This window comes from Elaeis guineensis, chromosome 1, assembly GCF_000442705.2.
Source record: "Elaeis guineensis isolate ETL-2024a chromosome 1, EG11, whole genome shotgun sequence".
NCBI classification, from domain to species: Eukaryota; Viridiplantae; Streptophyta; class Magnoliopsida; order Arecales; family Arecaceae; genus Elaeis; species Elaeis guineensis.
Window position 1 is genome coordinate 114,039,550 of NC_025993.2, and position 71,585 is coordinate 114,111,134.

General features: G+C 36.8%; 5 protein-coding genes and 1 pseudogene across 5 annotated transcripts; 3 read left to right on the forward strand and 3 right to left on the reverse strand.

Moving 5' to 3' along the window:
- The first annotated feature begins 1,112 nt into the window (after window positions 1–1,112).
- LOC105038640 (extracellular ribonuclease LE) lies at window positions 1,113–5,728 on the forward strand. Its single transcript, XM_010914508.3, has 4 exons — window positions 1,113–1,276; window positions 2,304–2,468; window positions 4,906–5,098; window positions 5,239–5,728. The coding sequence occupies exons 1-4, from the start codon at window positions 1,166–1,168 to the stop codon at window positions 5,541–5,543; spliced, it is 774 nt and encodes a 257-aa protein (XP_010912810.1). The 5' UTR covers window positions 1,113–1,165; the 3' UTR covers window positions 5,544–5,728.
- An 8,409-nt stretch (window positions 5,729–14,137) lies between these two features.
- LOC105038642 (protein VERNALIZATION 3-like) lies at window positions 14,138–19,256 on the forward strand. Its single transcript, XM_010914509.4, has 5 exons — window positions 14,138–14,329; window positions 15,400–15,461; window positions 15,595–15,635; window positions 17,387–17,603; window positions 18,787–19,256. Exons 1-5 carry the CDS (start codon window positions 14,138–14,140, stop codon window positions 18,812–18,814), a joined length of 540 nt encoding a protein of 179 aa, XP_010912811.1. The 3' UTR covers window positions 18,815–19,256.
- On the reverse strand, window positions 14,176–22,051 carry LOC105038641 (pentatricopeptide repeat-containing protein At4g38010-like; annotated as a pseudogene).
- A 3,999-nt stretch (window positions 22,052–26,050) lies between these two features.
- Window positions 26,051–44,162, forward strand: LOC105038643 (uncharacterized). The gene is made up of 12 exons (XM_010914510.4): window positions 26,051–26,282; window positions 26,492–26,586; window positions 27,993–28,050; window positions 28,526–28,720; window positions 29,519–29,595; window positions 30,824–30,906; window positions 32,175–32,226; window positions 38,032–38,100; window positions 43,170–43,256; window positions 43,347–43,408; window positions 43,510–43,646; window positions 43,767–44,162. The coding sequence occupies exons 1-12, from the start codon at window positions 26,165–26,167 to the stop codon at window positions 43,808–43,810; spliced, it is 1,077 nt and encodes a 358-aa protein (XP_010912812.2). The 5' UTR covers window positions 26,051–26,164; the 3' UTR covers window positions 43,811–44,162.
- A 1,092-nt stretch (window positions 44,163–45,254) lies between these two features.
- Window positions 45,255–52,768, reverse strand: LOC105038644 (dolichol-phosphate mannose synthase subunit 3). Its single transcript, XM_010914513.4, has 4 exons — window positions 52,582–52,768; window positions 51,347–51,481; window positions 51,132–51,239; window positions 45,255–45,779 (listed from the first exon to the last, which is right to left on the reverse strand). Exons 2-4 carry the CDS (start codon window positions 51,446–51,448, stop codon window positions 45,720–45,722), a joined length of 270 nt encoding a protein of 89 aa, XP_010912815.1. The 5' UTR covers window positions 51,449–51,481; window positions 52,582–52,768; the 3' UTR covers window positions 45,255–45,719.
- An 8,381-nt stretch (window positions 52,769–61,149) lies between these two features.
- On the reverse strand, window positions 61,150–63,742 carry LOC105038645 (uncharacterized). The gene is made up of 3 exons (XM_010914514.4): window positions 63,133–63,742; window positions 61,488–62,119; window positions 61,150–61,382 (listed from the first exon to the last, which is right to left on the reverse strand). Exons 1-2 carry the CDS (start codon window positions 63,701–63,703, stop codon window positions 61,530–61,532), a joined length of 1,161 nt encoding a protein of 386 aa, XP_010912816.2. The 5' UTR covers window positions 63,704–63,742; the 3' UTR covers window positions 61,150–61,382; window positions 61,488–61,529.
- Window positions 63,743–71,585: the final 7,843 nt, after the last annotated feature.

Sequence of the window (71,585 nt, forward strand, 5' to 3'; positions counted from 1 at the left end):
AATTTTGATTACTTGATGCATAGACTAGGAGTCTTCAAATCATATGATTTTTTATGTGTAAGTAGTTTTGAGATAGTAGATCATATTCAACGGCTTAAATCATTGATATAGGATTTTTATTTTAGTTTTGAATTGACTAGATTTGAGTCCAAATACAGTCGACCTGATTTTAGCTTATTCCTATAAATGTGCTATCTTTTTATATTCTAGATGGTTGATATTTTAGAAAAGATCTGAACCATAACTACTAATACTAGTCTACTAGCTCGCACATGCAATGCTTGCAAAGGAGGAGGGCTCTAAATGAGTTCAAGAAAAAATAAAAAATTTAAAAAATTTTGTATGGCAGAATAAAAAAAATTTTCAAATTCTAGATGAGTTAAAAAAATGAATTTGCTTGGATAATGGATTCCGGATAAATTTGAAGGAAAAAAAAAAAAAAAAGGTGGAAATGCATCGATGGATTCTGGATGAATTTGAAAAAAGAAAAGAAAAGAAAAGAAGTGGAAATACTGTGGAGTTGCATGGAAAAATATGAGTAGGCCAGGGAAATAAATTAGTGAAACTCCGTACTCTGCTGATACCAAGAAAAAGTTCCATGCTTTGAATGTCCCACCCATGTGCAGGGCATGTGCAATACTCCATACCTAACAAGCTAATTTAATTAATCAAGTGAAATGAAGAGGTTGGTCCGAAGACATCGGTGTGTTTGAAAACGTGACAGAAAGAGGCTTATCGGGACTTCGTTATGCTCCCTCCCTCTCTCTCTCTCTCTCTCTCTCTCTCTCTGTGGTAAAGAAATATTTCCTCTCTTTAAAATGGATAAAATTTTTATACATAAAAAAAATTTTGATCGGACATATTTTGAAAATATCTATCAAAAGATGGGTAGCAAACACACGTATTAAAATATTAAGAAAAAAGAAATAAATAAATTCTAAAAATATTCGAACAGTTTAGATAAATATCATATAATTATTTTTTTTATATATACACGTGGCACGATGACAGCGATGAAATACTCCCTCCCTCTCTCTCTCTCTCTCTCTTTTTTTTTTGGAAAGAAATACTCCCTCTCTTTAAAACGTGGTAGGGAGTTGGCTTCATGGCACTTCATCTCTCTCTCTCTCTCTCTCTCTCTCTCTTTCTGTATGGTTGGTAGGCAATGGCTACATCCAAGGCTCTTCCTCTGCTATTCTTGCTTGGCCTCCTATCTCTGGCTTCCTCCCCAACAACAGCGGCCTCTGAATTCGACTTCTTTTACTTGTCCCTTATGGTAGCCTTTCTTTTTTTAAGTTATTTTTCTTTTTCTCATAACAAAGGCTACTCATGGTAGCCTTTGTTATAATGCTGGTTCAAAGAACATCAACCTAGACACGGAAAAAAAAAAAAAGGCATTTGAGCATATGCAGCTTTCACTGTTATAAAGTTCTACAGCAGACTGCAATTTTTGAATTTTTCTTTTATTTGTCTTAAACTTACATGACTAGTTTCAAATTGGTCACAGTGCTACCAGTCAGGACAGAAATTATGTTATAGTACTAGAATTTAATTTTTATGTTGGAACAAGTAATATAGAGGGCTATATATGGACTTGTTCTTTAGGTGGTGCAAAAGGAAGGAGAAGCCTGAGTGGAGGGCTATTTATGGAGTTGCTCTTTAGGTGGTGGAAAAGGAGGTCAGGTAGAACCTGGTGATCCAAAAAACAATATCCTCATGAAAATCTATCTTACAAACATCACCAACATAAAGAGAGATATCACCAAGATGTAGATTCTAACTTGCAAACGGAACCATACATCATTAACAACTGCTAACTTAGTTGGTTGTCACCTCTGCCATTAGGACTCGGCCTACTTCAAAAAAAAAAAAGACAAGACTATATTTCCAATTATACATGCAGCATATAGACATACCTTCTACAAGGTTACACAAGACGAACTGTGACACCCTTGTTCTCTCCAAATTGTTTTTACCTTCAAAATTCCATACTTTGAGACATTTAAGAGATGCTCGATTGTTTAAACATGTAAAAATAAGAAATTATCTATAAGAAAAGCTTATAATTTTAATAATATTTATTTTAACTGCATAATTGACACCACCAAGTACAATAGAACTGTAACTGATATGTTTCAGCTTGAAAAATCACAAAAGTAGTACCATGATAATGATTCTGAAGTATATCCAATTTCACAGAGCCTAGTGTTCCAAGATTTTTTTTTTTTTTTTTAAATTATTATTTTTTGATGGAAGTTCCAAGATTAAAGACTAAAAGGATGGATGTTGGTCATTTTTAACAGTGGCCAGGCGCTTACTGCAGTTCTAGCTTCTGGAGCAAGTGCTGTCGCCCAACTACAGGCAAACCAGCACTGGACTTCTTTGTGCAGGCCCTGGAGACATATAATAGCATCACTGATGAACCTGTGACTAAGTGCAGCACCCAGTGCCGCTTCTCCGTCAATGCGGTTAGTCTTTGTTTCTCTTTCATACACACACATTAAGAGTACAAATACATCTTTAGGGAAGTGCTTTTTTAAGTTTCCCTCCTCTTTTTCTTTCTTGTGGAGAATAGATGTTATTATGTAATGTTGTTGATACTCTGTAGTGAATTCGGGCATCATAGTCAAAATAATGATATGATTTGGACTATGTGAAGCAAGATTCCTTTTTCCAAACGATTTGTTCTGTTAACCTCAGTTAAGTTTTCTTAGTTTCTCTCTGAAATAATATTCAAATTTTCCAATGTGCAATACTCAACTTGGTTTTCATCTCTTTCAGATAACTAGTAATACTGGAAAATTTGGTATAAATATACATATTGGAGTTTTGATGCAGGTTACAAGCTTTACATGGCTTCTCACCTTGTAGACGAATTGTTTTTTTTTTTTTTTGAAAGAACCTTTCCGATTGAGGAATTTTGAAATACAGGGTACTAAGATACCATGATGAACTATGCCAGTATCATTTTAAGGAGTTTGATTCTTAAAACAGAATTCCATTTGTTTTTACGATATTATATATGTTCAAAATTCTTCATTTGTTAGATCTGAAATCATGGAATTAGCAAGCCTATTTTGAAGGATGCAGCTACCACAAAATCTTCATCCCCTGTTTTATTAAGTATTGATTTGGAATTTTGGTGGAAATTAAAAAAGTAGCTATTAGAAGTCATCTAGGAAAATTCTTACGCAGGACTTAGATTATCTTATGCAACGGATTATCCTTGGTTCCAAGGCCTAGAACTTCTCTGTCAAGCTTTCCGTTCCTTTTAAGCATTTCATTAAGCAATAGACAGCATTGGGGAGTTTTCTTTCATGTCAGGAAGGAGGTGGGCTTCAAGAAGATATGATTGAGAGCAGTGTTTGCAGTGGAAAATGAAGGGGATCTTGGGAAGGCTCGGTCTCAGTGAGGCCAAGAAGACCTGAGGGTGGCTAACTCCATTTTTTTTCTTTTTATTTTTTTTTTTTGTGTAGGGTTGGTGGGCTCTCTCTCTCTCTCTCTCTCTCTCTCTCTCTCTCTGTGTGTGTGTAGGGTTTTGGGGTTGGGGGTGATGTGGAGTGGGGAGGGGGGAGATGAAGTATTCATGCATACATATTGGTAGCAGATGCATACATAGCGCATCAAATCATTCTTAGAGTAGTCATGGGAGAAAGGGTCCAATGAAGTCTAAAACACATCCATCCTGCAGAAATAAATAAATACAATCTATTTAGCGAAAAGAAAAATAAGGTGTTTTTTTTTTTTTTTGCTTTGTGGTATTCTCATGAAATGATGATGATGACTTATTGAACTGTTCTTGTTTTTCCTATTGATTAGCAGTATTCTCCTATGCTTATTTTCACATGCATAAAGATATTTATTCATGAATAACCTTAGTCTTCATTTTACTTAATTATTTTATATTTAGTTTATATGAATATTTTCCAAACTTCTGGCATGTTCGCAAGTTTGTAGGGATAATATTTGTTGAAGAAAGAAACTGCATTTGGTGAAAAATTTATTTAAGAGAAAACCAATTGTGGTTGGTGAAATTTTGTTAATTTGAGAATAGTGGATCTTAGTTCATAAGCAGTTGCATAAATATTTCTAGATAAACCCTCTTTTTAGAGCTGGCAATGTACTCTATCCGATTGACTACCTAATTTAACTTGATCCAATTTGCAATAGATGTAGGATAGATTCAAGTGATAGTACAGTCATCTTGAATTTGACATGAATATATACAACTTTTTATAAATTTCTCTTCGAGATTAAAAAAAATTGTACGCATAAAATTTTGATTTTTATAAATTTACCTGATCTAATCTATCCAACCCACTGTCTAACTTTACCCACCCCTTCTTGCCTTGAGGCTTTACCCACCCATCCTGCCCTATGACAAGTACGAGATGAGAATAGATATTGACCTATTCGATCCATATCTGATCTATTATTATTTTTATTTATTTTTAAATTTAAATAATATTTAGGATTTTCTTTCGAGGATAAGCTTTAAAAAGGAAAGTTGCCAAAACTAAGGGAGCATTTGTTAGCTGCATTTGCTAGTTATTTCCAAGCAAATTAATGCCTCTTCTCAGCATTGGTGCCTCATTGGTGGATTAATGATTAGCGTGGCCATATCTTTTCGATGCTTGGATAGATTTTTCTTTTCTTTTTTGTTTTTTAAACATTAATGAACCTCACGAGAAATCCCATCAGCTCCTCTATGGTGTCACTCCCAATGAACTCTTAAAACTATCATAAATGACCAAGCTGTGTTTGAGTAATGCTAATGGCAACTCTACCGCATGCATAGAAATTTCCGAACTACAAATTCTTAAAACTTCTAGCTTCAGCCTTAACAGTCCACATTCTCTTGTTATCATGGTGCAAAAAAAAAAAAAAAATGGAACACACCACCAGCTGAGGGACCTCATAGATGACTTATATGCTTACTGGACCAACGTGTCCTGCCCTAGCAACAACGGACGCCAACAATGGGAGCGCGTCTGGTGCACCTACGGCACTTGCTCCGGCTTTAACCAGACATACTACTTCCAACGGGCTCTCGCCCTCCGGGCCAAGGTGGACCTGCTCTGCATCCTCAAAAACAACGGTAACCATGCACCTCTCTCTCTCTCTCTCTATATATATATATATACACACACACACACACCCCTCACATTCCAGTACAACGATTAGTTGGTGCCTTAATTAATTTGTGGCTAAACTGCACGAGCTTTGCTTTATATGAAGGCATTGTGCCATCTAGCACAAAGTCCTACACGCTAGAGGACATCCAGAATGCATTCATCCCCACCCTTGGGTTCTCCACTGTGGTGGAATGCAACCAGAAGTGGTGGTTTGGGGACTACCAGCTCTACAAGATCCACATCTGTGTCTCCAGCGATGCAAAGTCGATCATCAGCTGTCCTATCCAGAAGAGCAGCAACTGTGGCAGCAAGGTTAAGTTCCTTCCCTTCGACCCTAACGCCCTGCCCATCAGCAACCTGGCTGACCTCATGATCAAGATGCCTGCTGCCATAGATATTGATGTGTAACTCAGCAGCTCTAGCTTTAACTTCTTTTTTCTTCGATCTGTATGCTTCTGCGATGACGAACTATGAGAAGGATGGTAGACAATGTATCTGATCTGAATCATCACTACGTAAAAGTTTGTATCCAATCTTCAGTAGTGGATGTAGAAATTTTCATTTCTGCGAATCGAAAAGTCTGCGTGTGTCTACGATGGATGTTTTGGAGATTCTAAGAACCCAGAATGCGTTAGACTATTATTTAGCACAGCTTTCATGGAGCCAGGCTGGATAGAAGGATTAGTGATAATAGCCGCAGCTTAAAGAACTTATGGTGGTGATATAGGAGGAGGATTCATGGCCAGTTTCTGATAATTAAGGATTTAACAATGAAAGCTTGGAAAATGGAGTGCATAGTAATTACTCATTCAATGGAAAAATGATCAGTAATTGCAAGAAGGTTAACCAGATAGCTTCCTCAAAGCATAACCACCCCTTGTTGATCTACCGGGATGGAAGACTGAAGCTTGTGGTCTTCAATAGAGATGATCATGGGCCGGAGTTGGGCACAGAAAATATCAAATTTTAAATAAGCTCAGACCAAAGCCGACTAAAATGAATATATATATAGTTTAGCCCCAAGCTCCGGCCTATGATCATCTCTAGTCTCCACCTAATGGAAGGTATTCGAGATCAACGACCATGATAGATTGATAGCATACATGTTGTATGACCTGTTCTATCACATCTTTTATGGTCTATCTATTTTCCAAATGAGTAGAAAGTGCAACTAAAGTGTGGACCTCGAACAGCAGATCTAAAAAAAATATTCCTATGGGCTACTAAGATTCTTATGAGCCATAAACAGCAGTGATATAAGCCAATCTGAGATCAGCCAGACCTATACCTCTCAAGGAATACAAGTAGCCTTGACACTTTCTTCAGAATTTTGCAATAATAATAGGCAAATGTGATGAAGCTTACTCCTTAAGGCTGATAAACAAAAGAAGAGTTTTGTCTTCCTATGGGTCCAATGCATAAAGTAAAGAAGAAATTGTTTAATCTATGAGCATAACCAGTAATTATAACTATCCTTGGAGCCACAACAAAGAGGAAGAAAAAAAGATGATGAGTTTAAATTGAACAGAGAAGTTTCATAGAAACATGTCCTGTGATTAACATTTAGCTCTCCTTCAATTTACTGTCATTTTTATCTATTTCAATGCCAAGAATTTATTAGGTTTTATAACAAAACATTTACCTGTATTATCTCTGAAAAATTTGCAAGAAAATCGCTTTCCCAATCCTTGAACTTATTGCTTTTTGCAAGAAAAGCAATAAGTTCAGTTGGCACTCTGATATTTCTGATATTTGGGGCATATAAGATGTTTGTTCACTGCTAACTTCACTCAGATAGAGCTTAGCCACTATCACTTCCGGAATTTGTGCAGCTTCCCACCTATTTAGGCGACCTAAAACATGAGTAGAAATATATAATATTAGTTTACACCAGCAATTTTCCTAACTCTAAAACATAGTACAGCCCATGTCATCCATCTGGAATGATCATATTTTCTTGCTGCTTTGTGTTTGAACTATATAGTAATTTCATTGATCCATGAGGATCAGACAAAAGTGGGTTAATTTGGCCATTAAAGAAGGGACTAGATTGGGTCCAGGAGCGAAGTTGCCATATCGAAAAAAAAATCAAATCATACATCAAGCTTTTGAAGACCCTAATTTGTCTGTACAATGTCTGATTGAGATTCTCAATTTTTTGAAAATCGAATAACTTGAAGAGCTATATGACATATCACTTTCTTTTAAAGGCATAGCAGACTAAGCTATCCGGACTAAACTCTATCACTCAAACTCCGAAACAGACTGGTCAATGCAAATATTTTCTTTTTGAAAAAAAATTTAATCGAGAATATCCTCCAATCTAAAAAGAATGTGCTGAAATATCTTGATAAGTCGATGTAGAAATCGCGATCTATTTTTTATAGGATTTTAATTTTTTTATGATTATTTTTATTAGTTATATCTATTTAAAGAAAATTATATTTTTATTTTAAGTAGAAGAGAATTTCCACCCGAATTATGTTACGACGGACTTCCTAATATATGTAGAGGCTTTATAATTCAATTTTATTATTCATTTTCTAAATAAAAGGAAACATAAGCTCTACTTTTATCAAAATTTTTCTTAATTTTTTAAAAAGTTTCAAGTTGAACGGATTAAAGAAATTGCTTCCTTCTCAACGGTCGGAATATTTAATTATTGTACCTAAAATTTAGTTAGTTATATCATAACATTCAGCTCTAAATGCAAGATCTCAAAGTTTGATTTTTAAAATGTCGATCTCAAACTCAAGTTTTGTTTTTGTCCCCTTAAACATGCACTGTACTCGGCTGATTGGTGGTATTGCTAAAACTCAGATATTTCCTTTCCAACCAAAGGTACCAACAATTGAAAGCCATAAAAAAGAACAACCCTTCATCCAAGCAGTCCAAGCCAGGCTTGATTTAATAATGTAACCTTTGCATCCATTTTCATGGTTGAACCTGATTCTGGTATATTATTTCTAGTCATATCCACCTCAACCATAGTTGATATAGAAATAATGGATACCCAACTTTTGGGATATGTTATATATATTCAAAAGTTTGATCTGGCAAATCAAAGGAATACTAGATTACTGACCTCGACTGGACCGCTCTAATTCATAGCTCATACATCCTAAATCTATTGTCATTAAGGTGTCAAATTCCCATTACGTTGGATTGTCCTTATGCATGCAAATTGATTCCCATGCCATGTATTCCTTTATTTTAATCAAATCATATTTAAATTTAATAGACCAGCTATCGCCACCTACATAGGGCTTAGACAATGATGAGCTTAGCCCTACCTTTCAAGGATAATCTTATCTTTAAAATAATGAAGGGGATTAGTGATGACTACACACAACATTCATGTTTGGTCTTTTTTCCTTCTCTTCCAATATGAGCAAAATTTCTCTTCATCGATCAAACAACAAATTTTAGGAGAACCATCTATTAGGTGCTGAAACTCCATTGCTGATTTTGGTATTGGATGAGAAACATTATCGATTTCGTGAAGCATGAAGCCTTCACTCCCTAAATACATCAAAACATCATCATTCTCCAAACAAGGGTCTTCTTTATTCATTTACAAACCTGGTTTTGTAATTCGTCCCTAATAGATTGGTGATGCCAAGTTAAAATAATTACGCAATATAAAGCAATTTTAACCAAGATGGCAATGCACTACTTGTGAGGTCTAGGGGTCTAGATTATCTTAATTATGCCCCTTAAATCACTAAATCCTGCAAGTAAAAAATAAAATCTCTCTTCTGAGGCAGAGTCAGACCTAATGTCTAATTTTAGACCTCAAAAGAAAACTATTTGCATCCTCTTTTTTTCATTGATGGCTTCATTCATATGAGAAAAGTGATAGATACACCTGCAGAACAGCAGGCTATTAACAACTATCTAGGCTTAATGCTATTTGCGTTGCACAACATGGAAATCTTTGGTGGCATTTGATTAAAGGCAGATATGATTGGCCCTCAACTTGTAGGTGGAATGGGCCTAGTTATGGTTCATGTAGGGGGATTAAGACCTGGCTGTAGCCTGCCTTAGATTAAACTATTAAATTCCTTCGATTTGTGCAATTATTATGGTCTTTTTTTTTTTTTGGCTTAATGGCATTGTACGGATGATCTCGATAAATTTTATATAAAGGGTTGATCCATTCATGACACCTTGATGAGTATGATTGAGGTAGCTTTGTTAGCATTGGAATATATTGTGGCATAGAAGCACCTACTCCCTTAGGTTCCCCTAGCTCAGGTATCTTTTCTCTTTGCAAATTAAATATAGAGGAGCATTACATCTATACATCGACGTAGACCGAAAGCACCTATACGATATATATCGATAACCTCTCTAATGTATCCCCTATCCATTTTCTGCAAAATATGAGAGGTGGGGAAGGGTGCGATTCGCATCATATGATGATCGAATTCGCCTATCATATGCCTATGGATTTAGATCAACATTCGAAATAATATAAAGGTGAGCCTACAAGTCCTAGAAGATAAAAATGGATGCTTATAGCTCTATTCTTATAGAATTTGTTTATAGATGGGAGACAATGATTATGACTAAACTGATGCAAACATTTGAGGAAGAAACAGAAGCAAGCATCAGAGGTTGAGATATAGGTGCAATTAAGGAAGCATGCCCAATATAAAATCTTTAAAGTTTTAAATCTTTTAAAAGAGTCTGATTGCCATTTTAAAATAAATAAAAAATTAAATAATTCAGATTCTAGCATAAGGTTATTGAAAATATAATGCAGCTACATAATTGCATGGAACCTGTTATAATCCTTGCAGAATTTACAACTTATTAATAAATATATTGCAACACGCCATCCGTGTGATATAAATGAAGTCAGCCACCACGTTACCTCATTGAGATAAATAACATTGAAGATGTAATAGTCATTATTTTTCCGTAAATAATGATCATTCTTTTGCTTGTATCTTCTTTAAATAAAATAAATATTTTTAATATATCGAATATTTATCTAATATTACCCTGGAAAGTGATTGTACAATTTAAAATATATTATTTTATTTAATATAAAATGAAGAATGGATAACAGCATTATTTTTTTTTTTTTTTGTTGCCTTCTATTTCTTGTTATGACATCACTACATCAATCATTATTTCAATATTTATATTGATATACAGAATATAAAAATTACCTTTGAGATAAATGATGATAGCTAAAATCATTATATCGATCAATAATAATTCTGGCAGACGAGAACATGTTATTTAGAATCTTGATCTGCATCTAAATCAAATTAACAAAATATGTTATTAAAAACCCCGATCCATCCAAATCAAATTAACAAAAAAATAAAAAAGAAAAAATATGCACAACTCCCCAAACCACTTTCTTCCTTTTTGTTCTCTCTTTACTGGGTGGGTGGTAGCACATGCCAATAAAAGATGACCATGTCACAAGCTCCTTTATTCTTGGCCGGCACAGTTATTAAGATTTTATTCAAAGGGTAGCTATGGATTCTCTTCCTTTTAAATTTATCCATGGAATATCTTTTTTCACCCTACAACAAAATGCTTGCACCCAATTACATGCCTGCTTAGCCTCTTCTTGGTAACCTACAATCAACCTTTGACCAACTTCTTTTTCCCCTCGGCTTCACTTTCTCTCGATCAAATCTTTTTAGAGCTTGCTAGCAGCTAATTTCATTCTTACATGTTCTTTAATTAAAAAGGCCGATGGAATAACTTTGTTCAGGTTGGTTAGGATTCTTTCGAACTATGATCTAGATTAATATCCCAACTTGGTCCCTCTTTGAAAGAATGTAACTTCGTATCCTCCTAATGAATTCGGGTCATTCCCATTTCCTTTCACAAAATGTAGTTTGATATCATTTAAGAAACAATTGAAGTGTCTTAATTGCATTTTTAAGTTTACGAAGCAATTTAGCCAAAATTTGCAGCAACCATGCATTGTTTAGCCGAGTTGGATATAAGAAAGCCAGATCTAATGTCTATCGATACACTTGTATGTCATTTTATTTGACATTTGCTTCCAAGAATTAAATCTGCCTTTCAAGTAAATTATTTTAGGATTAAGACCATGCGGTCGACAAACCAAGACTATAATGTAGAAGTCGCACCCTCCTTTATCCGGAGAAAGTTATATCAAGTATCTGGAAATGAAGATTTCTTTTAGGTGCTAACCCCACTACCACACTTTAAAAAATTAAAAATAAAGAGAGGAAAGGGTCAATTAACAAAGTGAGCTCAAATTAGGCCGCCCTAACTTAACAAAACAATCCCTTTAGTGTGCATGCTTCTTAGAGCATCTCTTGATTAAAGCATTGTGCGAAAGTTCTTAATAAATTTTATACGAAGAATTAATCTTTAAGTTTCATTTGGTTAAGTATGGTGGAGGTACTTTTATGCTTGGATAGAAAAGTCTTTTGAGAATATATTGTTTCTAGAAGGCCTACGTTGCCTACTAATTAAGGTTGTGGTTGCTACTTCACCCACGGTAGAGTGCAACAATTTTTTTCTCAGGAAAACAATGCACTGTAATTATAAAATGGGGAGAAGATTAGGAGAATCTACGGCTCTTCAAAGCTGACACCGTGGCTCATTCAGAGCACCCACATTACTCCTTTTTTTTTTTTTTTCTCTCTCTCTTTTTTTCCCCCTTATTTTTTGGTAGAATGGATAGGATATACTAGACGCATCGTGTGTTGGCTTCTTTGGTTAGAACCTTGCTTCCCTTTTTTTTGGGATGTGCATAAGTGTCTCTTCTTTGATTAGAAGAAATTTGAAGAGATATGGATCAATCATCAATGTCATTGTTGCTGCCAAATTATGGCACCAAGAAAGCCTTATCCATGTTGCTACAATCATCCAATCCTAGCAGTCCACTTAATAGTTCATGTGATAATCTTAGGTCTAGAATATGACATCCTTGTAGATAAAGAGACAAAGTAGTTAGAGTAGGTACTATTAGGCAACTATTTTAATATAAGAGGAATTCCTGTAAAATTTCTCTTATAATGATCTTACAAAGGTAAGGTGATGTCAAACTTCATTTCTTAAGAAAAATATTATACTCAATTGTTTCAAGTGGTTCATAAATATGTTATAATTAGTTCATAAATAATTTATCAAACCTATTGGAATTTTGGTAGTTTACGAATAATTTGAACATCAAACAATGCACAGATGGCCATTCGGCTGGTGAAAATAGATCCATAATTTTTTAAAAAAAACAATAATAACAGAACAATGAGCATCTATTTAAACAAGGCATAATGCAGTACCCCTTTGCGAATACCAAAAGACCTCGAGAGGTATTTCTTCATGTATTTGGATAGAAATTTTTCGATCATAGGTCACGCTTGTGTCATTGTTTCATGGAGAAAAAGAAGATAAGAAGAAGAAAAGGCACTCAATTGTGCACATGGCATATCCAAAGGTTTATGTAGACCCTTTGAAATGACTAAATCTCTTTTAGGGAGTCCCATATGATTAAATAATACAATTTTCTCATTCAAAATTCATGGAATAATTGAATGCTGACATATGGTTCTACCTGTGCTTTCAACTTCGAGAATGCCATGTTCAAAACATAGCTTTGCTCTTTCCGTAAAGCACTTGACTAGCCTAGCCGCATCACAGGCCAAAGACTAACCGATACTAGTGCTCCAACTTAGATTTCGCAACTGTGATTTGACATAACTTGGTAGGAGAGACCTTATGCTCGAGCGCAAAGTAGGTGACCAAACTATCCTCCAATGTCTATAAGAATTTGAACAAATGTTCCCCCATGTGCACAAAGACAATTACCCTGGAAGCTGTCCGTCAATTGGCAAATATTCTCTTCTAGACATTCGAACTACAAATGTTCATGGAGCGATATTCTCGATTTTTCTTTCCGAATAAAAAGATATATGATATGTTGAAACTTAAAACATTGGGATCAGGATGGTAGAGGATTGGCAGCTTAAATAGATAAAAGGGAGAAACAATGACATAATTTAGAATAAAGCATGACATGACAAAGATAGCTTGTCTCCGATTATGCTTGACAGTTGTGGATAGCCTTGATCATGGGCTCCCACAGATGTCTTGGCCGAAAACAAAAACTTGGAGTGAAGCATCTCCTACCACATGCACCAGTTGAGAAAGGAGAGACCATTGTATCATGTGACAAGAATATTAGCAAACCCAATCAGCATCAAATTACCACCTAAACAAACATTTAACCCCATCATGATATCACTTTTTTAGGCACATACCACACTATACCGACCAATCTTCATGCATCAAACCTCTTTTACATTCGCATTAAGCGTGCGAAGATTCACCCTCTCCGCGACACCATCTCACAATCACTTTACACTCCCCCTACCTTCCCTCCTAACAAAGCCAGGCATCCTGTACCCCCACTTCATATCGAAAAGCAAAGAGCAAGAACCAATATATCATGCTTGAACCAAAGTCATGTATGTGATGTCACACTCCAAAAATTTTTTAAGCTTGGAGAATCTCCTTATAGCCGCTATGTGCTTAACTTGCCCCAGGAGCTTTAAAACTCCCACCAGTGAAGCCGTCCTCGTGCTGGAGGTTCCTTCCAGGGAATGCAGGTCAAAAAGGCAATCCACTTTTCACTGCTACGAATCACTCATTCAAGAGGTTCCAAGATTTAGAGAATATGTGGGCAAGGACACAGATTTTATTCACTATAGGTGGCATGGCAGTCTCACTAGCCATTGTGGAGAGCCAGAGGGGAAGGGCTTCAAATATGTTCGCTGATAGCAACTCAAATCATACTCTATGGAGAAAAGGTAGATTCCAAGACCCTCTGCAAATCGAAGCTTGATATTGGACTAGATGCCCTCATCATTTAGCTTCTATATATATAGGAGCCTCTCCTCTACCACTTCATCAAGCCAATAGCAAGGCCCATTTGAGTTTCTTACCTTAAAGAGCGTTGTTGTGTGGTAGTTTACAGACTAGCATTCTTGTCGATCATGTCGAGGGATCCCCTTGTCGTAGGTCGTGTTGTTGGTGATGTGTTGGACCCATTCATCAGGTCCGCATTTCTTAGGGTGATCTACAACAACAGGGAGGTGACGAATGGGTCTGAGCTCAAGCCATCGGCGGTGGTGCATCAGCCGAGGGTCGAGATCCCAGGACGTGACATGAGGACCCTTTACACACTTGTAAGTATCAATTGCTTGGCAACGTTGTTTTTGAATGAAGTGGGTCAACTCCAAGTTAACCATTTGTGGGCCAATCTTAAGGCTAAATCACTGTAGCCCAATCCAATTCCATCATCCCCAAGAGTTTGACACAAGTGTTGACTTAAGCAAAGAACGCTAAAGCTCAGCTCATACAATTACCTTTTAGCCTTTTGAGACGTGATAATTGTTACCACATAACTCTCTTGTGGCTCTCATTTGATGGATTATAAGACCCAGATAAAGCACACGTGTGTGGTACATGACATATGTCTAAGTGTTGTGTGAGTATGCGTGGATATAAAGCACGCATCCTTTTATGCAATGGAAGAATCTAAATCCATCTTTGCAAGCACCAGTTGTTGCACTTTTAGAACAGTGACAGCAGCCAGAGTTTTCAAAAGTCATTTTCCTAAGAATCTTGACTACGTGGTCCATTCTATAGTGTGATACCGATAAGATTCTTTGACTTACCCATTTTGGGTTATTTCTCTTATTCTACCATTTATTTGAAGAGAGAAATTTAAAACTTTTCAACTTGCTAAAATACAAAACTAGGGAATTAGTAAAATCCAACATGCAAGTCAAAGCTCCTGTAGTCAAGCACTAGTGTACTAATAGTAGCATATAATGGATGTGATTACCTATCATAAATAAATAATCAAATAAATAAAAACCATTCAAGGAGTATTACCTGCCAAAAAAAATTTCTTGATTTTGTTGACAAAAATAAGGCTGGAAAACCTCAGGTTGACATAATTTATAATTTTAGACATCAATCTAAAAAAAGGTCATGCTTAATTCTCATATGTGAAAGTGCCCATGTGTGTTTTGGTCATCACTTGGACCCTGGATGCCAGCAAAAAAAAAAAAAGCATCACATGTAATTTGTTGAAACCGATGTTTCACAGTAAAATCACAGGGCATTCCATAGAGTTTATGACTTTATTGTGGACCTAGGATTCATTTAGTGTTTCATTTACCATGGAGTTGGAGTAGGTTTTCTTTTTCCTCACCGGTAACAAAGAGTGATTTGTTTACCTTTTCACAAGGTGATGGTGGACCCTGATGCACCAAGCCCAAGCAATCCAACCAAAAGAGAGCACCTGCATTGGTAAGCCCAAAATATTTACTTATCACTGCTGATGGCAATACATAAATTTCCTTCTACTTAAAAGGATCAACTGCTCATGAATAAAGGATAAAGGAACATTTAGATCGACTAACGATCCTTCAATGTCTTTCAGGTTAGTGACGGACATCCCTGAAACAACTAATTCTGGTTTTGGTGAGTGATTGGAGTACCATTATTTTTCTGCAGAAAAATTTATTCCAATAGCATGTACAAATCACTACTCCTGGCATATACAAATGCTTGTGGTTCTCAAATTGTATCAAATAGAAGTTATTAGTAACTACATGGACTGATGGTTGGGATGATGTTGCCATACTTCAAATCAATAATTAATGTATCCTAGAATAACGCCTCCATCCATATGCATACATTAAAACACACAACCACACTGGGCACAAAAAAAAAAAAAAAAAAAAAAAAGAAAGAAAAAAGAAGAAGAAGAAAAGGTTTTCTGCTTTGAGAGTTAATAATTAGCCAAGCCCATTATGTGATGGAAATAACACAAACATTCTTGTATGAGCATACAAGAATGTTTTTGAAAGCAAATTATAAAGTTTTAGAGTCATCAGACAATTCTGAACCAAAGGTAAGTATTATATACATGTTCATGTGTCCTCCGTTCAGCCTTGATTATATGGAAAAATCGGTCCTAGATAGAGAACCAGAAAACCAACCTTATGGTGCTGTTCTGAGGAAACAGTTGCCCCCCTCTCACCTTCTCTAATCTCTCCATTGTTCTCTTTTTCTTCTTTCTTTTTCTTCTCTGTAATCCTTTTTCCATTATTAACTTGTGCGGCACTGCCCTCCCCTTACCTCAATTATATGCTTGTTAATGAAAGATAATTTGTGGTGTACAACCAGCCACGAGCATAATAAGATGAGCATAGCCAGTGAAAAGGGTTTTAAAGTAGGCACATGTACAAGCACTAGGATGATTCATGGGAGTCTTGAGTAGAAACCTAATATTTCATGATTTGAAAATAAAATGAATAAAAGATCTTGCAGAAGACCTATACAAACCAAAATTGATTTGCATGAGGCACGTTCTTTAGATTTATGGACAGTTGTGATATGCATAATGATTTTTGATATGTAACATGCTTCTAGTATGTACCACTTTTATTTACTACTAAGCAAACTGTTGAGAGAAATCTGGCTACAGAAATAGAAAATTTTCTCCTTTTTTCTTAGGAAATAGAAAAAAAGAAGAAACTTTCTCATAAACTTGCCAGGTCGCCCCAAGTGTGTGATGAAGGTTAGTTCAAGCAGCCCCAGCTCTCTGTGTGTGCACGTGCGTGCACATGTGTGTGCATGGGTGTGCGCGTGCGTGTGTGTACATGCGCATGCATGCGTGCAACCCCGCACATGGCTATATGAAATCCCTTGATAACTTTCTGACCCCATGCATTAGATCAGAGGCAGGAATCTTAGTGAAGTTAAAATATATCCACATGGTTGCCCATAGCCTTAAATTAACTAGGTTGCTATCTGGCTAATTCCCCGTAACAGTGGAGGCCTGACTGGTGCTTTATTTTGTTTGTTGGGTCCCACATGAAATTTATGCAGATATGTCTTATAATATATTCCTGTCTTTTCCTGGGATTCTTCCAGGGACATATATTATAGTGTGGGTCTTACAGTCATAAATTTAAACTGTATTCTTTTCCTCATGTAGGCCACAGCCAAAAGCTTATTGAACTTATTGAACCTATAAGAATTACTGTTATGTTCTTTTCTATATTCTGCATCCACGCATCAGATGCACCAGATATATTTTCCTTTTTTTTCTTTGATCTAACTTTTCCAAACCTAGTCACAGGGCTCATTAGAATAGATTCTTTTCTTTCTAGAACAATAAAAAGCCCCTTAAACTATGAGACTTTGTTTTGATTGTGCTGTTCTAGGAAATGAAATTGTTGGCTATGAGAGTCCACGACCAACAGCTGGCATTCATCGTTTTGTGTTCGTGTTGTTCCGACAAGAGGTCCGACAGACTATTGATAAACCTGGATGGCGACAAAACTTCAACACCAGGGACTTTGCAGCACTTTATAACCTTGGACCACCGGTTGCTGCAATGTACTTCAATTGCCAAAGGGAGAATGGTTGTGGTGGAAGAAGGTATATCAGATTAACAGGGTCAAAATAATCAATTCATATTTTCTCCTTATAATAGTAATGCAAGCATAAAAATATGAACACATGCAAGCACATAATATCATGACAAGAAACCCTACACCCCAAGCACTATTCAACTAATTCACTGGTTAGATTGAATCAAAAACTTGATCATATCTGAAAAATCAAATAGAAGTCCAATTCTGCCATATGGTATACACACTCTGTTCTCAGTTTATACTTTATACTATACATCTTTTCTGGGCAGCTTCTCTACATTTTGCCTTTTCAACAATTGATAATTTGAGTTTTACTTCTATAAGAGACTATGATCAATATTACCATGATGTTGAGAAGCATAGTTATCATACTTAGAGAATATGAGTCTAGTTTCAAATCATCTAATTGTTGATCAATCCTCTACCACATGAAAACTTATTTTATAAATGTTCAGAAGGCCACGTAAACTAAATGATGATACATGAAGCTTAGGTTATTTTGTAATAAAGCTTTTATATCATGTTGATGTTGGAATCCCCTAGCATGTTGGTTTTGTAGGTTTTTTCTGTGCTCCATGGGGTACGTGACCAATTAGGCCCTCATAAAGTAAAATAAAGACTTCAAAAATCAAAAAGATGTTTCAGACTTCCATTGTGATAGTTATGAGCATCCTCGAGTTTATGTTGGTAAAAGATCATTTTAAAGATTTTGTCTAGATATTATGTAATTATGACGTACGTTGGCATGTATCATCAAGAGTTTTCATTAAGGCTCTGTTCATTTTTTATGGTGATATAAAAGCTATTCGACTGGTCATTCCTTATATCAAACATCCTAAAATAACCTGGTCGTGTTCTAGTACCAGCATGTTGCTATATTATATCTAAATTAGATCTCAAATTTCTTCTTTGGATTGAAATAGCAATTTTAAAGCTTGAATAATAGAGGTGCAATATAATTCCATCTATATGTCCAGGCTTTTGTCAATATTAGAGAGAAAAAAATCTTCAAATGGATATCAATTCTATTGATTCAAGAGACTAAAGAGTGAAACTGGCAATAACTGTCCCCATGCAGGTGTAAAATGCATTCTTTTTCTAGTGCAAAAGGTATAAAATGTGTTAGAGACAACAGCTGCTTAATAAATTTGACAAAGAAAATTAAATAATATTTTGCTGCATGTCAGGTACCATGCTGTCAGTGGATGGACATGATGACCTGTTCTGAAGTGTCAACCATTTGAGAGGTTGGCATACTAATCCAGGAATATAGAGTGCAGCCTGGAAATAAGAGTTGGGCTCTCAGGATTACTTGTAATACAATATGAAGTGCTTATGCTTAACACTTTCCAGAGTGGTTTTTCCCCTTTTTTCGTTTTCCCCTTGTGTGTGCTAGTTGGACTTGCTTCCATAAGCCAATGAAGTGAAAAGAATTGTGTCACCGTTCCAGAATATATCCTCTATTTTGTTGCATGATGTAAATGAAAGTCATGATGGAAAATGACATTGAAAGTGCTGGCTGTGACATCAGTCCAGTTGCCAAGATTGCAAAATGGAACATGGGGAGAAAAAGGAACATTGCATATCAACAGGAAAGTTATCATAGTGATAGCAGAAAGCCCAATTTCTATCCCAAGAAGATGCAGTCTAATATAGAGTAGGCTGTTTGAAAATGAAGCAAGCATAATGATAGCCAGAATCAAAAAGCACATATATAAACTATCATTTTACCATTCATTTTGTGTAATATAATTTTGTAACCACATCTTTTTAAGTTCTTTCAGATACTAGATAACAAGTATAGTTTACATGTTGTGTGGGTAATGGGCTTAAAGGTTGCCCAGGGAGTTAAAGATCTAAGCTATTGAACCAAGGCAGTAAGCTCACCAGATAAAAAGATAAAATTGGATATAACTCTGGAATTCAGCACCATGAAGGAGGTTGGAACATCCCTAAGGCAAAATGGACTCCAATAGATGAGTCCCCAAATGCTGACTTCAAACTCTATAAGGTACACAAGATTGTATGTAATGGTAGATCGCCTTTGACAGATGATCTTGGGGTCATATGAGAAAGTTCTGCACCTAATTCAAGAAGATAAGCAATGAGCATAAAGCTTTTATTTATAACAAGGCAAAAATACAAAAAGACCTCAAAAATATTACTTTACCAATTCACCAAATGAAGGATCATGCAGTCTCACCTTGCACTTTTGAGGAAAGAATTCACCTTGAAACATGTTTACTGTGCCTTTAATCATTCTAATGATAACAGCTAGAATGACCTTGGGAGTCGAAGCAAGGTACTGATGATTTTTATAGGAATGATGTCTATGAACAGCTGGCCTCTACACATTTTTGGTTAGGAGAGGTATGCATTTGAACTTATCATCCATCTTTTAATGCTTAGTTTGGCCAAATCCCATGTTAGAAGCAAACTTGGGTTGTTCATAAACAAATCTACATGCCAAATGCTTACCTCCTTATTCTATTCTTTTTCTGCCATAGTTAATTGATAAATAAATAAATGAGATATATTGGATAGCCTTCATTACCTTACCACCATAACTGAACAATAACCCACATGATTAGAGACCATCACGTTGCCCTTGTTTTGCTGGACTGTATAATACCACACAAATCTCATCATTTTTGGGGTGGTAATTCTCACCGATTACAAATTCATGAGCTTTACCATTCACATCTACGACACTGGCTCCCAGTTCCTTTTCTAATGATCTTCTCTCTCATCAACTTCCTCACACTTGTCACATCTCCACACCTATCACTCATGGCATATATGTTGGAGAGGAGCACGTGCACCCCACTGTCAGAAGGATCCAGCTCAAGAAGATGGCCTAGGATATGTTGGGAGAGCTCACATGTCCATGGGCTTTGCAGGAACTCAACATTAATGCACCCATATAAGCACATCAGCTTTCATCGGCACAGATTTAATGTGTTCATGCTTCTGAAAAGAGCCCAGCTATGCAGAGCAGATCGACCGCGCATCCATGGTGCTAATCTTGGTGCGAGATTGTAGAATTCCATCATGGAGTTGAAGTGACAACAGCCTCATTCCACTATGCCAGAGTGAGAACATGCACCGAGGATATCTACAATGGTCACCTCACTGGAACTAACCCCATCTCTAACCATCTGATCAAAGTGCTGGAGGGCTTTTTCATCATGGCTGTGCATCGCCTGGCCACAAAGCAATGCATTCCACAAGGAGGCATTCCTATGAGGCATCGTGTGGAAGGTGACCATTGTCATCTCGAGGCTCCCACACTTGGCATACATGTCAACCTTGGCAGTCCCTGTATGAACATCCCACTCAATTCCTCTGTGCTCAATGTACTTATGGACCCATCCCCCCGAACCCAGTGTTCCCAAGCTCGCACAAGCTGAAAGAGCACTGGATAAAGTTACCTTGTCTGGCTCCAACCCAGAGGCATTCATCTCATGAAACATTTCTATAACATCGTTGGGTTGTTTTCATTGCACCAGCCCACTTTTGATGATTGTCCAGAAGTTCTGTCTCTTTCTAGGCGCTGCTCGAAGGTCCGCTTTGCTTCATCCAAAACATTCCCACTTTACATACAGATCTAAAAGAGCATTTCCTACAAACCACTCCAAACTCCCCTTCATGCTTGAAGATCAACCCATGAATTCCTCTACCAATGTTTACATCCCCCAGTCTTCCACCAGCGACAAGCCCACTCACTAGAGTCACCATGTTTGGCTCCACATCAATCAAAATCCCGATAAAGAACCCACCTTTCATCTATGTGGAAATCAAGGCAGTTCACCTGACCACATCTCTAACAGTCATTTCATCAAACAAAACACCTGCGTCAACATAGTCATCGCACGTAACATACACATCAGCACATGAAATCAAATAAAAATCCCATGATGACTGCAACACCGTGAAACTGCCTGGATTCTTCAATGCCCGAGAATTTGGTGGAAAATTTCAGCACACCCGGTAGGTGTGCTTGGCGAGGGAAGCTCCATTGCCAACCAAACGTTTGCGTACTAAAAGGGCTGATTGGGGAGTCTTGATTCGGGCGTATCCGGGATCAATTAGTTGAAGACGAGTGGAACTGGGTGGTTAGTGGATTTGATGAAGAGTTTTGTAGGCAGAGGGATGGGTGGAGAGGGCTAAGAGCTCGGCGAACTTGGCCCGGGTCCAAGACGAAGGAGCCTTTGTAGAAGCTGGATGTGAGAATGAGAGAGTGAATTTGGTTGAAGGATTTGATGGCTACTGGTTCATGGAGGAGGCTCACAAGGGTGGATTTCAAAGGACGTGTGGAGGCCACTCCCATGGTCCCCGACCGTTGGAGCCGTTACGAGACGCAAAAAAGATTATGGCAATAATAAATACGATATATCGGTGATGCAGTGGCCTTTCCATACAAATCGCATGGACCCTTCCATTTTAGGGGTGGTAATGGATCCGGGGATTGAGTTCATGTCAGGTCCAGACACAAGTAGCTTTAGAAAAATTATCAATCCAAACTTAATATTTTTAATAAATATATTTGTTGCCATTCAAAACACGAACATATGGGAGACAAGCTGACATACGTGCTTTTGCTCGATGCAGTTAGAGGAGTGTGTGTGGTGCGGAGTTATACTACGACCACACAAAATTATTAGAGGACGTCAAAGTTTATCCGACTAGTTATCCTCCGATGTCTGACATGTTTTCGAAAGAAATAGCAGAATGAAAGAGGGATACAAATTTGAGAGTATAATGTTGGAGATTTCCATCGTACTTGGGGGTTCGTGTTTGGCATTGATAAAAGAGATGGTATGAATCTTCATGGTCAAGATTGTGAGATTCATGGACAATCAATTGAGCTTTTTCCATACCTACTAATTTGGAGTGGTATGATTTTTTTTTTTTTCGAATGCATTACGAATAAGTACTTTCCTTATCCGACAATTGATTATGACATTTTTTTTCAAGTGAACTAAAATAGCGCTAGCTGTAACTAATCATGCTAATTATTTAAGATTTGATTGGCTGTTAATTTCATTGGACCCATGTCATCATTTGATTGGCTAGCTGAGCACACGAGATTTTAAGGATGGCACATCCAAGCCATATTAGTATCAAAAATTAAAATCCAAATCTTTACTAAAATAAGTAGGCCAATCTGACTTGCATAACCTGTTTAATAAATGGAGTCTAATCAAATCTAGTCGATTAGACTTAATGTCAAGGGTTGCTTGAATGTGTGGTCATAAAATTTTATGGGATTCATGGGTTGGATCAATATAACCAATTAAATTAGATTGGGCTAGTCTATTTTATGAATACCCAAAGAACCATTAGAATGGCCGGTCTAAATCCCATGCAAGAAAAAAACTGCTGAGATTCAGACCGGCCTACTCCAATGGTCCTCCGGGCTCTTATAAATATAAGCCTAGTTTAATTAATTATATTGGTCTAACTCACGAATTCATAAAATTTTAGGTCCAGACATCTGAATGTGTCCAAATGGATTTGTTACATGTTATAATAATCCTTGTTGTAATTGTATTACTCCAGTGGACCAAGATTTTAAACCCAAACACGACCCAAAGTAGGGTCAAACTGTTCACAGCAAGAACCAAATACAGCAAATCCAAACCCCTAAATACAGTGACAGGTTGACATTGATGGATGGATCAAGGATTGGCAACCCTTCTTAACAGGTCCTTTGGCCAATGAAATTTAATCCAAAGGAGTTACTCTCATGTACATGTAATTTGTTCAACCGTATGACCATATCTCTGTAAATATGCATATGTATCGATTTTTTTGATGAAATATGTATATGTATTCATTGCATGCCCAAGGCTAGGTCTAGGAGAGAAGGTGTAGCATTTAACTATATAGGTGCATTTACAATCTGAAATGAAATTTAAAGAGACTTAACCTGGAAATTACAAGCACAATGCTAGCCGAAAAAAAATAGGCACGGTTCCTTTTATTTCTTGGATGCAAACACCAATGGCAAGGAACAGCTAGGGGTATCCAACTTGTTCTCTTCAATTAATGTGTTTATCTTGCCATTGTTAGCAATGCTGATAAAGCTTGTTGAATCCAAGCTAATTGGAGAAGCATCTGAAGAAAATTATATGAACATAAGCCTGGGAAATATGAGTAGAAACTGATTCCAGCCAATCCATCTTGAATATATGATAGCAAAAGATTTGGCATGCCTTAAATTTTTCAAAATACTAGAGGGGTACAATTCGATGAAGACATTCGTATTTATGAATGGGTCCTGTTCATTAACTTTCTAGACAAGATGAATTGGAGAATTTAATGGGTATTAGGGACGAGAACCAACAAAGCTATAATGGTTAGTACTTTATGATGTGGATGTAATTTTTCTGAGAAAGAGTTGGTAGAACTTAATATATAGGTATTAGTAATGACTCTGGAGCACAAATTACAATGGAGATTTGTAGCTTAATTTAAATCATCTCCATAAGAATGTTATAGCCAGTGTACAAGTCAAGAAAACAAGGAAACCTAATATTTAAGAGGTAGACTGAGATATAAGTTTCAATGATACAGCAGCACCTGAAATATATGTAACCTTAAAAGGGAAAAAAGATAAAGGGAAAAGGCTAAAAAAACAAAAAAAAAAAAGGAAAAGCTCTTCTGATTTCCAAACTTAATTTGCATATCTCTGACAAAGTGGGTGAAACAGGGGCCTTGGCTTGGCCGTATTTAGAAGGCACCATGCCACAAGTCCAAGGGTCGGGCCTCACCCAGAGTGCTCCAGGCCAGTCAATGGATCAAGGCAAAAGACTGATCCTCAAAATTTAATTTTTGTACTTTTGTATATGTCTATAATATATAATGATATAAAAAGAAAATTTTAAAATATTGAAGCCTAACTTCGCACCGGAGATGCTCCATATAATTGTTCTGCCTCGCAAAATCTATACTATGAAGGAGATTATAATAATTTGGCATCCTTGCTAGATTAAGGATCTAAATTCACCCTAAATCTAATGTACATACATCAAAAGCTATGTTCAATCTAAAATAATCGTAACAATCCAAGATCTCACCTCAACGATTAGCTAAAATATATTATTTAGATATCTACAAACAATAAAATTACTTTTTGTTTGGAGTCTAACCCACAGTTTTGAAATTACTTTTTATGATTTAGATGGTATTTGGAGTCTAACCCACAGTTTTTAAACTCAAGCATGAATCCAATTCAAGTCAATATGTCCAAAGATAATAATTGAAAATTTTATAATTTTATAAAATTTTAAAATTTCTAACAAATTTTAGTCTAATTTTTTTTTTTTTTTTTTTTGAATAAGATTCATAACAATAACTAAAATAGATTAAGCAGTATCTAATCCTCTAATATCATTCTTATTGCGATCAAAATCTCATGGTTCAATATGTGAGATATTATCCGCTCTAGCTTATGGGTCTTATGATTTTTCCTTAAAAAAGATGGTTTACATAAAAAAAAGATTCCTCCCTATATAAGCCAAGGTCCTTCTTAACTCACAATCAATGTGAGACTAATGATGCCTCCTTTTTATACCACAATATAGCCTCCTAATTAAGAGGGAGCCTGTGTATAGAGAAAAGTGCTCTCTTCCTTATTTTTACTATAGATTGGTGTACGGATGGAAAGAACTATAGTTGTAGGGGTGGTCTCTTATTTGACACGTCATTGTTACGGTCAAAAGCCGATGACTTAATATGTGAGATATTATCTATTTGATTATTGATCTTATAATTTTATTTTTCAAAAGATATCTCATGTCAAAAAAATATCTCTTTTATGTAAATTAGATTTCTCTTAAATAAAATTGAAACTACGATTTAGTCAATGAAAGGATCAGCATCCGGCAAAAGTTGATTATTTTTTAACATGGTTGCTCGGTTGTATCATAACCTCTCCATTTGGTCTTCTCTGTCCAAAGTGCTCGTACAATTGCTTTGGACAAGCTAGAACATATTCCAACGCTTCACGCTGGTCTAATTTGGTCAAAATATCAATGTTCCCCACCCCCCACATAAAAAAAAGAAAGGAAAGAAAGAAGGAAAAGCCAAAGCCGCCAAAAGAGGAACATGGCTCGCACCTGCGGCATTCCCCGATCGTTTACGCACTTTCCAAATTCAACGGTCACTTTTCTTCAACGGCTCATATTAAAGCATTCCTTTCCAAGGGTCAAACTCTAACCTCAGCCATCCGATCCACCTCCGACCTAATCATTACGCTGGCGGGGTTGCATCTTTGGCGCAAAAAAACTATTCACATTCCTTCGGGAGAATCTACCGTTGGATTGCGGATCGTATGCTTCGGGATATGTGCAGGAAAGATCCAACGGTCCTAGTTGCTAAAGAACATAAATCTTCCTTTGGGCGAAAGATATAACCCGACACCTATTACGCCAGCCGTCTCTGTGATTCGCCGCTCGACCTTCATCTCCGTGCAGTATAAATGGGAACAGAACAAGCCGGAGAGAGACAGAGAGAGAGCAATCTAGGGTTTGGACTTCTGATCGTGGTTTTTGTGCGACAATGGTGAACTTTGATGAGTTCTGGTCGAAGAAGACGCTGATCGGCCTTGGATTAGGGCAGTTCGTATCGCTTCTGATCACTTCCACCGGTTTCACCTCGTCAGAGCTCTCCAGACGAGGTCCTGTATCGCTTTTCGATTCCAAATCACAACTTCTGCTTTTGTTTTAGCTGATGGGTGCTGTTTTTTTTTTTTTGTTTTTTTTTTAAATATCAATGACATGTGAAGATGGGATCTTTTGCATGTTGTTGAGTAATTTCGGAGTTTGTGGATTGCTTCTTGATTGGTTATGAGTTTATGGAGTTTGGTTTGGGTTTTGTTGGATTCAGGGATTGATGCTCCGACGTCGCAGTCGTTGTTCAATTATGTATTATTGGCGATAGTCTATGGGGGTTACATGATCCACCGGAAGAGGCCGCTCCAGGTTTCATGATCTATCCTCTGCTTGTTTGTGAATTTTCTTTTTTTTTTTTTTCAAGAGTTCCAATCTTTTTGTGATGGCAACATTGTTTTATTAGTTGTTGGAAGCATATTTTATTGGTTCTCTCTCATTTAGCTTGAACATTTCTTTTTTCTGCTTTTTTTTTTTTTTGGTGGCCCTTTGTTTGGTGGGGGCGGGGGGTGGGTCATTGCTCTGCTATGATTTCTCAGTCTGCTAGGAAGTCCCACTTATAGACAAGGATAGCATGGCATTGGGATTTCTTTTAATATTTATGAAATTATAATAATCTATAGCTTAAGTTTGATTGGTCTTCTTGCCTGGTCATTAGAATGTACTGGTTTCAGTCTACTTGAATCTAGAACAGGATAGAATAGTATAAATGGTAGTTTAATTGCTCCACACAGCAAAAAAGAAAAAAAAAGGTTTGTTTTCCTTTATTTGTAGTTTATATTTTATTGGTCTTTGTGCTTAATCATTAATATGGTTTTAACTAACTAGTAATATCCACATCCCTCTCTCTCTCTCTCTCTCTTCTCTCTCTCTCTCCCCCTTCTCATGTGTTGAATGTTTGGATTTGTAAGTCTCTCCAAGTGCTGGCTTTGGCTATTGATATTAATCAAGATATATCTGTAGTTAGAACCGAGTGGTTTCATGTTCCTATGCACTTAAGTTGTGTGCAGTAAACATCAATATCTACAGGGATGAAAAGTGTGGTGTTTGGCAGTATACAATCACCCTGTAGAAGGTTTGGTTACTCTTTAATGCTAATGAGATAGTATCAGTTGAACGGTGTAAACTGATTTCCTGCCAATTAGTTTAATCTCCTTTCTGTTTGGCTTAGTCTGTTTTTTTATGATTGAAGAGCCACCCAAAGGTGGAGTGTTTGGGTTTTTTTTTGTTTGCAGCAACTTTTTGGTGGTTGTTTACAGGTGAAAATTCTGAACTGTATTTCTTTGATTAGATGGTAGAATGGCAGGGTGAATCTTTTCCTCTTTACAATAATATAAATCATTATCCAGAGAGCCAAGGGAGATGCATCATTATTTGTATGGCTTCAGTATTAAAGTCTCTCACTTTTTAAATGTCGACATCTTATCTTAGTAAATCTTGATGTTGCAGGAAAAACTCGTCCACTGCCAATTACATGAATTATCTATTGAGATTCTACTTTTAATTTATTGAGAACAGTTATTGGATGTTACTGATTTTTCTTTTCAGAAAAAAAACACCTTTTACTTTCTGACTTCTGAATAAAACCAAATAGTTCTTTAACATCCAGGGGTTTTATGTGAAAAGTAGCTCTAGTTCTTGGTCAAGTTAAATCCAGAATAGCTGGTCCTTCTCATGCACTCACACATATACCCATTTCCTGGGTTTTGTTTATGCAGATGAAATGGTATTACTATCTATTACTAGGATTTCTTGATGTGGAAGCCAATTTTCTTGGTAAGTGATGATTTTATGGCGAATTACTCAAATTCTTTTACAGCTTTTTAACAATGAAATACATATTTCTTTTGGGGAGTTAGTTGGATTGACCATCATATTACTAAATGAGCTCTACTCTATGTTATAACAGCACCACCATTTCCCCTTCTCTTGTCTGATTTATATGGTATTTGTAGGTAAACAAATATTTGAGCTAGATCATCAGGAGTTGTCATCTTTAATTATGACCATTAAGTTCCAAACCAACAATTTGGGCTCTCTATGCGATGTTGCACCAACATTTTGATTGCTACCCATTATTATTTTTTCTTTTGTATTCTGGTACCTATTTCAAGTATCAGTTCACCTTTTCTCACTTAAATCCTTGTGTTCCTTTTTTTCACTATATGACTGAAAAACAAAATTCTTTCTGTTAACTTATAACTATGGGCTGCATTATATAGACACTGCTAACTTTGCGTTTTATATGTAGTGGTGAAGGCTTATCAATACACTTCTTTGACAAGTGTCATGCTTCTGGATTGTTGGGCAATTCCATGTGTCATATTCCTTACGTGGATGTTCTTGAAGACAAAATACAGATTAAGGAAGTTTGCTGGTGTATTTATTTGTGTTGCTGGACTTGTCCTAGTCGTATTTTCTGATGTGCATGCAGCTGATAGAGAAGGTAACTAGATGCTTTACAAGTTTATATTAAATAATTCTACAATCTGTTTGCCTTTCTCACTTGTACTCTTGAGTTGAGAGTTGCATATCTCATCAATCATATTGGTGGGTTATCTGCAAAATTATTTTGGTAGAGACCGTAGAGTATGTCTGTGAGTTCCCTACTCTTATTTTAGATGAAGGAATCATAAATAATTGTAAACTGATTAATCAGAATTATTATAGCCACTCAGAAATAAGAAAGCTATTCTCGCCTCACTTGAGCAGGTAGGAGCTAGTTATTCCTGATTGGTTAACCAGAGAAAAGATTGTGGATCAATGTTATTCATGAAAACGAAAGAAAAGATTTTTTGATTTGATGACCAACCATTACCGAGCAATCGCCTTTCCTCTGCAGCTTAAAAAGGAAAAAAAAAAAAGAAGAGAACTGGTAAACATCCAGTGGAGTGTGAGAATGTTATGAACAAAGATTTCGCTTATTGAACTTCAAAATGTTTCTATGACTTTTTGAGATTAGTTTATTTGTAAACATGGAGCATAACAATTATTTTGAATCTTTTGATCCTTATGGTCTTGCTTCATTGTGGTAAAGAAAAACAAACTCTTGGTACATGGACATCATGAAGGTAAAAGAAACAGTTAGGACTTTCATTGACTTGTATAACACTATGACTTGTTTTATTAAGAATCAACCTTAGGTGGTTGAGACAATAATTATCTTTAGCTTTATTCTTAATTTGTGCATTCAGTTATGCATCAGTTTATCTTAGTTTTCATCTCCCTTTCTAATGACATGCAGGAGGAAGCAGCCCTGTAAAAGGAGATATGCTAGTAATTGCTGGTTCCACACTTTATGCAATTAGTAATGTTAGCGAGGTATATTATTCAACATTTACCTTGTGATAAAAGCTAACGTTTTCTCAAACAGTTTTAAGATATGTCAGGATATGTACAGATATATTTATCACAAAATTTTGTGTACATGTTAATGAACTGTAGATGTGCATGAAACATGTAATAAACACCTTATTGTTATATACCTATATTTTAACATAGTTTTGGGGGTAGATGCTTGTATTCTGCCTGGTGTCCATGGAAACTTTTAATCTATCCTTACTAGGTGGTGGCAACTGATTGAACAAAGTTGGGCTCGGGTTGGTCAAATTTTGGGTTGAGTTAGGAAGGCCCATAATCCATATACAATCCATTTGCAATCAGGTTGAAAAGAGTAATCTGATACTCGACCCATCTCTTTTAAATGCAGATATACCCAGTCCACCAACCCAATTTTGTTCTCACTTATTAGTTTTGTACCTTAAAACATGAAAGCAAAATGTGGTTGGGAAAGAGCAGTTTAGGTTAGAGCAGTTTAGGCTAGGTGCCAAATTAAAGTGAGTGAGAGGGAGGAAGGAACTAAGATGGGGAAGAAAACAAAATAAGTTCTAAACATGCTACTGCTTGGCATTTTCTATTAACTGTAGAATCATATGAACCAAGTCTTCATTAGTCTATGGTCCAGCACAGTATAAACATTATCCTAGGGCTCAAATGGCCAGGTGATTAAGGGTTTGTCCAGTCCATAGTGACCTGTTCGTTTTGGAGGCCAAATTCTACACCGATCCATTTTGGTTTCAGAAAATCCAAACTTGACTTGATTGTAAAAACCCTAAAATGAGTTTGGCTGTTCCAGATCAAAAAATGCTAGCTTAACTCTCATAATATATTAATTAAAGTAGTTTAGCAATTACCCATCAATTGTTTGACTTGCTTCCTATATGCTAGCTGTCTTGCTAGAGATGTTTATTGAGATATTTGTTTATCTTTGAAATGTTTTTGGGTTTGATGTTTCTTGTCCATTGCTCTGGTTTTTGCTTTAGCTTTCCTAAGCCTTAGTTCTTTGCACTAAAGTTTAATACCAAGAAAAGAGGGTTATAGTATGTTTTTCATGTGTTAGAAGGTTTAATTGTCTTCTTTTCTGCTTCCACCTGTACCTGTCAGTAGCATTTTCTTTAAATAATTTATAAGCATGAAGACAATATAATGATATGACATGATAATAAGCATCAATATATACTTATAATGATATTTTTAAAACTCTTTTCAGGAGTTTCTTGTGAAGAATGGGGACAGAATTGAGCTGATGGGAATGCTCGGTGCTTTTGGAGCTATAGTGAGTGCTTGTCAAATGTATCCTTAGGCTTAGCAAATGCAAGGTATGATCAAATTTAAAATATATACCATCTTCAAAGACCCATGACAGCATGCTTTTAACAAGCTCTTAGCCATACAATTATCAATATAGGGGTTGTCCATCTTTTGATCTTTCATCATTACATCATGAACTTGTAAAGGACTTAAGTGTACAGTCAACAGTCATACTTGGACTAATTTAAAACTAGTTTTAAAAGCACCAATGCAACTTTTAACAAGCTTTATGGATAAGCTTGATTGGATGCTGAGTCTATATATGTGAAATTGGGCAAGCAGATCTCGGTCAATAACCTGCTTGCTGAGTAGCGAAGTAATATTTCCAAGCAATTGAAAGCCTATTCTAGCAAGTGGTCATATACAATTTTCGAAACTTGTCCCATGGATGATGTGACAATGTAAAGAAATCATACTTTCTTGAAACAATACCTTGCTGTGATCAAGTCAGAAATTGCACCAACAACTCTAAAAGGGGAAAAAAAAAAAGGAACTACTTATGGTTTTCAACATGTCCTTCATCTTAGCAACAACAAACTTCCAGTTTTCTTTTTAATTAATGATTGCTAGAAAAGAATATTAAAGTACTCCAAATTTTTGACTTCTAATTCTGGTTCCAATTCCTTTGCTATAAAAATTTGTAGGTCATTCCAATGGAACATATACTGCACAAAAAATTTTAGCAGATTTAACTGTATTGAAAGATTCATCTAACCACCCTTGATCTATGTAAAAAACGAACCTGGCATATCAAGTAGGTATATTGATTTTACATAAGCTTTGATTTTGCATTTTTGATTTGGCAAAAGCATTGTTTGTATTTTTGATTTGATATCTGATTAGCCTTTGTATTTGTCTAATTGTAGATGTTACTTGGATTCAAATAGGTTGATACTTATCCTAGAAATAAAGAAATAGGACTTTGTATGTCATTTGGAAAACTGAACTCCCTATTCTTCTATACACGTCAACCATATTTTCAAAAGCTGTATTTGGCATGTAAATGCTGGGCTAGGGTCGTCACCCAACACCGGGCTAGTGTCTTACTGAGCTGCTCAGTGTTGAGCCAAAATGGCAATTATGTCCTTTCTTTTTTCCTTTTAAACAATGCCTTAGTAAACACAAATTTAGAGTTTTGAGTCTACTGCATTGTCATGTTGTGGTTTGCCCATGGAGTTGTATGCCTCTTACTTTTGAAAAAGATAATTTTTTGTTCAGTGCTGTAATGTGTTCCTTAAGTATTCTTCCAGAAGCATATTTGAACGAAATGAGCTTAAATCTATCCACTGGACAGCTAGTGCGGTAACTCTCTCTCTCTCCCCCCACCCCCGCCCTTCTCTCTCATTTCTGCATTTCTTTCCTTACTGATATTTATCTATAAGCACACAAAAGTTTAGCATTTGAGGTAACTTTATTGTATTTTAATTTGTGGTAGGGTCTTAGAATCTGAGGCATGATCAAAAACATGTAAATTTTCACTGGTTCCCTTTTTTTTGAGAAATATGGTGGGGTTGCCCACCACTAGGGTTCAAACCCTAGTCAATGCCAACCAGCTGAGATAAGACTCTTTGACAACTTATTTGGCATCGACATCTGCATCAACTTCCAGTTGGTGTCTAGCCATTTCAGGAACCAATTTGAGTTTGATATAGATCTTATTGGACAGGTTTACCGTGACATCACTGTACTAATAATTAGGAGGTAGAAATTTGGCATGGATGCTTTAGACTGCAGAGACCAGAGAGTTTTTATCAATTGGAGTTAGAATGCTGATAATGTTATTCAAAATATTCCATTTTTCCTTTTTTTCTTTGTGCTAATTTGAGTTATCCAATGTCACACTAACATGAAAACTTGTTTGATTTCATTTTGAACATCTTTTCTAATTTCTAATTTATTATGCCTCAGAAAATTTCTTGTTTCAAATTGACAAAGCAAGGTTTTAAAGACACACAAATGGGAATCTTTGTCCACATCCATAAATAGAGATAACCTTCTGATTCTACTCTCTTGTTAGCTATGCTGAGTAGTTGCAGTGTGTTGCTTTTGGCAGAATGATTGAACTTTGAACCCAGATTTTCTTGTACATATATACACGCTGTAGATTCTATTGACAACTTGCCAGATAGAATGAGATAGAAAGCTAGCAAGTAGCAACCACAAGCAATTTGGCATTAGTCTGAGCTGTCTGAAGCTTTCCAATATGTCGATGTACTGCATTTGTTGCATGCTCTGACTAATGTGTTATGTTGATGAAGTATGAGACTGACCTGACTGATAAGGATTCCATTACATTTAAAACTGGGAGAATAAATGGTTTTAAATGTTAAGATATGCTTGTTATATACATTCAGTTGAGGATCCTGAAACAAGAGGTGACATGACACCTGGATATCTACACATCCTTCTGTTTTCTATTTGATAGAGAGAAATGAAATGATGGGATTTATGTGAAGGTCACACCTGAGATATGCTGGCTATGCAAGAATCTAATCTGGCTCCATGGGAGTTGCTAGGAAAATAGATTGAACATTGATGATTGCTGACAAGGTGGTAATTCAATACCCAGAACCAGCACAATTTTGTAGGTTAAATATACATTATAATAGAATTGCCACATACTTTGATTTTATTTATTCCTTAATATGTTGTGGTTGATCGATCATATTTCATTTTTATGTTCTCCAAAAACCCATAAACCTTGCAGTGTAAAGAAAATAAAGACTGCGGTTGTAATCTGACATCGTACGGTTGATTCTCACTTTTTAGTGCTGTTCCATGGTTCATAATTTGAATGAGGTTATTATGGGAAGGTTTCTTGTTTCATAATTCAGTATTATCTTAAATTGTACTTGTTCCATTTTTGTTTGGCCATTACATCACATCCAGCAGAGCTCAGAATTTTCTTGACTGAACTTGGCTGACCTTCTAATTGTAGATTTACCTTTTCATGATTATATGCTGTCAGACAATTTATTATAAAGCATGCTAGTTGTGTATGTTCTGGTATGTAAACCTGACCTGAGTAATCCTCTCATTAACTAGGATAAGTGGATAACTAACATATTATGAAAGTAGTACTTGTTGTATCCAATCATTAAAAGGTTGGAGGAATGAAGATTTAGCTATCTATACAATTAAATTACTGGAATGTGATTACATCTTGTTGATGAGAAAACTCTTGTAGGGGTAAGTTGTGTGATAGCGGGAAAAAGTTCTGTGAATAAACCAGTCGGAATACACGGACTGTATAATTAACAAGGAACACTGTGTTGCTAAGACTGACTTCATTCAAGGATGTAAGGGTTATTAATGATTATTTTTGGTGCTGGAATTTACATAACCCACCATTTACATTTGTCATGGACAGTCTTGGTAAGGATCTTTTGACAGCTTAACAACATGATGAGTGGAATAAATTTAACACAATGGAGTCTTTACAAGCTTCTATTTGTTGTTAGTCAAGACAAAATTATGAGTGATCTGAATTACAAAATTTCCAAGTTAGGAAATTTGAGGGTGTACATTAAGGGCCCATTCTTTAGCAGGTAAATATCATAGAAAAGTTGATCAACTTTTCTATTGACCAACTTACCCATGTTCTTACATTTTTCAAGATGGATAAGTTACTTTCCCATGGATAGCATTTACCTATGAAATGGGAGAAAAATCTTATCTACCTAGAAGGTGGCTAAATCATTTTTGCATCAGTCAGTAAAGTAGACATTTAATTTTATTAGTAAGATGCCCCATCCTTATTTCCAATGCCTCCATCACTTGATGCCTAATAACTTAGTCATCCACTTTCTCCAAATATAAAAAGCATAAAGGGTATTATAGAAAATATGGATAAATTTTAGCAACTTATCCATAAAAGTAGTAACACAAAAGAACATGGGTAACATATTTCGAAGTCACTTTCCCATGCATAAAAGAATATGGGTAAATTATTTTTGTCTAAATGTTATCTAGAAAGTATTTACCTAAGAAAAGATAAATTCTCAGATAAATTTTTTACCCACAAAAGAATGGACCCTAAAGGCAAGGCATCATAGCACTGATAACTGTGTAGGACATAAAAAGCATAATATCAAACCATCAGCAGCTCGAGAACCTTGCCAAGCACATAACAAAGACATGAAGGAGAAAATGGCATCAATTTCAGCATCCAGAAAATTTTCCTAGCATGATATTCAGATCATGAAAAACAACGAGAAGATTAAGATTCAAGATGACAAGAAATGAAAGAAAACTAGAAGAAGGTAATTCTACCATTTGAATAAATTTGGGATGAATCTGCAATCAAAATGCTAACATAAGGGCACCTACAAGATTCTAATATGGTTTTTGAAGATTAAGAAGCCATGGATGACACATCATCGGACTCATTGAAAGTTAAGGAAATTATCACATAAGATGAGAGAAAATTTGTGAAAGTTGTGCAGATAATAAGATTGCTTGTGTTAAGTTTGAAGAATCTGAAGAAATTGTCACATCAAATGAAAAAATACATACTGTGTAATGTTTATGTTGCTCAAGGCAACACCATCATGCACAAAGCAAACTAGGAACCTGATAAAGGGATTATTCAAAGCAATCCAACATTTATTTTATCAAGCAAAATCATGTTTGAAGGGAACGGACAACAACTGGGCGCAAGTTCTTTTCATAGCATAATGCAACATCCAGTGTTGAGCATTCATCAACATTTAACCATAATATAGAAGATTAATTAGTGGAGCTTTGGCATAAAAGAAGATGAGGTGAGTTCCCATGCAGTGGAAGTGAATGATGAAGATTGAGGATCGTAATGTGATGCATCAGAGGGTTGCAGGATTAAGGGACTTTTCCTATATTTATTTCTAGTGGTCAATTTGCTGATTTTCCTTTTATTCTGGTTATCTTTAACTTTTAGTGGGTTATATTGAATCAAGAGCTTAGTTAAGAGATCATGGATCTTATTTGATAACTTGATGGTCCTAATGTATGCAGAAGTACTAATTTGATTAAGGTTTTCCATACTGCTACTGTACCAAGTACATGGTACTGCACTGACACTCGATATGCCAAATCTTACCATACCATACCACGTATTGGCATTTTAATAGGATGGTATCGGTACCGGATCCGATACCCCAACAGCTGACCTTGGTTCTAATACTGTTCACATGGTACTAGTCATGCTATAATAACCATGAATGGTGACCTCACCTTATGGGGTAGGTTTCGGATTTAGGAAAAAATAGTTAGGGTTCCATTTTGTAATAATTTGTGGTTTTAGGGTTTTATGTAACAGAGTTGGATGATTGATTAATGAAGAAATGAAATGAAATCTTTGGTTTATTTCTCTTATGTGATTTTGTGATAGAGGTGTGTGACCATCCGGCACAAGGTGTGATTCTTAGGTCTTAGAGTGAGTCCCATATTTTCATTTCTTTTCCTTACCCTTTTCTCCTTTTTTTTTTTCAACTATTAACCTGTATTTCTTCTAATCATTTTGATAAAAAGCACATTTCAAAATTCCATAGGTGTTTCAGTTCATACAAATATCATAATCATTCCAGAAAATTCTAGTTATTGCTGGATTTTGATTAGTAAACCTAACTGAGGCCCTGGAGTCTCAAACCATAGGTTTGATAATAGTCATATGGTGTCCTGTTCCTTCGAAACCATTAACTTTGTTGGTCATTTCGATTGAAAACTCAAGTTTAAACCTGAAGTTTCAGCAAATATTATTACAGGCCTGCTACCGTAGACCTTACATGTCCCTTTTGTAGACTGTGCTACATCTTATTGTTAATTACATAAATTAGCTTCAAATGTTAAGTGCTGGTTGTCCTCCAGTACTGATAGTGGAAGCTAAGTTGATGCACCTGGAAAGATAGGCCTGAAGTACAAGGAAGGTGGTTTATGACAGTAAACCAATCTAAGAGCAGTTGATGCACTTGGAAAGATAGGCGTGAAGTACAAGGAAGGTGGTTTGTGACAGTAAACCAGCCTAAGCTTGAGCATAAACAAATTAATGGTGTTTCAGAAACTGTTATTTGAGGACTTCCTTTTGTATATGTTTGGAAAATGATTTTGGACCAACAATTATAGATAGTAGATTTAAACTTGATCCCTTACCATACAGTTGGAAGGTGTTGACTACCCATATGAGCCTGATAGTGGAAGTTAAGTTGATGCAGTTGGAAGGATAGGCATGAAGTACAAGGAAGGTGGTTTATGACAGTAAACCAATCTAAGCTTGAGCATAAACAAATTAAAGGTGCTGTTATTTGAGGACTTTCTTTTCTATATGTTGTGAAAATGATTTTGGACCAACAATTCTAGATAGTATATTTAAGCTTAATCCCTTACTACACAGTTGGAGGGTGTTGGAACTGACCTTGTATCCAAATTTCCAACTTTCCATACAAAAGCCTTCTGAAAGTTGTAAAAAAGATCCAGTCGTGTAAGAAGATACTCATCGCAGAGCACTCTTGGGTTGGAAACCAATACATCCACATTGTTGGACGTCACAACAACCGGGTAAATTCAAAGCTAGTCTTTTCAACCCCACTCCTCCTCAGCATTTCCTCCTCTCTTAATATTCTATATTCAATCAAATGAACCTTAGACAAGGATTCCACACATATAGGGACTTAGTTGGAATCTCCAGAGTAAAAAACAAAAACTATAAATTACATATGAGTTCAGTTTTCACATGGTTGTAGCAACTTGGATATTGCCCTAAATATAAATTATTGACAAACATAATTGTAATAATATTGAGCTTTATTTCCAAGTGTTATCATTCTCACAGGCAATAGCAATACTCTGAGTGTCATTTATTGTTGTTATGGTATAGATGATACTTACCTAATTTCCTTCTATTTGCATCAATTGTCTTAGACATGATGTGTTGATAAGCATTAGAAATAAATTTTGCCACTTTGATAGTGTTATAATGATATACAGTGGATTGTCCTTGATTGTGATTAAGTCTGAATTCCTAGAAAGAGTGTGTTGTGCCAATAGTTTTTCAAACATATTAAAATCTCTCTGCCAATACAATATTCTTATACCGAGCTTTAAGGTTTATGTCTTCCTCAAATTTGATTACAGGTGCTACCATTTGTTGGATTTGCATTGGCAATGTTTATGTTTTACTCTACTGTCCCAATCTTACTAAAGGTATGCTCAGAAAGCTGCTTTACTCATCTCATGCTGTTTTTTGTTGCATTGAACACATAATTTAGGGGTCAGCAAGCTATGTGACTGGAGGTTCTGACATATGAAGTCATGAATATATGTAACTTCAAATGGAGACTTGTTAATCTGCCACACTCAACAAACTAACATAGGAACTGAAAACAACATATATTCCACCTTGAACAACATAGTGGCAAAATATGCTTGGTGAGCACTTGTTTGCTTCAAAAGAAGTATTGGAAGATAATTTGATGAAGGGAATCAAATCCAAGTTCATCATTTGTGTGGCATATTACCCTGTTTAATAAAAGATTGACATGCTCCAACTTAAGAAATAGGAACTAATGAACATAAAAAAACTTATAAATTGAAGAAAAAACAACTCCATATTTGACTTATCAAGAATGCACTTTACATTATGACTCTATTGAAACATTTTACATTATGTGCTCCATCTTTTATCACATATACCAGTTGTATAAATTTATTTCAGTTATGATATAAAATTTATTTCAGCTAAGATTTAATTATGAGGGTTGGATGACTGCCAATGGCATGAAACTGATTTATCTGATGTCAAGGAACTTGGACTAGGTCTTGGGTTTAGGTTGATGAATAAGAAGAGAAGGGAAGACCAACAGAGACCAATAACTAGTGAGACAGAATATAATATCACCTATTGGAAATTTCATGGTAAAGTCGGATAAATTAACTTGTCTGATGTTAATGGGACAATAATGTTGTTTATCTTCAAGATTGATTTCAGGTTAGCTTCTTTCTCCCTTTTTCAGTAGAGTTGTGGTGATGCTAGAGCTGCAGATAACTATATTATATAGACTTTCCAGTTAACGATTTATGTAGTTATATTCTAGCCTCATATGAGTGTGACATTTTAGGTGATATAGCTGTATCTTGTTTCATCTTATTGGCTATTGACTGCTTTTGTTTTTAAAGAAAAAGAAATAAGGTGGTATTATCCTGCCACTGGTGATTGAACTTGGGAGTTGGGACCTCTCCCAAGAGGAGAGGATGCCAATCAGTTGGACAAGTCCTGTTGACATCTGTTGGCTGCTATAAATTAAATTACATGTTTGCAACTTTAGGTCTTGATCCTTAAGTTTTACACTGTAGCTGAAAATTTTCTTTTTACATCTTTGCAGTTCCATTAGAGACCCATCACATGGACTGGCTTGATCTTTATAAATTTCCACTGCATGATCAGACCACCTCAACATTTACCCAATATTAGAGTTGGCAACTAGTTAAATTATTTCCGCGAACTGCTCACTTGATTGCTATCAGTTGCCAAACTGTCAGAATAATTTGGCTAATTTATATTCTTCCCTCTAGACAAAGTGTTGGACAATCAAAAAGGCCTGAACTAAGGCTTTTACTGTTTTACCTCATGTCATTGTCCAATGACAAGAAGGACATTTACCTAGAGCAGAACTTTAGTAACTTTTCTCAGGTTTTGAGTTGGACTAGGGTAAACTTTCAATCTCCTCACTTTTCCTAGGGCCGTTAGTCAAAATTCTTGATTATATCAATATCTCCATTCTTCAATCCACAATCAAACCCACTTGAATTTGGGAATCAATTCCTTCTTGTCTCACAGTGTTTCTGACTTAGTATGTTTTTATACTTTTGGGCCTTCGTTGTTGGTATGGTGTTTGGCTATCTTTAGCACATCCTTTTCTCATATATGAGAGGCTTTAAGCATTATTGGAAGTTTGGAACCCTTGTGCTTCTTGAATATAGTACACTTAAGTGTCAAGAGCCTTTTTGTTGATCTCTTTTGGCCAATAACTTGCTCAACTTTTACTATCATTGTTCCTTTAAGCGTTCAAGTGTGAGCAACCCAGTCGATGCTCAAGCTTGGCTCAAAATTCTATTGGCTTGTTTGAGCTCAACTCGATTACAGTTTGTTACCTAACTTCCATGCTTAAGCTTGACTTGATTAATCCTAAGTTTAACACATGCTGTCCTTGAACAAGTAAGTCAAGGGATTGGCAAGAATCGAAAGTTGCTGGTTTGGATATCATTTGAGCTAATCTTATTTTTTGGATCTCAACCCTAACTGTTGAAATATTTAAATGCTATTCTTTGTTTTGGCTGTTAGATTTTGGGATTTCTTAGCTAAGATAAGTTCGTCCTCTTATATACATTTTTGTGTTCTTGTGCATGTCTCTACAAGTTATGCAATTGTCAAGATTTGATCCTAACTACTGAGCTTAGATCTCAAGCTCAAGCTTGGCTTATTTGCTAATTGAGAAAGCCGTTAGAAAGCTAAAACGAAGCTAGTCACAAATGACTTAATTAAAAACCCTAATTGTCTGAACTTGTCGCATATTGATGCGTACTTTTTCCTATATGTCAATTTCCCATCAACATATGATGTTAGCAGATAGTACATCTGAACATAAAAAATTCAAATCTTTGGTTCTTGCAACTAGGTCATGCCCTTAATATTGACATTCATCTGAACTTCAAGATATGTGACTTGTGAGGTCACTTTGATCTTGTGGATGTTGACCTCGCTTTAATGAAAAAAACTTCTATAGTCGGGCCGACCATGGAAGGAATTATGGTCGAACTGTCATCATCTGCCACATGCATATATTGGGACATCCATCGAAAAAGAGACGGTTGTGTGATGTTTATCTAAATTGTTCAAATATCTCTAGGGTTAATCCGTTCATCTTTTCTTAGTATTTTCATGCGGGCGTGCCACCCATCTTTTGATAGACGTTCACGAAGCATGTTCGACTATAATTCTTTCCATGGTCGGTCCGACTATAGAAGTCTTATTCACTTTAATTAAGATATTGGGAAAGGACTTGAAATCGAGCAATGGTACTGAATTGTTGACAATCCATTTGGTATATCTCATAGCATGTACAATATTGACAAAGTGCATTGACCGACTTGCTTTCATATGGCTGATACGCCTCTAGTATAGCTGATTGGCCTCCAACTTTTTTTGCTTTTTTCTTGTATTTTATTATCTTAAAGCTATTTTTCTAACAAAAATATGTTAAGTGTGTTTATTTAATTGCCCTAGTTATATTATATGATGGTGTGTCGAAGTTTTCTAACCGCTTATATATCTCATAATAATATTGACAAAACACCTCGACCAATATACTTTCATATGGCTGATATGCCCCTGCACAGCCTATTGGCCTCCAACTTTTTTTCCCTTATTTTCTTATGTTTTATTATTTTAATGCTATCCTTTTAACAAAAATATGGTAAGTGTGTTGATTTAATTGCCCTAGTTATCCTTTATGATGTGTTTCAAAGTTTTTCTATTGCTTATAAATCTTGTAACATCACATAGCTTGCAATTCAGAATTCAATAAAAATGTATATCCAACAATTGAAATGCAAAGCTTTGAAACCAATAACCCAGACTAAACCCCTATGGTGGCCAGGACATTGCTTCCTAGTTCAACTGCGGTACAGCTATAGGTAAATTGGGCAACATCCTAAAAATCTAGAACCAATTCATTCTTCCTTTGATCCAGAAGCTTCATTACTTATTTCTTTGACCCATTGTTTTATGTTCCTCTCATCTGAAGTGATAACCATCCTGCTCCTCTCTGTGTGCAAATGTTTGGTGGTGGTGGTGGTGGTGGTGGGGGTGGGGGGGGGTGGAGGTTGTGGGGGTGGGGGGCCGAGGAGGGATCCGGTGAAATCCAGCGGTAATTAGATCTACTGGAGCGGGGATGCTTTTGTTGGCCCAAGATTTAAAGATCTGATGGAGCGATAGTGCTTCTATCCACCAACCCAACTCCCTCCAGTGAATCCGGCAGCTCAACCCATGGTCATGGTCATGTCTTCATTGATTATACTCATGATCATTGCCCATATTCATGGCTGGAGTGCTTGGGATCTACAGTACATCCATTATCGTGGCAATGATGAGATCCAGCATCCCCAACCCTAAATCCCTTCTCATATTCTTTTAATTTGTTTTCTTCTTTTTTTTTTTTTAGAAATTGCTTCAGCCCAAGTGGGTGGATAGTGGCTAGACTTGTTCCAGGTTGGACTATTCAACTAATTAATTGGTGGGTCAAACAGGTTTTTTGAAAATCTGAGTTTTTAGGCAACCCAACTTCACAAAGGGTTTGGATGGTGGGTCAGCCTAGTCAACTCGTCTGCATCTCTAAACATGAGTGCAGTTGAGTTAGTAAATCATTGGATAGAATGACATTGAAGATTATCTAGAATAAAGATGAAATAATCTAATATTAGCATTGATTTGACAAGTACAAAAAGAACAACACATTTCTAAACTATCTTCCACACAGAATTGTAGTCCCTTGTCACAATGCCTCATAGAGATGTGCTTAATAATTGAAATGCAATAACCCATCCCATGCTAGAGAAATATATATGTACATGTGCGTGTAACACTTCAATAACAACATTTTGTTGTTGAAGCTTTAAGTAGTGTCATTTTAGGTAAGGTGCTACTACAGGCTATTAATGGGGAACGGCTGATTTTCATACAGTTGCAAACACATAAAGACATACTAGACATCCTCTACTGTCTGGACTCTGGACTGTACCTAGCTGTTTTGTCATTTGTTTACATTTAATGTACATAAATTATTGGCTTACGTATCACATGAATGTGATGAACGAGGGGACTATCACATGACTGTATGTACTTGGCTCTTCTATCTAGTTAATCAATTTAATGCATAATTGCAAGGCATTACTTCAGGTTTTGTGATTAATACTCAAATTACAGGAGAAATAAGATAAACACAGTTGTGGAAGACAAAAACTGCTGAGCAGTTCCTTATTCTTGTTACCTTGCATTTTTTTTGCTGGAACACTAATCTCTCTTTTCCTGATTTTATTATTGTATACTTATAGGTTTCTTGTCACTTGCAACATTTGCTTTTAATTCAATACAGCTACACAGTTATATGTAAATCAATTTAGTGAAGCAAAAATCAAAAAGAGAAAAAAGCTATTCTTACTATTATATTTCTTCAGGAATTTGCTGCATTATCTGTTTTGCCTTATTTTTGGTGCAGATGAGTGGCTCGACAATGCTAAACCTTTCACTGCTAACCTCAGACATGTGGGCAGTTCTCATCCGGATATTTGCTTATCATGAAAAGGTTGTCATTATCCTCATGCAGTATCCATAATTTTTGTGGTGAAAACAAACTTGGAGCATGAAAGTGGTACCTCTTTATGTTTTCTTGCAGGTTGATTGGATGTATTTCATAGCTTTTGCAGCTGTTGCAGTTGGGCTTGTAGTCTATTCAGGGTACGGAGAACTATTCAAAATTTTTTCATTTTTCACTAACTCTTTTTCTATGCAAGCTAAAAAAGATGATTGTCACCCTTGGTTGGCATTGCTAAATTCAGATACTCAGAAGATGATGAAATGCGAGCCCAGGTTGTTGGGGCTGGTGACACACAGGGAACGAAGAGGGATGAAGAGGCTGCAATGGATCATTTGGATCAAGAATCTACCCCGTGTGGGGGCTCAAGGGTTGTAGATGGTAAACATTAATACTCCACTCCTGCTGATCTTTCTACAATAATCGTTGCTAGTTAAGAAGGCTACCAAGAAAACGGAGCCTGAAGAAAGGAGAGCTATGTGATGGAGTTCTATTTTTCAGTAGGGAAGGGTCCATACTACTCTCTTGTCAGTGGGGAGCACTGAAAAGCAGCAAAACTGTCTTTGATGATGAATCAAGAAGAAAGATATCTGGCAGTTCCCTTAAAACTGTTTCAGCAGATTTTGCAGTTGTTGCACATGCTACCGCAAAAATTCTATGTTCCATGAGTGTCTTATCATCTTGTCAGCCATTGTAGGCGCTGTCCTCCAAATATATTGATGAATTTTCTTATTATTCATAAATTTGTTATTGGCTTCATAGGTTTTCAATTTGTTCCCAAATAATTATCATTCACAGATTGTTTAATCTGGCCATGTATCTAATTATTCATGAATTGTTAATGAAATATGTATCAATCATTGATTGCACGATGCTGGGCCTTGTTGCTCCACTTGTCTGGAATCCAGAATTGTTGATGCTTTTTTTTTTTTTTGTTATGTTCATTGACATATAAATATATCAATATTAGACAATATATTGTATCCGCATTTTCTTTCTTTTTCATTTTTATATTCAACTCTTCGACTTTCATTGTCCATCTGATCAGAACTTTCCATTCACCAGACAAGCTTTCCAAATAATGAACATTGTATCATCAATCAGTTTTTTCACTTGTAGTTAAAATAGTATTTTTGGGTGACAGTTAGTTAATATCAAAAGCCTATAGATTTTGAAGGCATAATGGCTTCCAGGTTGTTTGGCCACATTCTTCATGTCTTAGCATATTTTCTGGCTCTCCCACACTAGCAATGGTTGTCCACTGCCTTTGCTTTCAAGTTTCTAGCAAAATTGTTGAAAACCATTTCATGCTAAACTTATAAAGCCAGCCGCCACAAATCCATATTCTCTTGACTCTCTAAAAAATCTTGAGAACTTCACAGGCTTTTCCTCAGCCCCATGCTTCATAATTATATACGGAAAAGTCAATTAATCATGATCTTTTCAATCTCTATTGAAGGATGATTCAGGGTAAAATCATAAAACAAACAGTGGTGATACAGGATGCCACAAACCTTGCTCAACATTGCTGAGCCAATGGTTGTTTTCGCATCAATGAAAAATGTATAAATTGTTACCCACCATATGTAGTTTTGTCTTTTTTTTATGTCCAAGTTCTTTGTGAACTACACTGGTTAGAACTCTGCATTTTTCCCCGAAAGTTCCAATTATTTGTCACAACTTATTCTAGCCAAACCTGTGTCATGCGTGAGAGACTGAAACAAATTATGCGATGCAGAGTGCTAAATGAAACCCCATGCCAGTCTTTGATATTTTACCATTTGAGGTGACACTTCTAAATTCCATGGAACTCCATGAAGTATACAGGTTGGCTGCTTTTATAAGTTCATAACTCAACAAAATGTGGCCATGTGTGAACTACTAGTAAATTCAAAATTTGAATACAAAAACAAAATTCAGTTCTAAACAAGATCAAGGAATAGTTGTATGATGTCTGTAGAATGAATGAAATAATGAACATGTGAATCACAAGCCCTGCAAACTAAGCATCTTGAACCAGAGAGGATACATTAACTGTGTATGTCTCAGCTTGATCATTTATAGTTTTTCCAATCAGCCCTCGTCTACAGCAAAATTGTTCAGCAAGCCTGCCTGCTAAACTCCTAAAATTTACAGTTTAAAAAGGCTCTGATGGAGCATACAACATAAGAGGTATAGCAGAAATTGTATTTAACCTTAATAGCTTGCAAGCGATACATAATTAAAGAAATGGCTAGAGCAATACATTATGAAGATAAATTAGAAACATCTATGATTGAGAGTCAATTGCCAACTGTATGCATTGTTAACAGAGAAGTGGAAAAATGTCCATCTAGGAGCTGTTGCATCATGAATTCCATGTTCTTTTAGAAGTTCCATATATTCTGATTGGCAAGGAAACGTCAGCTAAGAAATTAAGGCACCAAGCCAGATGCTGGAAGGGTCCAAGCAACTTTAATCAGAGCCCACATCAACCCCCTTATTCTTCAAGAATTCCTTGGCCTCTGCAATATCCTGCATGACAAAGATAAGTTTGCATCAGAATGTGACATAGCACCAGTAATAGGAGGTATCACCCTTTCATTCCTGAAATACAACATACAACATATGCATATGTGTTTGCAATGTCCGAGCAAAATTCATCAAGTTTTGAGAACGTTTTACAATCAACTTTTCAAGATTTTGTATGACCGTAAGTAGCTTATTTTCCTAATATGGATGAGGATTTATTTGCCAATCTTCCATCAGGCACTTGTGGATCTCTCCATGCATGCGAAGATGGAAGAGAATGTGCAAGGAAGATTGGATTCATGGTGGTAGAATATCCTTTGTAAGGAGAGTGACTGAAGGGTAATCAAAGCATCACCGGACTAACAAGCCTTGTGTCCATATTGTGTACCCAATTTCATGATTCCAGCTATGGGTGAGAATAAGATTGAAAAGATACAATGAACTTTTCATCCCTGGTTAGGGATTTACCTATAATGCATAAGTTGTTCATTAAAATTTTACATGACATGCAGCAGGTCCTGTCCCAGGGTCTATGTGCCTAATTCAGACTCTATGCAAGGATCAGCAACAAGGTTTTACATCTAGGCAGGATAGGGTGCCTCCTAGTCATCCCGTCCCATTCTTATAAGAAAACGGGATAGGGATGGGTTTAAAACTCCGAAACCCATCCATGTAGGAGAGAAGAAAAAAGAGGAAAGAAAGAAAGGAGGAAAAGGTGAAGAAAAGAAAAAAATGGAAGGAAAGAAGAAAAAAAATGAAAAAAGAAAGAAAGGTAGAAGGAAAGAAAGAAAAAAAGAAAAAAAAAGAAATAAAGGAAAGAAGAAGTGGAGAGAAATGGAGGATATCTATTGAGACCTCTGTTGTTAGAATCGTACGAGTCGCAAGTTGAATGGTACGATTCGCGACGATTCACAGCGTGGCCGAGTTGAACCGGAATGAAGAATCAGGAAAAGAGAAGAATCGCACCTAAATCGCAAGTCCATTAGCTGAATCATGCAACTCGAGGAATCGTCCGATACCGTCGAGTCGGAAAAGGTAGGTCCGATGGTGGTTTCTCGTCGTTTTTGGAAGCAGAAGAGCCAGAGAATCAAAATAGCACAAGCAAATCAAAGAGATTTCTTACCTTTGAACTCTTCTCTGGTTGCTTCAAGCCTTCGAAGACGACGGCGAGAAGAGGAAGAGGTCGCATGGGGAAGAGGAAGCATCACCGCAAGTTCGCTGTAGGTTCGGTAGGTTCCTCTTTCCAGTTGCTTTCTTTATTTCTCTTCCTCGATCTTTCTGTTTCTCTTTCCGAGAAGCTTTTTTTTTTTGATCCAACCGAAGCCTTCCCAATCCCTCTATTGCTCCTCTGTTTCTCTTCCTCGAAGCCACCTGAAACCCTCCCTTGTTTCTCTTCCCCGAAGCCGCCCGAAACCCCCCCTGTTTCTCTTCTCCGAAGCCGTCGGAAACCTTTTGTTTCTCTTCCCCGATGCCGCCGGCAAGTTTTTTTTTTTTTTCCAAACGGACCGAAGCTTTCCCTGGCTGTGGTCCTCGTCCCTTTTTTTTTTAAAGTGGGACTTCTCTTCGAGACCGAGAGGCAAGAGGGGAACTGGGAGAGGTCGGTGACAGTCCCATTCCGTTCCGTTGCCACCAACAGAATGGAACGGTATGTTTCTCTACTTTTTTTTTGACTCGCCTTCTTTAGATAAATACTTATCCACTTAAATCCTCACCCAAAAAAATAAAAACAACAGTAATAGTAAGATTATTTTTTTTGATAATTTTTTTAACAATTTTTATTTTTTTAACAGAAATTAATTTACATACTTGCAGTGGAATTGTGTATTATTATTTTATTGAATAATGGCACCTAGAAAAAAATCTAAAGTTGTGGATCCCACTTAGAATCATTGTAAAAAATTTGTTGATGGCAAAGGAGGCGATGAAAATCGATTACATCTTGTATGCAATTATTGTAACAAGAGTTTTTGGAGAGAAGTGAATAGAATAAAAAATCATCTTGCGGGTACATATAACAATGTTTCTCTCTGTACTCAAGTTTCTGAAGAACTTCAGAATTTTTTTAAAAATTTGTTGGAGGAGAAAGAAATAGAAAAAAAATTGGGTGATGATGTTGAGTGCTTTGAAGTAGATGAGCCAAATGCAAAAATAAGGAAGGAAACTATGGATTCATTTATGATGAAAGGAAAGAAAAATGTATGTAAACAACGGACAATGAATGAAATGATAAAAAAAAGAGAACCAGTGGTTAGAGATATTTGTAGATTTCTATATGGACATGCATTGGCATTCAATTTGGTCAAAAGTCCTTTATTTGCTCAAATGATGAAATCTATTGGGGAGTATGGAAGAGGATTGAAACTCCCTTCTTATCATGAAGCCAAAGTTACTTTCTTGAAGAAAAAGGTGGAAAGTATTAATGAATGTTTGATAAAATATAAAGATGAGTAGAAAAAAATGGGATGTTCAATCATGTCCGATGGTTGGACTGATAGAAAAAATCGATCTATTACTAATTTTCTTGTGAATAGTCCAAGTGGGACGGTGTTCCTCAAATCATTGGATACCTCTGATGTTAGTAAGGATTCAAATAAATTGTTTGAATTGTTTGACAGCTTAGTAGAGGAGATTGGAGAAGAAAATGTAGTTCAAGTGGTGACAGATAGTGCCTCTGCTTATGTTGGCGTGGGTAGACTCTTAGAAGAAAAGAGAAAGCATCTTTTTTGGTCTCTATGTGTAGCCCATTGTTTAGATTTAATATTTAGTGACATTGAAAACATTCCAATTTTTTTTAATACACTTGGCAAGGCAAGGCAAATTACAGTTTATATTTACCGTCATAATTGGGTTCTTAGTTTGTTTAGAAAATATTCTAAGAACAAAGAATTGACAAGACCGGCGGTTACTAGATTTGCAACATCCTATCTCACTTTAAGAAGCATACTAGACAGAAAGATTGCTTTAAGGGCTATGTTTGCTTCAGAAGAATGGGCAAGGAGTATTATGCATGCAAATTTGAGGCTAGAAAAGTTCAAAAAATTATATTGAGTGATAACAGATTTTAGAAAGCTACAAAATATTGTTTGACATGTGTCCTTCCTTTGGTCAAAGTGTTGAGACTTGTTGATGGAGATGTAAAACCGGCTATGGGTTATATTTATGAAGCAATGGATAGAGCAAAGGAACAAATTGAAAAAAATTTCAACAATATTAAGAAGAGGTATGATCGGATTTGGGAAATAATTGATATTCATTGAAATTTGCAACTTCATAGACCACTCCATGCGGTAGCATATTATCTTAATCCCAAGTAAGTCACACTTTTTTTAATTTACATTATTCCATTAGTAAATTTTATTATTTTAAATTTAAATTTATTTTTTGATTTTTGATCTTTACGTTCCAATATGATCCTAATTTTAATGCTGATGCTGAAGTAAAAATTGGATTGTTCAAGACAATTTAGAAGATGTATCCAGATGTTGAGACAAGAGTCATCATTGATTCACAACTTGAAAAATTTAAGAAGGCTGAAGGTTTATTTGGGATGGACATAACGGTGGTATCAACAAGAAATAAAAAACAATCAGATAATTGTAATTTTAATTTTATGAATTCATTTTTATCTGTCAAATTTAAATTTAATTTATCTTATTTTATTTGTCTAGCTCTATGGTGGGAAAGTTTTGGAGAACAGTACAAAGAACTTTAAAAGCTAGCAATTCGAGTACTAAGTCTTACTTGTAGTGCCACTGGATGCGAAAAAAAATGGAGCACATTTGAACATATTTATTCCAAAAAAAGGAACCATTTGGAGCAACAAAGATTGAATGCCTTGGTGTTTGTCAAGTACAATATTCAACTTGAGATGAAACAACAAAAAAAACAAGAAAAGAGGGAGACATATGATCCGATATATTTATCAGATATGGAATCAAATGATGAGTGGATAACTAAGCAAGAAGAGCCATGCTTACCGGATGATGTGTCTTGGTTGGATGTAAATGAATGTTTTGATGTTGATGAGGGACCTAATAACGGAACAAGAAAGAGAGATATGCAAATTATTTTCTAATTCTTTTTTTTTTAGTTCTTAATTTTTAAAACAATTGCATTATTTTCTTATTTGGCTTTGTTGATTCTTAAAATATTTTTATAGGACCAAGAAACTTAAATGTTGATAGTAAAAGTAAAGGGAAAGAAAAGGTTGTTGAGGAAGATATTGAAGTGATAGAAGAAGATGAAGGTAATGAAGAAGAAGAGGAAGAAGAAGAGAATCAAGAGATGATTATACTGGAAGATGATGATGACGACGACGATGGCGGCGGCAGCGGTGATGACGACATTAGCCTTGAGGATGATTGTGATGACTAAAGATTCTATTTAATTTTTTGAGTGAATAGTGAATTAGTGATACTTCATGTTTATTTTAATTTATGTTTTGGACTTAGTATTTTAAACTTATCTATACTTTTTGGACATTTTTTTGAGTATTCGTTGATGAATAGATTGGTATACATTTTGATTGTGCTTTTTGTTACTGAATCTTACGATTCGAATCACGATTCGAGTTAAGGCATGGACAATTCACGAGTCAAATCCCGATTTGACAACATTGATTGAGATTACTATCGGGATGGGATAACGACACGTCCCGCTCAATGAAAAAACTGGGACACCTTTATCCAATGGAATTTAAAATCTTGATCAGCAAGTTTATTATCATTTTAAGTTTGCTCGAAGGAAAGAAAAAGGATGCATAAATTTTGATTAGGCCAAAGTTTGAGCTTTCTGAAGTTATTTAGGATGATCATTAACTGCATATGCTCATTATTTCTGCTAATGGGCTGCTTTATCCAATTACTTAACTACCCATGCACATTGTACAAAAATAGATAAAGGGTATAAAACTTGTCACCAGACCCTGCATATTTTATGTGAAATAAGCCTGATCCCCTGCCCTACCGAGGGCATTAATAATGAAAGTACAACATATACCATTCCAAGTATATTAGAAATAGATCAACCCTTAAAACAAATAACATTCAATGAAAAGACTATTGAAGTACCAAAACATATAAAAAATGGTACAACTGTACAAGGATGCTACAAATGAAAATAATCCTCTGAATCTTTGAGGAAGGATCCCCTTTTATCTCCTTTCCCGGTAGACTAGCATATCCAATTAGTTATTTATTTTTATTTTATTTTTATTTTTATTTTTGTGTGTGTGAGTGTGTGTGTGTGTTAAGGAGGGGCTGGGGTGGCTTAACAAACTAAGCTTCAAAAGTATTATATTCAGAATTAGAAAAATAGTAAGTAATATGACTTGAAACAAGTTATGAACCAAAGAACCTTTTGCAGTAGTACAGCTTCTTGAGGACATGTTGGAAAGAGCATTAAACCAATCCCAACCATGAGAAGACCATAGCATCCCAGTGAAACAATTAAGTAGATTGCAAGCTGGAAGAAAATGGTAACATGTAAGGCAGATTTACTTAAAAAAAAGAAAAGAAGATACAACACTACATTACACCAGACAATTTAAGAACATTTTATTTGAAACTTACCAGCCAAGTATAGCTGCGTGGGACAACTGATGTTTCCAACAGGCCTATCCAAAATGCAGAGATAGCCACCAGCAATGCCATAATCTTTAAAACATGCTTCATTCTTTCACAAGTCAGTTGCTTCCAAACTATTACCTAATGCAGAAGTTCAAATGACGAAGTCAATAAAAATCTAGCGAAAAAGAAAGATTTTTAATCAGAGATATCAAGGAAAAATGAACTTCATAACTACTGCCCACCAATCATTACTGGGAAAGACTCATGATTACAGTCGTAACTTGCACAAATATTTTTTTCTAATCACAATTTGCTTGAATAATTGTTTTTCTTTATCATTGCCAGATGCTCATTTTTGTTTGAATCATATCACAATTTGGTGCATCCGCAGGACAGAGGGTTGAGTATACTAGTTAAGCTTTTAGATTTAAAAAATGGATGACTTAATTAGTGTTCAAAGGGATTAATATATGATGATTATAATTTCAAAGTTCTATAATGTTTTTCTTTCTTTCTTTCTTTCTCTTTGGTGACAGATCTGAGATTTAATTTGAAGTGGGTCATAAAGCAATTTCAACTTGGGCCATTCTGCTCTACACAATGGATTCAAATATACATTGACAATTGAGGCCTTGGCAAGGGGCTAAGAGTTGCTTCAAAGATCAAGAAAGAGGAATGGGTGCCCTACGATACAGAGGTGGAACTTGTGAAAGTTTTTTTTCCCCCCTGTTTAGAAAAAAACTTGGGAACTTTTGGAAAACGGGAAACAATTTGATTTTCCTAGAGGACTTCAATTCACCCTGACACTATGCGCCTTTCAACCACTTAGCCCAACCATGCAAAACAATTATTCAATACTTAAGTCAGCACTAATTGGATCTTTTGTTATATATTTGTCCACAAAACAGTTCATTATTATCTATAATGTTCGAAGCACGCATCGTTTGCTGATTAAAAACACAAACTTTCAAGAAGTGCGTTAATGTTTATAATTTCTTCCTTCCTATTTTCTTTCTTCTACTGCAAAAAGGGCATACTGGAATCAATCAAAATTCCAGTTTCAGATTTCGAAATCCTCCCCCAGATTTCCGAGAATAAGACATCACAAAAATTTCCAGAAACTCACTTAAAATTCAGAGATTATAGGGAAACACGAAGAGCAATTAGTCGTCCAAGTCCAAAAAGTTCACATTTTTATATAAAATCTGCTAAAATATTTGACAAAAATCCTACTGTACCTTTATCCCGAGGCGGAGGCGACGATGGATCACAGGAAGAACAGGGACGAGGACCACGAAGCCGGAATCGAGGAGCAAAACCCTAACCCTAATCCCAGCCCTAATCAACCGTTTCGACCGACGGAGCAGTGAAGCGAGGTGAATCGAACGAAGAAAGGGGACTCGATCGGCTCGACGCGAAGGGAGGGAAGGGGAAAAAAAAAAAAAAACCTGTTTGGGCACCACTACGTGTATCGTGACGTGGAAGGTCTCCGTTGGTTACTTACTATCAGACGGTGTACGTGCTAGCACAGTGGAGCCGTAGTAGGGCCGTCGGGTTGGTCCAATTAACTGCCCCAGTGGCTGTTCCTCTTGGGCACAGGCATTGGTTCGCATCTCTCTTTTCTGATTTCAAGCAAGGTTTCTCTTTGGATGGTTAGAGATGCCTTCCTCATTTTGTTATGTATTCGCATTTGTTTTTGGATTGTTTCTTAATGCTAGAAAACCTTTTGAGGGAAATGATTTTTCTTTCTTTTCTCTGTTTTGAGGTAGATTTATTTTGGGTTTCATTATTTCATTTCATTTCTAATGCTGAATCATTTCAATCATAAATCAGATTACCATTTTAATCTTCTTAACTGTTGTTTGGCTACAATTTTGCTATTTATATTATAAACCATGACTTGAAAATGAGTAAGCTCAGGTACATTACGTTATCGGTGGAGAAATTATTTCCTACACTATGTGAATTATATGGCCAAGCATGCTACCAATCATGACCGCTTGTTCAGATGTGGACTTGATGAATAGGGCCCATAAGAATAAGCGATTGTGGTTGATGGTGTGTATTGTTATGTGGTGCATACAGTATAGTAATTTTTTCTATCAGTGGGAGCTCAATGCAGTTGAAAATCCATTAATGCTGAATATGTCGAGATTGGTTTCCACAAGTACTATTTAGTTGAGATATTATGGACTATGATTCGGTAGGGACTACAAAATAATTTTCTTTTTCAGCATAGTAGAAGCCTTTGTAAAATTGTTTTGAAAGAAAAAAAATCCATTTTTATTGTCTAGACTACAATCAGAAGATGGCTTGTCCATTTTCCTTTAACTTCAGCTTTATCTAGCTTAATAGAGCTAAAAGTCATTGCTCATAAAAATCTAGTTTTGTAGATACAGCTTAATTTGGGTTAAAACCTGTAACTCTCTAGGACATATGATGCATGTGTAGTTTGGCGAGGCGAACTATCTTAACAATAAGTAAAAATGAGAACAAAAAATGGAGGGGCATTCAAGTGGAGCCGTGCTCTCTTAGGAAGTCTTATTATCCAAGAGAACATTAGAGGATGTATTGAGAGTTTAGGGACGATCGACTGGAGTTGATCTTTGATGAGGAGCCATGCCCTTGGGTGCTCAATTTATAAATAATAGGGATAAGCTGATATCATATCCTTAGCACCATTTTCTGAATACTTTAAGCTAATGCATCCTTTCCAAATGATTGTTGTTGTCTAAATAACCATAGCATTTGGTAAGGTAAAACCAATTCATTGGATAATTTCTACTGAAATATAGTGTTCCACATGCTAGTTGCTGCTCTTTATATTGACTAAGCTAATTAACTCGATAGCTTTTAGTCTCTATACTGGTTAAAAGTAATTATGCACGCCAGAATTGGTCCTTTATTTTGTTGGTGCCTTAAGATAATGAGGCAATTCTAATATAGCCAATTCCTAAACATAGGATTGAAAATAGTTAATGCATAGCAACACGCTTACACTGAATATTCTATACATTAATACTAACTTTATTACATTCGCTAGGTTTATGCTCTTTGCTTTCAAGGGGTACATGAGGGACGTGAATATAGTCCAACATCATGATGCAATGAGTGATTAAGATCTGATTGCTCTTTTTTAACAAATCACCATAAAAATATACATATTATATATGTAACAAGATAGATAAATATCTGCAAAGAAAATATGAGAATAACGGACAGGAAATGTTGGAGCAACGCGCACCGGATTGGATCGATCTGGGTTTGTGATCTAATATCTAATTTCTTTGAGACAATTCACCAAACACATTGCAGGCATAAATAAACAAAGACAAAGAACCAAGATTTACGTGGTTCGGCACAAAAGGCCTACATCCACGGGGAGGAGGAGCAATCCACTATATATCCGTCCCGAAATTTAGGTACAATATGAGGTATAAAATATCTTTTTCCGAAACCAACAAGAAGGCAACAAAATATCGAATAGAAGGCAACCAAGATCCAATAGGATCAACCAATCTCAGCCTCGGTAATAGATCAAGATAAAACAATACCTGAGATGAAGATACCTTCCTCAACCCTCGGCAAAAAATCAAGATGATACCTCCTTACCAGCTGTAGCAGCACAAGGTGTCCGTGAAACCGAGAAAGAAGAAGACAGGTAGATCACCAACCGAAGGCCAACAGAAAGAAGCCAGAAAGCAACCCGCACACGAGGCACAGCCGAGAGATCGGCCAGAGAACAGGCCAGCACCGAAGCACAAGCAAGAGAGATCGGCCAGAGAACAGAACCCGCGCACAAGAGATGACACAGGCCAGAGAACAGAACCCGCGCACAAGAGGCACAGGTGAGAGGTCGACCCGAGAACAGAGCCTGCGCACACGAGAAAGCAAGGAAAAATTCCGCACAAGAAGCCCTAGAAATGTCTCCGCCCGCTCTTACCTCTGTTCACCAAGAAAGGATGCCAGTGGCCTCCTTATAAAGGAAGAAAACCTTCTCAAAAATAGAGTTTGAGCCGATGTAGTATTTCCAACTGTCACGGGAGAAGGATATGGAAATATAATTTGGAGCCAAATATAACAATCTTCCTCCTTGCGACAAATATTGTACCTTTTATATATCAGATGAAAGATTTATAACCTCCTCCTCACCACAAGCCCCGCAGGGTATTACCAAATGTTTATTCCAATCAAGTTCAGGAAATTCCTGAACTTAATTGCAGGGATTGGTTTAGTGAACATGTCAGCTGGATTATGGGCAGTGTATATTTTCTGAAGTCTGACATTACCTTTCTCTACTAGATCTCTGATGAAGTGATATCTGACATCTACATGTTTTGTTCGTTCATGATACATCTGGTCTCTGGCAAGGTACAAAGTACTTTGACTGTCACAATGAATGTCTAAATAATCCTGTTTGAGATCCAAATCCTGTACTAACCCTTTTAACCAAATAGCTTCCTTTGCTGCCTCTGTCAATGCCATATATTCTGCTTCAGTGGTAGATAAAGCAACTGTAGACTGCAAAGTAGCCTTCCAACTGACTGCACATCCAGAAAGAGTAAACACATATCCAGTCAAAGATCTTCTCCTGTCCAAGTCACAAGCATAATCTGAATCACAAAATCCTGTAACTATGCAATTACTCTGTGTAGAAAATATCAATCCCAATTTAGAAGTGCCTTTCAGATATCTAAGTATCCATTTCACAGCTGACCAGTGAGCCTTCCCAGGTTTATCCATATATCTGCTTACTACACTTACTGCCTGTGAAATATCAGGTCGAGTGCAGACCATCGCGTACATGATGCTGCCAACTGCGCTCGCATATGGCACTCTAGACATATATCTCTCCTCATCCTCAGTCTGAGGAGAGTCTCTGGCAGAAAGTCTAAAATGACTGGCAAAGGGGGTAGTGATAGGCTTGACTGTAGACATACCAAATCTGTCCAAGACTTTTTCAATATAACTATGCTGAGTAAGAAAAAATCTACCTGACTGCCTGTCACGAATAATCTCCATCCCAAGTATCTTCTTTGCCGGTCCAAGGTCCTTCATGTCAAATGCAGTACTGAGCTCGGCTTTCAGTTTCTGGATGATTGTCATGTCTTTGGCTGCAATTAGCATATCATCCACATATAATAACAAATAACAAAAGGACCCATCTGAAAGCTGCTGGTGATACACACAACTGTCATATGGAGATCTACTGTATCCATGGTCGATCATAAATCTGTCAAATTTGCGGTACCACTGTCTTGGAGACTGCTTGAGACCATATAATGATCTCTTGAGTAAACATACATGATCTTCTTTATTTGGAACCTCAAAACCAGGTGGTTGTTGCATATAGATCTGTTCCTCTAAATCACCGTGAAGAAAGGCTGTCTTAACATCTAGTTGTTCCAGCTCCAGATTTTGAGAAACAACAAAAGCAAGTAACACACAGATAGATGAGTGTTTGACTACAGAAGAAAATACCTCCTTGTAATCAATACCCTCTCGTTGACTGTATCCCTTTGCTACCAACCTGGCCTTATATCTAAAATCTTAAGGAGTAGCTCCTTCTTTTCTTTTGAAGATCCATTTGCAGCCAATTGCCTTCTCTCCTTTTGGTAATTTAACTAACTCCCAAGTTCGATTCTTTTCTAGAGACTGAAGTTCTTCAACCATAGCCATGGTCCATTCATCAACTCGTGAACTACTAATGGCCTCTTGAAATGTGGTCGGCTCATCACCAATGGTGTCTGCAACACTCAGAGCATAATAGACTAACTCAGCACAAGCAGAATCCTCAAAACCATACCTTTGAGGTGCTCTGATCTGACGCTTTGGTCTGTGAGTGGCAATACTCTCAATCTGATCCTGATCTTGTAAAGTCACCTCCTCCTGAGTCTGAATCTGTGCATTTATCTGTTGTTGTTGTGATTTAACAGTCTGATCAATATCTACAACATTCCTCTCCTGCTGTCCCCGATCCTGATCACTTTGAGAAGAATTAGGCTGTAGCTGCCTTGAAGCAGTGGCTGTCTCATGGAATGTCACATCTCTGCTGACTAGAAATCCTTGAGATCCAGGTTCTGTGCACCATAATCTGTAGCCCTTTACCCCATATGCATATCCAATAAATATGCACTTTTTAGCCCGAGGGTTCAACTTTCCATCTTTTACATATGCATAAGCTGGGCACCCAAAGATTCTGAGTATTGAATAATCTGCAGGTCTTCCTGTCCACATCTCTTCGGGAGTCTTCATACTTAATGCTGATGCTGAAGATCGGTTTATAACATAGCAGGCTGTGTGAGCGGCCTCTGCCCAAAAATCTCTACTTAATCCTGAACTAGATAGCATAGATCTGACTCTCTCTAATAGTGTCCGGTTCATACGTTCTGCCACACCATTCTGTTGAGGTGTACCCACTGTTGTTCTATGTTTGACAATGCCTTCTGTCTTGCAAAAGTCATCAAATTCTGTAGAACAAAATTCTAAACCATTATCAGTCCGAAAAGTTTTCACCTTCCTTTCAGTTTGCCTCTCGATCATAGACTTCCACCATTTGAATGTTTCAAATACATCACTCTTATTTTTAATGGTGTATATCCAGACTTTTCGGGAGTAATCATCAATAAAAGTGAGTATATATCTTGATCCACCCTTGGATATAATTGGGGCAGGTCCCCATAGGTCCGAATGAATATAGTCTAATATACCAGTTGTCCTGTGCACGCCTGTAGTGAAGCTGACTCTGTGTTGTTTTCCAAATATGCAGTGCTCACAGAATCCAAGTGCACCAATCTTCTGACCTCTCAGCAGACCACGTCTGCTCAGCTCCTGTAGACTTCTGTCTGAAATGTGTCCTAGTCTCTGGTGCCATAAGTGTGTCAACTGCTCAAGAGAAGATTGTACTGCTGATGCCTGACCAACAATTGTACTGCCATCCAAGTAATAAAGGGTTCCACTTAATTTACCTTTTAATAAAGTTAATACCCCTTTATTGATAGTAATAGATCCTCTACCCCATCTGCCCTCATATCCTGCTCTGTCAAAGGCATGTATTGAGAGAAGGTTCTTTTTTAATTTAGGAACATATCTGACATCATCCAATATCATCATGGTATTTGAATTTGATTTAATTTGAATTGTTCCAATACCTTCTATATTACAGATGCCATCATCTCCAAGAAGAACAGTACCACCTTCACAAGATCTAAAGGAAGAGAACCATTCCTTGTGAGGTGTCATGTGGAAAGATGCTCCAGAATCTACTATCCAAGTGTCAGCATGACTAACACTGCAGGCAGCTGTGAATACTGCATCATCTGATATACTGCTATGACTTCCTGAAGAAACTGCAATTGATGCTGTATCAGAGATTGTTCATTTATCCTTTTGTTCCTTTTCCCTTTTAGATTGTAGAAGTCTACACTCAGATTTCCAGTGACCTGGCTTTTTGCAGTAGTGACAAATACCTGATCTTTTGGGCCTAGACTTTGATCTATTTTTGGACTTACTCCTACCTTGTCCACCCTTTTTCTATTCATCTCTACCTCTAACAACAAGACCTTGAGCTGAAGTCTGAGCCTGATGCTGAAGCTGTACTTTTAATCTAAGTTCATTGGATAACAAAGTAGCTTCTACTTCTTCAAGACTTATTGTTTCTCTTCCATAAAGCATGGTAGTGGTAATATGTTCAAAGGACTTGGGTAAAGAGTAAATTAGAATCAAAGCCTTATCTTCTTCATCTACATCGACACCAACATTTACTAGATCAAGCAGGAGCTTATTATACTCATCCAAGTGATCTTTAAGTGAAGTTCCTTCTGTCATACGAAATGTGTGTAATTTTCCCCTCAAATATAATCTATTAGTCAGAGATTTTGCCATGTATAAACTGTCTAGTTTTTTTCATACACTTTTGGCTGTATCTAGTTCCACAACATTACGAAGGACTTTATCACTTAAACCTGAAAACAAGGTTCCTAGGGCTCTCTCATTAATCTCTTCTTTAACAGCTTCATTATCTCCCAGAATTGAATCCATACCCTTAAGGGCTTTTACAACACCTTCTTTAACTAACAGATATTTCATCCTTACCTTCCATAGTGAAAAATCTCCCGTGCTATCAAAGACGGCCACTTCATGCCTGACGGTGGTGGAGTGTGAGACAGACACCGGATCATTAGCCATTGAGAAACTTGGTTTCTTGTCACCAGCCATCCAAATGCTCTGATACCAATTGTTGAAGCAACGCGCACCGGATTGGATCGATCTGGGCTTGCGATTTAATGTCTAATTTCTTTGAGACAATTCACCAAACACATTGCAGGCATAAATAAACAAAGACAAAGAACCAAGATTTACGTGGTTCGGCACAAAAGGCCTACATCCACGGGGAGGAGGAGCAATCCACTATATATCCGTCCCGAAATTTAGGTACAATATGAGGTATAAAATACCTTTTTTCGAAACCAACAAGAAGGCAACAAAATATCGAATAGAAGGCAACCAAGATCCAATAGGATCAACCAATCTCAGCCTCGGCAATAGATCAAGATAAAACAATACTTGAGATGAAGATACCTTCCTCAACCCTCGGCAAAAAATCAAGATGATACCTCCTTACCAGCTGTAGCAGCACAAGGTGTCCGTGAAACCGAGAAAGAAGAAGACAGGTAGATCACCAACCGAAGGCCAACAGAAAGAAGCCAGAAAGCAACCCGCACACGAGGCACAGCCGAGAGATCGGCCAGAGAACAGGCCAGCACCGAAGCACAAGCAAGAGAGATCGGCCAGAGAACAGAACCCGTGCACAAGAGATGACACAGGCCAGAGAACAGAACCCGCGCACAAGAGGCACAGGTGAGAGGTCGACTCACAGGTGAGAGGTCGATCCGAGAACAGAGCCTGCGCACACGAGAAAGCAAGGAAAAATCCCGCACAAGAAGCCCTAGAAATGTCTCCGCCCGCTCTTACCTCTGTTCACCAAGAAAGGATGCCAGTGGCCTCCTTATAAAGGAAGAAAACCTTCTCAAAAATAGAGTTTGAGCCGATGTAGTATTCTCAACTGTCACGGAAGAAGGATATGAAAGTATGATTTGGGGCCAAATATAACAGGAAAAAGATGAATACTTCTTGAGGTACTATATGAAGTACTTGCACTCAGCAGGCTCTCCAAGAACCATTCAGAAGTCACTTCCTCAATTATTTCTTCCTTGTCTCTTTCTTTCTTTTTATAGGCAGCACTAAAAGGTCCAGATGTCTAGGGTTTATTGGTGTTATTGTACCACTACTTCAACCAACCTCCATGCTCCACTGTCCGATCTATAGTTTTTTGAGGGGCAGCATGCATGGAAATCTCTAGTGTACCGCACAGCCACCTTGGGTGAGCCCTCCGGATCCGCTATCTATATATAAATCCTAATCCATGGTGTGGGTCTGATCGATGAGACCACCCTATTTGATTCTTGCAAGTCCAAGAAACAATTTTTGTACCAAATAATACTTACACCGGGGGGGGGCATAAAATTTTTATGACCGAACCGATTATAAAAAAAATTATTATCGGACCATCGTGATCTATATATTGAGATATTCATCAAAAAAATAAATAATTATATAATATTTATTTAAATTATTTAAATATTTTTAAAATTTATTTTTTAAATATTTTAATATATTTATGTGCGTATGATTTTTTTTTTATTTTTATCATAGATATTTTTTAAACATAGCCGATCATAATTTCTTTTATATGATCCGTCGTATTATAGAAATTTTATCCGGGAGAAAGGGGAAGGACAAGTAAATTGATGCAGAGTACGTACTTTATTGTCCAAATAGTGCAACAGCACGGCCTCTTAAAACAAATGTCCCTAGAAGTAATAGGCCCAACACGTACAAGCATACAGCAAATACCAATGTACCGAGGAAACAAATAGTATAAAATAAACCACCCAACCGAGCTAGATCTTTCTTTGATACCAGAAGGCCTCTCTTTGGCATCTCTTCCACCCTTCCTTTATTCCACCAGCCCTACAACCTGCAAGGAAATCATTTTATGAGCATCAAATGGAAAGCAACTCGAGAGCATGAGAGGTGATAAGCTCACAAAACTAACAAGTACTATACATGAAGAGTAACTTACATGATTACGAAGGAGGGAAAGAGTCCATCCATGGGTTTATGCTTAGTAGTAGGTGGGAGGTGGTGGTGGGGAGGTGTAGTGGTAGGGAGGAGGTGGGGACTTTATTGGTGGTGGAGGGGACTTGTAGACATAGGGAGGAGGAGGAGATGGTGAAGGTGGTGGTGGAGACTTGTATACATAGGGAGGAGGGGGAGATGGTGAGGGTGGTGGTGGGGACTTGTACACATAGGGAGGAGGAGGAGATGGTGAGGGTGGTGGTGGTGACTTGTATACATAGGGAGGAGGAGGAGACTTCATCGGCGGTGGAGGGGACTTATAGTAGTAAGGGGGCATGAACTTGTTGCACTCCTCGGAGGGCTTTTCCGGGGCAAAGGCGAGGGGCTTGGCCATGAGGACCACCTCCTCGTGGGACTTGGACTCAACCTCGAGCTTGGCCCCCTTGTTGAGCTCGGTGGGGATGTTGCATGTCGACCCCTTGGGCGCGGCGTCGAGCTCGACCTTGCAAGCCTCAGTGCCATACTTGGAGTAGGGGAAGCCTTCGACGACGACGCTGTATTTGCCGTAGCTCTTGGTCTCGCCGTAGGCCACGTAGGCCTTGGAGCCGGCCATGCACGTCACCTTAACGATGGCACCTGAAACCATACGACGATAATAGAATCGGCCGGTGATCTAACTAATGAGTCATGAACAACGTCAGTGGACTTGGGCTTCAAACTTAGTCTTTTATTTATTACAGTTATGTCTGCCCATATGATGTTTTGTGTGTGTGTGTGTGTGTGTGAGAGAGAGAGAGAGATGACTTGAGTTTAGTTAGTTTTTTTTTTTTTTTGGATCATGATAACTTTAGTTAGTAATCAAGATTTTTCAAGAAAGTTGGCGATTGTTTAGTTAGTTTCTTACTTGTTCTGGGTTGTTGGGATACTGTCAAGGGTTTAGCTAATCCCATCACAACATATCATAACCCAACAGCCCTATATATGACTATAGCATTTATGCCGGAATTTTCAATACCTTCTCCAATATTTGACTTTTCTATGTAATGGAAATTTGATAGGGAGGGAACAGAAGAAACTGATAACACCAGTCTGCAATGTTCCTCCAAGTCAAAATAGGAACCAACATATTTTGGACATCACTCGGGAAGCACATCGCCTATGAACACCATGGTTTCTGCAATAGAAGTTGACTGTCACTTGAGGATTGGGAATATTAGCAGGCTTTCTGTATTAGTATTTTGTAATTGGGGGAAACAGCATCGTTTCCTTCTATGCAATCTTTTTCTTATTCAACTTTCTTCTGGTTCCATAACCAAGTTGTTACGTTTCTGATGTAACCTACCTATATTATTAATAAATAACGGAGGTTATACCTTCTTTTCATCAAAAAAAAAAAAAGAAAGATAGGGAGGGAATCAGAAATGTCAATGATATTTAAATGAAAAGAAGGAAGGCAGATATAGATGCATTCATAGCTAGTAAGAAATGCAAGATTTTTTTCACCAAAAAAATGAAATTCAAAAGTAATCCAATTTAATATATATAATGGAAACTTGCCATTGTATACACACTATGCATCACAAATGGAATAGTAATATATCACTTATTTGACTCAAAATTTTATCCTTTTTTAACTCAAAATTTCCTACCTTCAAGGAGTTTCTTGATGTGGGAATCCACTGTGTCTTTCCAATCATAGCACTCGTAACAGTAGACCTGTCCAACTACCTTGACAACAGGCTCATCGTAGTATGGAGGAGGTGGAGATTTGTAGTAGTATGGTGGAGGTGATTTTGATGGTGGAGGTGGGGACTTGTAATAATAGGGTGGTGGAGGGGACTTCTTTGGTGGTGGTGGAGATGCATAATGGTAAGGTGGCGGAGGAGATGGCGAAGGTGGTGGAGGAGACTTGTAGACATATGGTGGAGGTGGTGACTTCTCTGGAGGTGGAGGGGACACATATTTGTATGGTGGTGGAGGTGAAGGAGAAGGTGGTGGAGGAGACTTGTAAACATATGGTGGAGGAGGAGATGGTGATGGTGGAGGAGGGGACTTGTAGACATATGGTGGAGGAGGTGAAGGCGAGGGCGGTGGCGGCGACTTATAGTCGTACGAATCACCGGAGACGGTGGCTACATTGCTAGTGAAGAGAATGGCTAAGGCCACGGCAAGAGCCGGCAATAGACGACCCCTTGGAGGGTCGCCAACTTGAGCCTTCATGGCCCGCTAGTGAGGGGAGGGAAGGGGGAGGAATCAAGGGTGGATAGGGGAATTGGTTTGGATGCCAAAACCTGTCTCACAACAGGGTATTTATAGGGGAAATTCATTAGAACAAAGCTGTCAAAAGGTTATTATTGTATTGGTTTTAGTCTTTGAGCATTTCTCGTCCCCCCCACCCATATCTCTTATCTCTTCTCAGTTTGAAGTTGGCCATGAACGAGTCATATGTGCACATTAATAGCGTGTGCTAGCTGTCTGCCACTCCTTGGATATACGTGTTAAAGATCAGTGATCTAAGATTACCCAAAAAAATAAAAAGAAAAATCATGAGTCTACTTTCTTCAAGAGGTACAAAAAGTACTACTAAAGTCTAAATGTACACATAGTCTTGGTGATCATTTTTCAAATTGATACTTCTTACGCATGCTAAAGTATATGTTGACAAAGTATAATAGTAGTTGTGAGTTCGAGTTAGACTTCTTCCCTGCATCATAATAATAATAATACAAGAGCAGCAAATTTCTGAGGGGACTCCAACAAATGGCAGCAGCTTCCATGTCCTCAAGGCTTCTATTAATTTCTTTTACAGACCTGGTCGCTTTTCTCTGGGAAAAAAAAAGGAAAAAAAAAAAAAAAAAAAAAAAGGAACTTAATGTTATGTGTGAATGGTCCTTAATGCTATTGACCTATTCCGTCGTTGCATTTCTGCTTGTCTGAAAGGTCATAATCCCCAATATGGCCTTGCTCTGCTTACCATTTCAAAGACTTTTCTCTTCTTCTTTTTCCTGAGCAAGAACATTTCAAAGAGATTAAGACTAACTCTTGGTTATCATCAAATATATATCAATACTGGAAAGCTAGAAGAGATTAATAACCTCTACTTTGTGGATGGTACAGTACTAGCTAGTGCAATTTGGATGAGGCTATGGAACATTTAAACTAATTTTAGACGGATTTGAAAGTGTCTTCTCGTTGAAAACTAACCATCTAAAAGTTGAAAATTAGCTATGAGAAAGTTGATAAAGAGGCTACAAGAAGACTTCTTGCGTCCGTCTTAATTACCTTCTTATTACGGGCCCAACAACTCCAGCTAACCAATGTATCTGGGTTTATATTGGGAAAAAGGGCTAAGCTTTTCTTCCCTCCCCCAAAGAAGCTAAGCTTAATTTGACCTCCATTTATTACAGTGTCATGATTTACTCCCATAAAACAATATTGCCATAGCGTTGGCTCAAGTAATAGGCCCATAAATATATAAGGTTACACCAAATTCCATGTTTGCAGGTTGGTGAACTACTACTATTTCCGCATTAAGATTACGAATCGAAATAGGATGAATTATAGCACAAACTTTGTAATAGCACCAAATAAATTTTCAAAGAATGGTGTATTCTATGCAATAAAAAAAAAGCTGTCAGCTTTTGAGTTCAAATTGTCTGATTTTTCATTTGAGTTCAAATTTTCTCTCCCATTGCTTTCCAACCAATGTCGTTCTCTCTTCCAAGTTATAATTTCTTTATCTATTTTAATAAAGGTGGTTGGCTCCTTGTAGATCCCTTTATCATTAAAAAAAAAAGACACATATAACTAGATTTAGATTTCCCACCTTTATATTGTTTATTCTTACCATAAAAACAAATTAAAAAAAAAAAGATAACGACGTATCTTACCATAAAACGGATAAAAAATAACAAGATAATCAAAACAACAACTAATAAAAAGGTTGCAGAAGTTGTGAAGGTATAGAATAGTTGGCACGTGCCGGTGGAAATGGGCGGGACGGTGCCTCATGTTGACTCGTCCAGAGAGCTTTACCTAATTAATTTTAAAAAAAAATTATTTACAAAAATAATTTAATTTTTAATTTATTTACTAAATTAATGCAAACAGGATAAAACGCCATTTTGAATGGCATTTTATCATCACCATGTCACCCACTTTTTTTCCTATTTTCTGCGTAGATGATAAAAAAAATAAAATCATCAAATCAAATGGCATTTTTTAAAACACCATATTATTTGGCGATTTTAATTTTTCTCCAAAAAAAAAGAGAAAAAACGAAAAAAATGAAAAAAAATAAAAATTATAATTTTAAATTTATAAAAAAATAAAAATTATAATTTTGATAAAAATAAAAATTATTATTTCAAATTAGTATCCCCATTTCAAATTATCTTTTTAAAAAAATATCTGAAAAAAAATTATTGTAAAAAAAAATTAAAAATATCATAAAAAATTTAAAAAAAATAAAAATTTTAATTTTAATTCAAATAAAAATCATCATTTCAAATTACAATCTCCTTTTCAAATTAATTTTTTTTAAAATATCATAGAAGAAGAAAAAAATGAGAAAAAAATAAAAATTATAATTTTGAATAAATTTTAAAAAATAAAAATTCTAATTTTAATTCAAATAAAAAATATAATTTTAAATTATTTTTTCCATTTTAAATTAATTTTTTTAAAAAAATATCTCAAAAAAAATCTTAAAAAATTTAAAAAATAAAAAATACCATAAAAAAATGAGAAAGAAAGATTTCATAAAAATGATAATTTTGAATTTAAAAAAATTTTAATTTTAATTTTAATTTAAATAAAAAATATTATTTCAAATTACTTTTCCCATTTCAAATTAATTTTTTTAAAAAAAAGATGACCAAAAAATTAAAAAATTAAAAAAATAAAAAGGACCATAAAAAAGCCAAAAATTTAAAAAAAATAAAAAAAATAAAATTTATAATTTTAAATTAAAAAAATAAAATTTTTAATTTTAATTAAAATAAAAAAACATCATTTCAAATTACTTTCCCTATTTCAAATTAATTTATTTAAAAAATATTTCAAACAAATGAAAAAATACCTAAAAAAATTTCATAAAAATAAAAAAATGGTAAAAAGGGAAAAAATTATAATTTTAAATTATAAAAAAATTAAAATTTTAATTTGAATTCAAAAAAATAAAAGAAATAAAAAATGCCATAAAAAGTGAAAAAAGAGAAAAAATGTGAAAAAAAATAAAAATTATAAATTGAAATAAAATTGAAATAAAAATTATAATTATAATTTTTTTTAAAAAAATTAACTTTAATTAAAATAAAAAATTATCATTTCAAATTACTATCTCCATTTTAAATTAATTTTTTTATTAAAAAATCACATAAAAATAACTAAAAAAATTTAAAAAAAATAAAAATACCATAAAAAAGAGAGAAAAAAATTGAAAGCAAACACCAAAGGGAATGACATTTTTGAAAATGCCACTCCTTTTGGCATTTTTGAAGCATAAAACTCAAAAAAAAAAATCCTCTCTCCCTCTTCTCCCTCTTCTCTGGTGTTTCTCCGATATTTTCTCCTCTCCGACGGCACGGCGGCGAGCTCCCAGCGACGGTGAGCTCCCTCCTCTCTCTTTCCTCTTTCTCTCTCTCTCCCTCTTCCTCTCTCTCTCCCTCTTTTTCCTTGGCCTGTCGGCGACAGACAGCTGGCGGCGGGCCCATGCGCCCCCGTCGGTTGGTCCGCTAGTGGGCCGCTGGTGGCCGCCCCACCCCTCTCCTTCCCTTGGTCGGCCCCCTCTCTTTTTCCTTTTCTCTCTCTCTCCCTCTTCTCTCCCTCTTCCTCTCTCTCTCCCTCTTTGTCCTTGGCCCGTCGGCGACAGACGGCCAATGATGGGCCCGCGCACCCCCTCGGTTGGTCCACCGGTGGGCCGCCGACGGCCGTCCCGCCCCTCCCTTTCCCTTGGCCGGCCCCCTCTCTTTTTCCTCTTCCTCTCTCTCTCCCTCTTTTTCCTTGGCCCGTCGGTGACAGACGGCCAGCGGTGGGCCCGCGCGCCCCCACCGATTGGTCCGTCGGTGGGCCGCCAACGGCCGCCCCTCCCCTTCCCTTGGCCGACCCCCTCTCTTTTTCCTCTTCCTCTCTCTCTCCCTCTTCTCTCCCTCTTCCTCTCTCTCTCTCCCCTCTTTTTCCTTGGCCCGCCAACGGTGGCCCCGTGGCGGCCCCCCACGACGGGCCCCGACGGCGGCCCCCTCGTGGCGGCCCCTCGCGATGGGCTACGGCGGGCCCCGGCGGCGGCCCCCCGACGATGGGCTGCGGCGGGCCCCGACGACGGGCCGCGGTGGGCCCTGGTGGCGAGCCCTGGTGACGACTGTAAGTTATGGATGAGGAGACGACTGCAAGTTGGAGTTGGTTTCTTTTCCAACTCAGAACACATATCGTCAAAGATAGAAATGGAATATACTTAATTTCTGATAGGCATCCAGATATATTAAATGCCATCGCAGATGAGTCTATTGGATGGAGTCCACCACGTGCCTATCATCGATACTACTTAAGACATATCTGCAGTAATTTCAACACTCATTTTAAAAATGTGCAGCTGAAAAGAGCAGTATGGCAAGCAGGAAGCACTCATCAAGTTCGCAAGTTCAACTTTATTATGGGTAGGATTAGAACAGTGAATGAAGAGGCTTGGAGCTGGTTGTTCGAGATAGAAAAGGAGAAATGGATGTTGGCACATGATGATGGCCTGTGCTATGGTGTCTTAACTACAAATTTGTCGAAAGTTTTTAACAGTGTTTTACGAGGAGCTAGAAATGTGCCAATTACAGCTTGTGTTCAAATGACATTTTATCGTCTTGTGAAATACTTCAATACGAGGCATGCCCAAGCCTTGAGATATGTAGAGGAGAATCCAAATAATCTTTTTACTCCTCATGTTGCAATTAAGATTGCTGAAGATCAAGTTAAAGCTAACCAGCACTGAGTAACAGCATTCAACCTTCAAAGAGGCATATATGAAGTGCTTACGAGGAGAGCAAGCGCAGGACTATGAGGTAGAAGAAATTTTCATACTGTTACTTTAGTTGAAAAAAATATTCTTGTGGAAAGTAGAGCATGTACAAATATCCATGTTCACACGTTTTAGCTGTGTGTCAAAAAATTACTGTACATTTTAGTGATTTTGTGGATGATGCATATACAATTACAGCATATATGAATGTTTAGAGTGGTGACTTTAATCCATTACCACATGAAGATTATTGGATGCATATATGTATGTTCAAATGTATTCCTGATCAACATCGTTTGAGACCCAAGCAGAAAGGTAGACCAAAGTCGACAACACTACGAAATGAGATGGATGATAGACAAATAAGAAATAAGAACCACTGTGGCATTTATAAAGAACAGGGTCATGACCGCCGCCGCTGTCCTAGGATACTTCAACACACTTCAACTTCAAGCAGTAGAAGAAATTAAAGGCTCTGAAGATATATTTTCGTCATTGTTTTATGTATTTCTGTGAGATTATATTTGAATATACGTGTTTAATATTCAGAGATGAACTGAATTTTGTGTTTAAGTTGTATTGTGTGACAATATTGTGTTTAAAATATATTTTTTATAAAATAAATAGCTATCATATTTTTTATTTTTTAATACACTTATGATAATATCATTATTTTAGATTCATTAGCGTATTATGACTTACGATCCGCGGCATCCCGATCCTCGAGACAACAGTATTCTTACATTGCAGGAGCACTATCGATCACAGACTATTTTAGATGGCGGCGTAAGCATTCCAATCCTATTTACTATTTAATTTTTTTTAAAAAAGTCATATACATTATCTAATTATTATATTTTATTGCAGAAGCCCAGACACCTTCGTCTACGACGATCCGATGCTGACTTCTGGAGAACAGAGAACATCCCACATAGAGTGCTGGATTATTTACGATATCTTGGATTTTATGGAGTATATCGAATTGGTCGTATACAGATGAACGTTGGTCTTATTACTGCTTTGCTTGAGAGATGGTGTCCAGAGACACACACATTTTATCTTCCATTTGGTGAGGCAACCATCACTTTACAGGATGTCAGTATCCTTACTGGACTACCGGTTGATGGCGATCCAGTTACCGAAGTTGATCCCACACTTACTATTCCGGAGTGGCAGGCATTGTGCTTGCGATTGCTAGGGTTTGAGCCCAACGTCCACTTTTTCGATCATTCACGACTCAGGATTGAGTGTTTGGATGATCGTTATTGATATTTTCATATTGCGGATGATGCACCAAAGGAGATGGTGCAGCAGTATGTTAGGGGTTAGATCCTGCGGTTGTTAGGTGATGTCCTGTTATTCGATACTTCATCGAATAAGATGAAGTTGATGTTTTTGCCATTATTAGATGATTTAGACTTCGCTCGTAGACTCAGTTGGGGCAGTGCAGTACTAGCTTGCCTGTACAGAGCTATGTGTCGGGGTTCTTATACTGATCAGAGCGAGATTGGTGGTTATCTTGTATTATTACAGGTATGTGAATTAAAAATTTTTATTTTTAATATTCAATTATATTTCACATTGGGTATATCATGTATGATTTTTTTGAAATTTACAGATTTGAGTATGGGAGCGTATGCCGACTATCAGTCCATTACGATGATAGTTGCTCGAGATGCCATCAGAGCAGCATGATCCTGATGTTCCATTCAGACTAGACGGACCATTGGGATATAAGTATGAAAATATTATTTTTTTTATTTGTAACTTACTATTTTAAATTCGATAAAATTTATTTAACATGAGTAGATTGTGAAACAGATGGAACGTTGTATTCAACGTTCATCACGTATCGATGAGAGTGACACAGATTTATAGGTGTCAGTTGGATACATTAGTTGATACATATAAATGGATAAATTTAATTTTTTTATAAATATCATTTTACAGTATTCATAATCTATTAAAATTTTAGCTTACTAATTTTTTTTATTTTAACTCTATCAGTTTTTGTGGGAGCCATATACAGATGAGATATTGGCTATATTGCTGCAAATGTATACAGTTGGACATGACATATGGACTGTTAGGGTGCCACTTATTTATTTTGATATGGTAGAGTGGTATCTTTCTGATCGTGTCCTGCGACAGTTTGATCAGATTCAGGGCATCCCAGAGCAGTTTGATACCAGTCAGGAACTTCATCGTATTGATCGACGAGGTAGAGCTCGTATTGACTGGCGTATCAGACATGCAGAGTACATCGATATTTGAAATGCACGTCGAGATCACATTGTTCATAGTGATCCCATTTTGAGAGGCCATTCATATACCAAGGACTACATGGCTTGATTTTTTAACATTACGGTGCGAGTCATTGGACAGCCTCGGTATGCAGTTTTCGGATACGTGGGCGAGAGTTCTGCTGTGCGTCTTTTGGTAAGACTACGAAAATTAGTTTATGTTGTTTGTGTTATATTTTTGTTTTATATTTTACTGTATATTGACTGTTTTATTTTTATTTTGTAGATTGATTCTATGTCGGGTCTTGTGTTGGACGCTCGTCGTGCTTTATCTACGACTGATGAGGACGAATAGATCGGATACTGCATGAGATAGAGAGAACAAGTTTCGGAATATTGGTCGCGATTAGTGTTGATCCATATAGCTGTGCACCTTAGTATGGAGCAGCCGATGCGCCATATATGAGATATATGCCGTCACCATATGTTCCACATATGCCATCACCGCATATTCCACAGATGTCATCACTAGATGCTGCACAGATGCCACCGCCTTTTGATCCACAAATGACAGCGCCTTCTTCTTCCTACATCCCCCAGATGACATCACCGGGTACCAGTTGGCCACATGAGTATGATACTTTCTTTTCAGGTCCATCCGTGTATCCAGATGAGAGGGTTGAGCAGGTTGCTCAGTCCGTAGATGATCCGACAGTATCAGTTATTCCTGAGCAGCATGACTAGCAGACCTCTTTCATTGATATAGGGGAGGAGCCATCACAACAGGAGCAGGAGCAGCCGTTGAGGACCTTCCCGAGAAGGTCCAAGCGACCACAGACACCACGACGTCCTTGTG

What these genes read in the sequence shown, in the direction of transcription:
- LOC105038643 (XM_010914510.4), top strand. Translation starts at nt 26,165, where the DNA reads ATGGTGAACTTTGATGAGTTCTGGTCGAAGAAGACGCTGATCGGCCTT. An exon ending in GCATGCAGCTGATAGAGAAG is followed by an intron (nt 28,721 to 29,518) that starts GTAACTAGATGC and finishes AATGACATGCAG; the next exon opens with GAGGAAGCAGCCCTGTAAAA. An exon ending in GGGCTCAAGGGTTGTAGATG is followed by an intron (nt 43,647 to 43,766) that starts GTAAACATTAAT and finishes TCTATTTTTCAG; the next exon opens with TAGGGAAGGGTCCATACTAC.
- LOC105038645 (XM_010914514.4), bottom strand. Translation starts at nt 63,703, where the DNA reads ATGAAGGCTCAAGTTGGCGACCCTCCAAGGGGTCGTCTATTGCCGGCT. An exon ending in CATCAAGAAACTCCTTGAAG is followed by an intron (nt 62,120 to 63,132) that starts GTAGGAAATTTT and finishes GTATGGTTTCAG; the next exon opens with GTGCCATCGTTAAGGTGACG.
- LOC105038644 (XM_010914513.4), bottom strand. Translation starts at nt 51,448, where the DNA reads ATGAAGCATGTTTTAAAGATTATGGCATTGCTGGTGGCTATCTCTGCA. An exon ending in CACGCAGCTATACTTGGCTG is followed by an intron (nt 51,240 to 51,346) that starts GTAAGTTTCAAA and finishes ATTTTCTTCCAG; the next exon opens with CTTGCAATCTACTTAATTGT. An exon ending in AAGCTGTACTACTGCAAAAG is followed by an intron (nt 45,780 to 51,131) that starts GTTCTTTGGTTC and finishes TTTGTCATGCAG; the next exon opens with GATATTGCAGAGGCCAAGGA.
- LOC105038640 (XM_010914508.3), top strand. Translation starts at nt 1,166, where the DNA reads ATGGCTACATCCAAGGCTCTTCCTCTGCTATTCTTGCTTGGCCTCCTA. An exon ending in TCTTTTACTTGTCCCTTATG is followed by an intron (nt 1,277 to 2,303) that starts GTAGCCTTTCTT and finishes CATTTTTAACAG; the next exon opens with TGGCCAGGCGCTTACTGCAG. An exon ending in GCCGCTTCTCCGTCAATGCG is followed by an intron (nt 2,469 to 4,905) that starts GTTAGTCTTTGT and finishes ACACACCACCAG; the next exon opens with CTGAGGGACCTCATAGATGA.
- LOC105038642 (XM_010914509.4), top strand. Translation starts at nt 14,138, where the DNA reads ATGTCGAGGGATCCCCTTGTCGTAGGTCGTGTTGTTGGTGATGTGTTG. An exon ending in AAAAGAGAGCACCTGCATTG is followed by an intron (nt 15,462 to 15,594) that starts GTAAGCCCAAAA and finishes AATGTCTTTCAG; the next exon opens with GTTAGTGACGGACATCCCTG. An exon ending in AATGGTTGTGGTGGAAGAAG is followed by an intron (nt 17,604 to 18,786) that starts GTATATCAGATT and finishes GCTGCATGTCAG; the next exon opens with GTACCATGCTGTCAGTGGAT.